The 57,599-nt window shown below is 33.7% G+C and overlaps 4 protein-coding genes and 1 long non-coding RNA gene across 11 annotated transcripts; 2 read left to right on the forward strand and 3 right to left on the reverse strand.

Moving 5' to 3' along the window:
• Positions 1-838: 838 nt before the first annotated feature.
• Positions 839-23,525, reverse strand: LOC128187063 (LIM domain kinase 1-like). Of its 6 annotated transcripts, XM_052857142.1 has the most exons (15): positions 23,474-23,525; positions 23,306-23,399; positions 14,910-15,045; positions 13,560-13,669; positions 12,535-12,741; positions 11,893-11,992; positions 11,103-11,317; positions 10,271-10,428; positions 9,800-9,909; positions 9,331-9,418; positions 5,095-5,198; positions 4,584-4,649; positions 4,242-4,463; positions 3,945-4,105; positions 839-2,978 (listed from the first exon to the last, which is right to left on the reverse strand). In XM_052857142.1, the coding sequence occupies exons 1-15, from the start codon at positions 23,496-23,498 to the stop codon at positions 2,222-2,224; spliced, it is 2,553 nt and encodes an 850-aa protein (XP_052713102.1). In that variant the 5' UTR covers positions 23,499-23,525; the 3' UTR covers positions 839-2,221. The 6 variants fall into 6 exon arrangements, with proteins under 6 accessions (XP_052713102.1, XP_052713104.1, XP_052713099.1 ...); XM_052857144.1 differs by lacking the exons at positions 23,306-23,399; positions 23,474-23,525 and adding an exon at positions 17,371-17,885; XM_052857139.1 differs by lacking the exons at positions 23,306-23,399; positions 23,474-23,525 and adding an exon at positions 16,367-17,271.
• On the forward strand, positions 12,466-31,802 carry LOC128187065 (uncharacterized). 2 transcript variants are annotated; one of them, XM_052857148.1, is made up of 3 exons: positions 12,466-12,610; positions 30,525-31,057; positions 31,223-31,802. In XM_052857148.1, exons 2-3 carry the CDS (start codon positions 30,619-30,621, stop codon positions 31,486-31,488), a joined length of 705 nt encoding a protein of 234 aa, XP_052713108.1. In that variant the 5' UTR covers positions 12,466-12,610; positions 30,525-30,618; the 3' UTR covers positions 31,489-31,802. The 2 variants fall into 2 exon arrangements, with proteins under 2 accessions (XP_052713108.1, XP_052713107.1); XM_052857147.1 differs by lacking the exon at positions 12,466-12,610 and adding an exon at positions 30,135-30,272.
• Positions 28,121-38,722, reverse strand: LOC128187064 (sodium-dependent serotonin transporter-like). The gene is made up of 13 exons (XM_052857146.1): positions 38,172-38,722; positions 37,307-37,441; positions 36,355-36,628; positions 35,989-36,127; positions 35,693-35,827; positions 35,492-35,595; positions 35,068-35,192; positions 34,260-34,372; positions 33,916-34,044; positions 33,122-33,221; positions 32,889-32,989; positions 32,609-32,776; positions 28,121-29,438 (listed from the first exon to the last, which is right to left on the reverse strand). Exons 1-13 carry the CDS (start codon positions 38,347-38,349, stop codon positions 29,370-29,372), a joined length of 1,770 nt encoding a protein of 589 aa, XP_052713106.1. The 5' UTR covers positions 38,350-38,722; the 3' UTR covers positions 28,121-29,369.
• A 1,364-nt stretch (positions 38,723-40,086) lies between these two features.
• On the reverse strand, positions 40,087-56,144 carry LOC128188046 (uncharacterized). Its single transcript, XM_052858828.1, has 28 exons — positions 55,931-56,144; positions 51,872-52,094; positions 51,298-51,436; positions 50,890-51,024; positions 50,519-50,622; positions 50,218-50,342; positions 49,898-50,010; positions 49,559-49,687; positions 49,291-49,390; positions 49,072-49,172; positions 48,719-48,886; positions 48,341-48,508; positions 47,688-47,706; positions 44,667-44,753; positions 44,470-44,558; positions 44,276-44,347; positions 43,871-43,985; positions 43,581-43,675; positions 43,412-43,480; positions 43,151-43,259; positions 42,947-43,065; positions 42,729-42,819; positions 42,207-42,417; positions 42,077-42,108; positions 41,593-41,672; positions 40,660-40,750; positions 40,451-40,523; positions 40,087-40,335 (listed from the first exon to the last, which is right to left on the reverse strand). The coding sequence occupies exons 1-28, from the start codon at positions 56,127-56,129 to the stop codon at positions 40,161-40,163; spliced, it is 3,231 nt and encodes a 1,076-aa protein (XP_052714788.1). The 5' UTR covers positions 56,130-56,144; the 3' UTR covers positions 40,087-40,160.
• LOC128188047 (uncharacterized) lies at positions 40,538-44,002 on the forward strand. The gene is made up of 3 exons (XR_008244120.1): positions 40,538-40,719; positions 43,133-43,292; positions 43,863-44,002. It is a non-coding gene; the product is annotated as an uncharacterized LOC128188047 (long non-coding RNA).
• Positions 56,145-57,599: the final 1,455 nt, after the last annotated feature.

Genomic DNA, 57,599 nt, shown 5'->3' on the forward strand with positions numbered 1-57,599 from the left:
ATTTAACACCTGAAAAGTGATAGGATAAATTTTGCATGATAAATTTGCATTTGCAATAGTTAATGTACAGTATGACGGCAACGAGTTTAGCAGCCAATACTTTCAGTATAGCCGTGCAGTCACTCCTTAGCGTGGTTCAGATACTTATTTCCCGGTCTAAACCACAGGACTTGCTCTGTACTAGTTCATTTGTACCTCACCCCTAGTAAGTGGTGTGCAAGGATTTCTAAACAATACTGTACAGTTTCATATATGATGAAGAGGGAAGAAAATGATGAAAAAGTCAGTGTAGAGTGATAGTTTTGAAGGATCTCATCTGTCTATCCATATTTATAAGTACAGTAAACATACTTGTTCCGTATTCACACATAGAAGGAGGTTGTACTGCAGACTGCTCTTTGCATCAAAGCTTTAGTTTTATACAAATCATTCATATTACTTGCACTTATAAAAAATCCATTTAAAGGCTACAACAGAAACTACCTCTAAAGTGCTTAATATTTAGTAGACTGTTTTAAAAATAAGTAAAGCATTTTTTTCTATGCCCAGCATAAATATTTTCATTTTATTTGTGAAATATCAATTTTTGCTTATGAAATACCGTATACATACATGTACACAATGAAATAAACAGTAAGCTTTTCAAAAATGGAAATGAAATAAAATGCAAATTGCATAACACAAAAAATAAATCCAATTTGAATATGTCCATATAGCACCATAAAAATATCACTAAAATTGGCCACTGAATATCCTGAATAATTTGTGAAAAATAAGACACATTCATTATTTCATAAAAACATATAAAACATAAAAAACACGAAGTGCATATTGCTTAAGCTGATGCCAGTAGATCTGTTCCATCATTTAAAAAATAAATTTAATAATAAAATTTGATGGTTTATTTTATTGCATTCTCTCAAAATTGAACAATATTTTAGGCTAAAACCACTTTACATATTTGGTCACCAGAACTAATCTGTGTTATTTGTATCGGGACCCACCAACTATTTTGATGTTTATAAATACTTGAAGCACTTCTCTTAAACCACATCAAGACCATTGATCATGACTACGATAAGGGAGGAATGTTATAAAGCACAAGTCTCAAAGTTCCCTACATAGTTTAGTTTCTTTCATATTTTTAACCCCCACCCTCCTTTTAGCAGACAATGCATTAGGCATCGCGAAAAAATGCACATGTAAGTATGGTTCATCCTAGTATATCAATACACTGGTATAACATATGATCTTGTATTACAATTCAATATTCCATTACAAATCTCTGAATTAATCATATCCAAACGAGAATAATCCATCATAATTTCATTGTTCTTTTCTATCATATATATGAATTCTGGGTTTCCCATAATGAAAATACATGTATATCTGTGATAAAACGATTGAAAATAACAACATTATCAATACAAAAGTATACATGTTGAACTCCAAAAGTGCCGGAGTAAATCAGTATTATAAGCAACCCAGTAAATGGAATGAAAAACCTCTGGTCTCATCTTCAAAAAGTACACCATTTAAACAATCCAATGAATAAAGGAAGCAACAAATTGGAAATTGATATGCCATTGAAAGTTGCTATGGAAATGTATTGCAAAATTGAAATTTCTTCCTTCCACATAAAATGACTTTAGGGTTTTGGCAAGCTAACTAAATAACCTGTTTACAGTAAAACAATAGTAGAGCTAAATGTCAGAGACAAAAGATTTTGATGAGTTATAAATGTAATGATTTATCCAAACATTTTACATTACACATTTTAATCTAGAGACATAGAACCAACTTTTCACTGTGTGAATTCCTGATGTGCCTGCTTACTGTAGCATTGTTTTACTTGACATGTTTCAGCACGAGATACATTTACATCAAATTTTTTTTTTAATTCATAAAACTGGTTATAGTTATGATGACAAGATCAACATGCATGTATGAAATTTACAATCATTTTGAGAGATCTAGTTTTCTTCTTTCATCAAATAACACATGGTATGGTTGTTCACACATTATATAATTTCTTATGGCAAGTTCTCTGAAAATACAGACCTTGAAATATAAGATATCACCTTTTAACCACTTACATTTAACATCATAAAAATCTTACAACATCAAAAATACATCATGTTGACAGGTTTCTCTAAAAGCAAATAAAAAGCATAGAAATAGGACTTTGGTATCTTCTGGGTATCAACAGTATAGAGAAATGTTAATATGGTCTTAATCTGCCTTCACTTCCAGAGTGTGTCACCTCAATTTGTGGTTTATTTTCAAACAAAGCTGTCTGCATATCACTGATTAAACAATTTCTGCGATTGGAAGTGACCAGATTGTTTTCCGTTAAATTTATATCATCAATGTCAAATATTTGCTCATTGTCTGTATGATTGCTGGTTAGGTAATCTGGAGGGTTTTGTTTTCTGCGTTTTAGAACTTGATCATTAGGACTGTCAATTTCAGTGTCACTCAAAGAGGTCATGTTCACTGGAAGAGAAAATTTAGTATCCCCAAACGTGGAGGAGAGCTCCATGTCACTAGTGCATTCCTGGAAATTCAGTTTATCTAAAATGGTGGACACACCATCCACAGGAGAATCAACGTCACTCAGAGACTCCTCAATGTTGGAGCAGGCCACTGACAAAAGATCACAAGATTTGGACACCGAATTATCACTATAGCTTCGGTCTCTAACGAATGACTGACTGGATTTCTCCGTGATATTTTCAATCACACACTTTTTAGGCAGGGCCTGTCTATTCAAAGACTCCCTGTTCTGTTCCGTGATTGTGTCCAATGATTTACGAGACCTACTCTCGCACTGAGACCTACTTTCTGGTGCTCTGCCTTCTCTGACGGCATAATAATATTCAATTGGATCCCCTTGTAGCTCTGGGGGCAGTGTCCCACCATGCTCTAGGTTCACTAACAGACTCTCTGTCCATATGCTCACTCTGTCAAAGCTTGGCCTGTAACGAAATCACAAAATAAAATCTGTTATTTTTGTTAAACTACGGTATGTTAATCTACAAAGTCAAAACCCTGACAATACAAGTTTTCACATTTCAAAAATAGTTTTACTTTGATTTCTTTTCTATAATTTCCAGAAATACTGATAAGTCTCACACTAATCATGAAAGTATAACTTCAGAACGTAAATCTTTTATAACCATGTCAATTTCACTTCTTCGTTCCAGTCAAAATGATGTGTATTGCCTCAAATGTTTATTTTGAAGAGTACTATGCGGCTGTTCCAAGGACCTCCCTTACAAATTTGCACTGCATGTTTTTACATACAATAAATAAGATGTCGCTTTAATAATCATATTAAATAACCCTAAAATAATTTAAAGGTATATTATTCAAGATGTTTCAATAAATGTTTTAAATATCCAATGAAAAAATAAGTCTTTCCAATCAGTAACTCATGATCGATACCATTGGGCTGCCATTGGGGCTACACAAAATGGACATCTCCATGACCTAGATTGTCTCTCTATAGGAGAAACGATCATATAAATATTGAGCTGTTAGAAGAATAGAAATAAAGATCTTGTTATGGCGAATGTTGCAGGATAATCTCCTCGCAGTTGAAATGTTGTTTGGATTTTCATAAAAGCCTAGGCTAATGCCTCAGTTTTTATATTTCAAAACAACATTTCTCAACCTAGGACGTTATTCTCAAACATTCACAAAAACATATACATGTACATTGTTCTTATAATTTCAATGTGAGACCTTGTACTTTGACAGTTTTGGACTGGGTCAATTTCTAACACTTTTGGTACCTCCATGTAAGTAATGCATGCAGGAAACATTTCTTTTCCAGAAGAAACAGTTTCAGGAAATGGCTTTTTTTTTTAAAGAGCTAACAAATTTGTAGGCTACAGTTTTAAAAAATTATAATTTAAAATTAAACCACAAATAACAAACACCTGTTTTCTGGAGTAACTTGACAACACATGATTGCAATCTTGAAGAAAGGAAGAGGGAAGTCTTTTTCTGAGCAAAATTTTTGGAAGAAGAGTTTAACATCTAATTCAAAGGTTATTGTTCTGGGTAAAATGTCTGGATCTGCTTCCACTCTCGCAAGCATCTACAATAATAGGAAACAAAAATAATTTAAGTTTTTCATTGACAAAAGGGAAGCAACTGATATTTACCATCAATACTGCAAGGCATAAATTACAGAAACATAATTCAAGGGAAGTAACTCTAGTGATGCTACTGACCTCACAAACAATGATTCCATAGGAAAAAAGATCCACTTTTTCATCATAACTTTTGCCCTTCAACATCTCCGGAGCCATCCAATAAGGACTACCCACTACGGTATATCGCTTCTTGCGCTGATAGCGACGTTTAGTTTTCCCTGATTTAACCTGATCAGGATAGTGGTATTGGTCAGGCAAGACTCGTGCTAATCCGAAGTCAGCAACAACCACAGTCATGTCCTGCAGATAAAATCATAAATGAAAACATAAATAATAAAATAACAATGCATATTTATTTTGGTTTTTTTTTGTAATACAGTGAATCAATTTTTTGTTTAATATGTAACCAAGGTGACTTACATTTTTGACGAAACAATTATTGGAATTGAGGTCTCTGTGAATGATTCCCAGAGAATGCAGATATTCCTGTAAAGAAAAAAAAACAGCATTATTTTTAAGCATTTAATGTACGTGTAGTTGTAAATCGAAATTGACAGCAGTATACAAATTACTGAACAAAATTATTCCCTTGAGCGTAAATATTTTAAAATACTGAAAAAAAAGGTTATGAATGTGTGGGAGAATTCAAACTAGTTATGCGATGAGCTTAAAATCATGTAAATACCCCCCAAAGTACAGTAAACAAATCAAAACTTGCGTGTGGTAAATCATGCATCCCCATGTATAGTACCCACACATATTGTTTGACTCTAGAAAATGCGTACTTTACCACTACCTCAAATAACAGACTTTAAACTCTAACTTAAAGCCATTTAAACAAGATTGAGTTGGGATGTAAATGGATAGACTCAGGTCATCCAAAAATGCAAGTGACCCTCACAGAATAATAAATCTGTAGTACTATTCATACCATTCCTTCTGATATGCCTTTTGCAAAAACGGCTCTCTGCTTCCAGGATAAGGAAATGGAGTCGTCCTTTAGCAGCTCCCCCAAAGTACCACCAGACACATATTCTACAAGAAAATAAAAAACACAACCATAATTCAAAATGCAAAAAAACCTTCATATCTTAAAAAAGAAGCATTGCAAAAATATACCTTATATTCATTTAAAGATCAATTTAGAGCTAAAGATTTGGATAGATCCTTTAGAATAATTTCCCAGACTGATGGAAAGCAATCACAAACATAGACAAATTCCAAACTTTTAATTTTGGAAAAGTCCATTGATCATTTTAATGTTAACGAGGCCTAGTTTAATTATTTCTACCCTAGATATTTTAAGGAATTTTTTTATATGTACTTATACTTCTATATCAATCCTTTTTAATAACAAGAGGCCCATGGGCCACATTGCTCACCTGAGCAACGACAGCCATGATAAAATCAGCTTTATGGAGTCAAATACAAAATATCTGAACAGTGTAGTGAAACAGATTTTATAAAAAAAATTCAAATTTTATCTAGATAGACTTGTGCTAAATACTGAGCCCCTTTCATAAATGGATGATTTCATAGACATTATACATATTGAGTATTGTAGTTCTGAAGAAGATAAAGAAGATCAACTATTCATATAAATATATACATACATCAAACTTTGAACCCCTTGTGCATCCACAGTCTAACAATTATCTATTCAACAAATATCAAGATGCTTGTAAAAGTATATGTAGAAATTCAACAAAACACCCCCCCCCCTCCTCCATTGTGGCCTACTTTACCCCCGATCATGATTTGAATGAACTTGAATCTACACTACCTACTTTAAGAATGCTTACACACAAGTTACAGCTAATTAATTAATTAGCCATTCATTTTGAAGAAGAATATTTTTAAAGATTTTTCGTAATGTATTCTTATGTAAAAATTTGACCCCCATTCTGACCCAACCCTACCCCTGGGAATCATAATCAATAATCTGGACAAATGGTTTTTGAGAAGGAGACTTTTAAAGATTTTTCTCTATGGGTGCGCTTGATTTGTCTACACTGTTGTACACCTGGTGTAGATGATTTACACCTTATAATCAAGCGCAATTTGGTGTAGTGTATATTTTCAATATGGACGCCAAAGTAGTGACAGCTGCTGAGGTATTCTGTTTTTAAGACGATTTTTTTAATAGCTTTTGTAATCCATTGCTTCCCTTACCAGTTTTCAGGTACATGCAAAGTACAGTATGTGTTTGTTTCTTTATGCTATTAAAAAAATTGTTAATAAGTTTATTTAGGAGAGACGCAATGCTCAGCAAACGAGTAAACTTATTGTCAAGCAAAAAAAAATAAATAAATAAATAAGGTGAATTTACTTACTTTACAACTGAAAAGTAATGCCTGGCAAAATTACTAGAGAGCTAGTGCATTCATATGCATTGATAAATAAAAAATGTGTATAAAACTATCTTTTTGTACTTCTTAGTACACTATAGATGTATCTGTTGACTTTTGCTGACAAAACATGCTTTATTGATATATAAAAAAAATACAAAGCTTTTGAATTTATTTTCTTATATTATTTATACACGCAATGCTACAATTAGGCTATCAACTCTAGCATATTTCTTGTGCTGACAAAAGAAATTCTGCAGATTTCTCAGCTTACCGTTTTGCCGCCATATTGAAAATAAGAGTGTAATTTCCATCACATGCCCTGCACAGAGTGTAGACGGTGTACACCTTAAGTGTACACTTGTGCACTTGATTAGAGAAAAGTGTACACTGGTTGTAAGTGCGCCCTATGTATCCCTAGGTAAAAAGTAAGTATTTCTCTATTGGAAAGTAATACATGCACCATTTTCTTTTGTTACACTTTCATGTTATATACTGAAATCTGATTGGTTTAGACACAGTTCATAATCTGTTCTATTACCCTCAGCGTTAGCAACGCACTTAGCAAAGGGTAACATTACGAATTGTTACATGCGCAAAAATCATGCGCATATGGTTCGCCTTAGAATTCACGTTATTCCTATCTAAAAGCAGTGATGTTTTCTTTAAAATTAAGACATTCAGTATAACAAAATAAATAGTGCCTGTTTGGGAGGATAACAGTTGAAATTGACACCCCTCAAAAACCATTGTCAACCTCCGCTTCGCGTCGGTTGACAATGGTTTTTTCGGGGTGTCAATTTCATATACAATACATATTATATTGTATCATATTAAACAATAGTGTTTCATATCATACAATACTTTATCATAGGAATCATGTTATATCATTTAACAACAACCACATCTTTCTATCAAGCAGGTTTAAGTGAGGTAGGAGATTTCTTTAGCATCCTTGATAATGGAGATCAGGCTCTGCATCTGAAGCAACATCCGTGTTTCATTTATAATATAGTTAAATCAACTATGCAAGCTATCATCTATGAAACATGTGACCTGTTCCAAAAAACTTAACCTCATCCAGCATCCGTAACCTATGGCTCAGATTCAGCATTCAAGCCTGTCAGGTGCATCAGTATCATAAGACGCATCACCCACGCAAGTTTGGTGAAGTTATGACCAGTAATAACTAAGATATGATCATCAGAGGGCACCAGCAATTAAAACCTTAACCTCTTCCAGCATCCGCAACCTATGGCTCAGATTCAGCATCCATGCTTATCATTTGCATCTGTATCATAAGCCACACCATCCATTCAAGTTTGGTGAAGTTAGGACCTGTAATAACTAAGATATATTTTTTAGCATCCTTGATAATGGAGATCAAGCTCTGCATCTGAAGCTTCCTCTGCGATTCATTCATATAACAGTTTAATCAACTATGCAAGTTTGAAATAGTACTATTATCTATGTAACATGTGACCTGTTAAAAAAACCTTAAACTTATCCAGCATCCGTAACCTATGGCTAAGACTTAGCATTCAAGCCTGTCAGGTGCATCAGTATCATAAAATGCACCATCCATGGAAGTCTGGTGAAGTTAGGACAAGTAATAACTAAGATATCATCATCAGAGGGCACCTGTTTCAAAAACTTTAACCAGCTCTTAAAACCTTAACCTCCTCCAGCATCCGAAACCTATGGCTCAGATTCAGCATTCAAGCCATTCAGGTGCATCAGTATAATAAGACGCACCATCCACACAAATTTGATGAAGTTTGGACCAGGAGTAGCTAAGATATAATCGTTAGAGGGCACCTGCTCAAAAAACTTTAACCAGCTCCAAAAACTTAACCTCCTCCACATCCGAAACCTATGGCTCAGATTCAGCATTCAAGCCTGTCAGGTGTACCAGTATCATAGGACGCACCAACCATACAAGTTTGGTGAAGTAAGGACCAGTAGTAACTAAGTTATTATCATCAGAGGGCACCTGCAACAAAAACTTTAACCAGCTCTTAAAACCTTAACCACCTCCAGCATCCGAAACCAATAGCTCAGATTCAGCATTCAAGCCTGTCTGGTGCATCAGTAACATAAGACACACCATCCATGCAAGTTTGGTGAAGTACGGACCAGCAGTAACTTAGACATTGCTATCAAAGGGCACCTGCAACAAAAACTTTAACCTGCTCCAAAAACCTTAACCTCCTCCAGCATCCAGAACCTATAGCTCAGATTCAGCACTCAAGCCTGTCTGGTGGATCAGTATCATAAGACACACCATCCATGCAAGTTTGGTGAAGTTAGGACCAGGAGTAACTTAGATATTGCTATCAAAGGGCACCTGCAACAAAAACTTTAACCTGCTCCAAAAACCTTAACCTCCTTCAGCATCTGAAATTTAGGACCCAGATTCAGCATCCAAGTCTTTCAAGTCCATAAGTAGGTCCAGATGCATCATCCATGCAAGTTTGGTGAAGATAAGACAAATAATAGCTTAGATACAGGACCTGCAACAAAAACTTTAACCAGGTCCGGACGCCGACGCCACCGCCGACGCCGAGGGTATAGCATAAGCTCCCCTTGACTTCATCTCGGTGAGCTAAAAATTACTCTAAATACTGATATTAAGAGAGATCATGACAGATCGTAGAATCATTCAGATTGTTTATGCTTTTTTATCATCCAAAGTTTCCTGATTCACAGAGCATCAATCTCTTTCATAAATTTGATGACATAATACCATTCTTCTCTTTGCTTCACAGCAATATAACTGACATACTGTTACAAGAAGTGTGCATGGAAAGCATCATTACCTGTGACCAGATTCAGTTTTTTGTCTTTATATAAAACTCCCATAAAACGCAGCACATGTGGATGGTTGACACTTCTTAACACAGAGACCTACAAAATAACATGTTATTAGAATTGCAATAATCAGACTTTTTACAACAAGCCAAGAAAACTACATGACTGCTAACTAAACTAGTAAATACAACTATATAATCATTAATGAATTTCTAAGATGGTGTTCTGGAAACTACTTAACATATTTCTAAATTTTCAAGTATGATTCAGATCACTCTTTAAATGATATCATAATATAGAAAAGACCTTTGGAATAACTGGTTAATCTTTTTACTTAATTGCAGATTAGGAATATGCATCAATCTGTACAGATAATCTCCTGCCTAACTAAGGTACAAATCTACATGTCCATAAACACCATAATAAAGAAATACCGGTAGTTAACATAAAAAACATGACCAGGAATGACTGTCTCACCTCTTTGAGGAAGCTTTTCTGGACTTCCTCATCAAATCGGTACATTTCCTTCAGAACCATGACTTCCCCGGTCACCCTGTGTGTCACCTTCACAGCCTGACCAAAGAACCCTGTCAACCACACAGGCACATTATAGTCCGACCATAATTACATGAACACAGAAATTACTACACTAACTACACCAAATACTAATACATGAACACAGATATCATTTTAATCACTGTCCACTATGAAACTTTAAGCAATGTTTTGAATTGTTGATAATATTTGATTATAAAGTGTAAAAAGATTAGAGCACTTCCTTTCATTTTACTAAAATACAACTTTAATGATTGAATTTGTACATTTAAAATGATACTCCTGTAGCAATACAATGGTACTTTTCCCTTTTTTCAGTGTACCGGTATTCATGTAGCGGATGCAAGTAATGCAGGTAACACATATTCTTTTAAAATAAGGTAACGTATATACCTTTCCCCAGCACCTCTCCATGAAGAAGATCAGTGGCCCTGAACACTCGATGGGAAGTGGGCTGAGTCTTAAAGGAGGATGCTCGAGTGAGGTCCACACACTTGGTCCGCGACGGCAGTGGGGAGGGAGACTTGCTCCTTCTCCTTGATGGGTTCTTACTGAAAAAGGAATCAAACTTTACACAAATCTTTAAAAAGAATACTTTATGCAGGGAAATATTTGCCCCCATTTTATTTTTGCCCTTCATCCTAGTTGTCAGGAGGCAACTTTAAGACTGGGCAAACTCCAATGTCTTAAATCATATCTCTTTTAACACAACTGCATCTGGGCAAATTCAAGACAGGACTAAGCCATTTGCACTATTGTATAAGGGCAAAATAACTCTGGGTGAAAATAACCCTGTATACAATATTCATATCAGAAACTGAACTTTGAAGAAAACCTGTGTCAGACCAATAAGAAATTATCTTATATAATTTCTCAGATCCTGTTTCAAGTGCCCAATGCCGAAACACTTTTTGATCAAGTTTTTAATATACATTTATTATTTTTGTTTGAAGAACATTACTACTGGTATTCAACAAGCATGGTATCTTTCTTAGTCATTGATCTTATATAATCAATTATTCGTCCCTGTTTTATTTTTGCCCCTTTTTTCCTCGTTGTCAGCGGTGAATTTAAGACTGCGCAAATCTTAGTGTTTTAAATTATTTTCTCATTAAACATACTAAGAAACTGTTTGCAAGTGTAGAAAGGCAAAAATAACCCTGTATACAGAATTCAAATCTTAAAATTGATTTTTTTTTATCAATTTAGTTTGTGTTGTTCTCACTTCATTTGATCCCTTTTGGCTCTGATTTTCACACTGACTCCATTGATGATTCTCTCTGTCGACAGACTTTCAACATTTAAGACAGGTGAATCATCAGGACTTAGGTAGAAACTGTCACCCTGGGATTCGGTCAGCCTCCTGGGTACAGAAGGGGACGCTCCCCTTTCTAGTGTCAGATGTAGAGTCTCCTTGGTATTTTGTAATATCTGATCAATCTGTTAAAAAAAAGATTATGTGCATGTTCATCATATATACTTTTAATTTATCAGAGTGAAAAAAATTCTTTTCTGTTAATGAATGATGCTGACACGAATCATAAAGCAATATAATTCTCTTCCTCTCTCTCTCTCTCGTTTGTGGTTTTAAGATAATTCATCACTTTTAAGGATTTATATTGACATAGAGTACATTATACACATAATAAGCATACCTGCACATTTCAAAGCACAGCTCAAATTAATCCAAATCATCAGATGTAAATTTATAATATTTAAGAGACAGGTAAAGTACTCCTGCAGTTGATTCTTTGATGTCATTACATCAAAGTTCACCTCTGATTTATACCAAACACTTGACAAAATGAACACAATTGTTGTGATTAAACTCCATAATTTCCTCACAAAACATCATTGATCCAATGTTAACATTTTCTATGCCCTCTTGTTTACATTAAATTCCTATACACTACTTCCTTCCCAACTTTTACAGTTTCAATAACAAGGTCTCAGTGACATCACATACTTTATAAATAATTTCAGGAAGTGATACCCTGAGAACTGCATGTCTATACCTCTTCGGGAGAGCTCTCTTTTACTGGCATGCCATTCACTTCCAGGATCTTATCTCCAACACTCAGAACATCCAGTCCTGGACTCAAGCTGGTGTCAAGTCTGAAAGTACAATGATATAACAGAATCTGGTGCCTCAATCTCTAGTTCGTTCAATACATCATATCAAGTGTTAGTTTTATTCTTTAATTGGCAATGGACAACCAGGAAAGCAGACACTAACAACACTTAGTATATGTGCTATTTATATTTTCCTTTTCCTTGAACACTAAAACACATTTTTTGTCAGCTAATTGATCAATGAGATAATTAACAACCTCCTGGTTAGGCCAATACATTGGTGAAGTACCTTTTTTATAGAAAAATCAATTATGATACATTCAGTTTTCAAGAAGTCTTCTAAAAAAAACAACACACACAAATAAAAATCTCTTAACCTCTTTGATAAACCTTGATTGGTAAAAAATGCAAAAATGCAAAAATAAAATTTGTAATAAATATGCATGACCAAGGAAGAAGAAAATGTTTAGTAAGCCTTTGCTGACAGGAAATAAATTAAACTAAGACTTAAAGTTTTCTACAACAGGAAAGAAGGCGTGCAGTAAATCTACACACACTGTGATGGTCTGTAATCCTTTACTTACTCTGAAATCTGTAAGTGTGGAACAGTACCAGAGCTCTCGGGGACCTGTGGACTTTGCTGGCAGTCACGCCCCTCCAGTGAGTACCTCAGACTTCGATGTCCCTCGGGGGTGGGTGGGACCTCTATCAGTTGAATGGAGTGCACTCCCTTGTTATGGTTGGGGGAGGAGATAAGGACTGGCCTCATTCTTGTCTTGTAGCACTCTCCACTGTCCAGTCAACAGAAATGGGGAATTGTTAAGTGACATTTTAAAAACTCTCTTAAGATATTAATATTCACAATGTCAAATATATACACTGAATGTACAAGAGCTGTTTTCTATCCAAATGCAAATATTTTTTTGTGGCTACAGACTACAATAATGTATAGAGGCTGCATGAACTTTATTATCATTTTATCTATTAGTAATAGAGTCAATATTGTATTGATGACTATCATCACATAATAACAACCATCCTATAACATCAGTTATCTCTACCAATAGATATCCCATCCAATAAATAGTTTATCATATAGAGTCAACAAAAACAAAGCAAGTGGCAGAGATATATTACCATATTTATAGGTTAACTGTCCCTTCCCAAGATGAATCAAGTATGTAAACTATCTAAATATTGCACAAGAAATAGTATGACAGTCTTAGCTTAAAACCAACTAATAACATCCATTTCATAAACAGTGTGTCAATTTCCTGAACTTTACTCATGTACACAACCCTTCCCCATAACAATTAACTGAATTGAGTGTAAGTTTTTCAATTATCACAGTTCTCAGTTCGGCAAAGCACCTCTTGAGATATGTTTTAATCTTTATATCTTATGAGTTCTATGTGTTTCTTCCAAACTCTTAGCCCCCCTCCACCCTCTGCAGAGCAATGATGAATACAATGAGTTTATCATATTGTTTTAAACATGCTACTTTTTTCCCTTCCAAAAAAAGTGGAAGCTTCATATACATTTATTGTTGATATTGTATTTGTGCTATTATACATGCATTTACACTGCCATCAATAGTTAGCGCCCTCACCAAAAGAGTCTGGATCGCTCCACCAGGGCGTAAGTTTGTCCATCCTCTATATAAGTGTCACAGTTGTGGCACTGGAAACACTCGGGGTGGTACTTGTGGTCCCCTGCCACCTGTAACAGTGAGAAAACAACTACAGATCAATCAGTCAGGCATTCAAATTCATAACAGTCCCTAAGAATCAGATACATTCAAGTCCTTAGGACATTTCCATTCAAACCATTAAGTGTTACAAATTATAGCTCAAGGCTGCATGTATATAGGTGCTTGATCATACAATTTAGGGTTTAAGTAAACATGTGAGAATGATCAGAACTCATTTCTCAAATATTGCAACAATTCAAAAGCAATGTCCATTTTAGGATAGTATATGTGGGAATCATTGTTGTTGCATTTTATGCACTGCAGGAACTACATCAGTAATAATCATTCAATCTCTAACATATAATGTAGTGTGTATTAGAAGAATTTCCATTTATCATTAACATCAGTAATTTCCTCCTTTAAATTAACTCCCCATTTTGGGCATTTACAAGATTATATCAAGTTCAAGTCTGTGCAAAATAATGACTAAACTGACTTCCCCCAAAACTTGACACTTTAAGGAGAAATTATTTTACATCTTTAAATGTCAGGTATGAGAACAGACACACAATTTGAATTCATAAAGACAACACAAATATATTGAATCTGACAGCAATATGAAGATAAATTCGATTTTTGAAATAAAACTTCTTGTCATTTCAAAGAAAATTGGAAATAAATAACTACCGGTAACTAAAAAATACATGTACATTTGCATTTGTTAAATAAATTTACAGGTTATTTACATAAACAAATAAAATTTGAAGTCTGACTATACAGAAACCAAAGGCACTTTGAAGAATGTAAATTTTCACTTCATCACACTTTTTACAATTTTTCATTCTTTGTGCCAGTAAGAAGAAATTAACAAAGAAAAGCTGAATTGAATAAGTGTGGATGTCTCTTTCATCATGTCATTGGAAAACAAGCATGTTATTTTACCCTTAAAACATTTTAGCAATTTTAGCTGTTTAATGCATCATTTTAAAAAAAGATCAAGACTAGCATAATTAAAATACAGGCCAGCATTGTTTCCTTGTGTAAACATGAAACGAAACCTACCTCTGTTTACCAGGTGCATTTGATTTTTTTAATTGGAGGTGTTTTTTTTACTAAAGCAAGATACAAAAGTTCATTTTCACTAATCACTCTATTAGTACATGTACCAGTACTAATCTACTGGGAGACATTAATAACCTATAACTTTATGCTTCGATCTACAAATGAACTCCTACTTTGCATGATTAATGACTAAGCTTCAGATCTTACCATGACTGGCCCGGTGATGATCAGGCCGCATCTGTTACAGGAATCTCCGTACAGGCTCCAATAGTCCTGCTTACAAAACAGCTCCCCATTCTTCTCAAAGTACCAGCTGGAGAGGCACTTATGGCAGCGGGAACACCTAAAACCAAAAACCATGCCATCAATGCTTATACATGTACTATCTTTATAACTCAGTCAAAAAGAAAACTTTTCATAACTGTAGTTGTATGAAGGTGTTTAACCAGAAAAGTTAAATTTTACATGAAATACATTTACATGTTCTCTTTGATTCGTTGACTTTCGTCAAGTTGTTTGCACAATTTGAAAACAACAATAAATTTCCTAAAACCTGTCAGAATAACATATTGTACTGTTACATGAAATCAAACACTAAACATGAAGGTAAGATGAATTCAGGTATAAATATTTTAAATGGATTACAACGGTAGCACACCTTAAACCTGTTTTTAAACAAATAATGTTGTTTCCAATAGTTTCATTAAAAAAAAATCGACCAAACTTTCCATGAGTAGGATGTTTAATGCATTGAATCACAGAAACTAATACCAGGTAATGGTAGTTGTAAAATATGCTTTGTATCAATACAGGTAGGCGTTGTATAAAAAAGGTATGAATCATAAACTGGACCATTACGTCAAAAATCTCACAACACAAGGACTTGTCCTCTTGCTTACGTTTATCAAAACGTTTAACATACTATGCACCTTTTTTAATGATTATTGTGTGCATGAAGACCCCTAAAGTAACTAAAATTCACAATGAATGTGTGCATTGTCAACTCTACAATATGTGATTATAAAATGGAATATAAATATTACCTTTTGATTGACTTTCCCAGTTTAACATTTTTTAAAGATTCACGGAGTCTAGTAAATATCCCCATATCTAATAAGAAATCTCCCCGTTCTAGGCAGGAAACCAGGAAGTGACAGTCTGTGTATATACATTCAGTTCTCTATTTCTTTTGACTACCTGCACTAGTCTGGGCAGTATATGGTCTACACACATGGGGATTATGTCATTAATGGTAATTGTCCAGTTAATTGGTGGGAATAATTGATGTTTTAGTACTAACAGGACATAGATAATTAATGGAGTAATTAATGGAGTGTTAGAAACCATGTCAATACCTGCATTTCTATTACACTAATCTATACAGGTAAACAATGTAAACAATATAGGGATTTATAACAACAATTTAGAATTAGCATGATTACCATAATCCAGAGATAATGACTTTATCTGTATTTCACAAAAGACATAAGCTGACAAATACAACAGTTTTCAATGGGCAAGAAGATTCACTGAAACATAACATGTCAGTTTAAACTTCTAGTTTTTGGATGACTGAGGAAAGATAGCTAAAACTTCATTAGCCATTTTTGGGGGGGGGGGGGGTTAAAAACTATGTAAGCAATAGGACATAAAAAAAGTTTTACCTCATCTTTGACGAACAAAATGAAATACTGTCCTGCTTTTTACGTATATTAATAAACCTGGCAGCTACATTTGAAGGAGACACTGCAGGCAAATATGTTACACAAACTTTGTCAACAGTGATTATTTGCATTTGTAAAGTACAGAATAATGCAGTGGTGACTTCAAACTCAGGGCGTAGTGCACGTACATTCTGTGTACAAAAGGAGTGAGCAACTCCACCTTGAAAATTATCAATATACAGGCACAACATGTGTAAACTACCTGATATACACAGGGCTCCTGTGTCAATATTCAGGATCTAAGGTAGTGACATGTAATAAAATCATGTCTGGATTGGGTTCAAATGATAAAAACAAACCTCTAGAAAATGATACATTTACAATGATTGGGTTAACATTTTTATGTGCAAAAAGGTGCAATAATAAACAAATTGAAATTTAGAGAGATACAATTGCTGGCATCCAAAAATCCCTTATATATATATCAAATGAGGATATATAGTATAAATTTTAAAGAAACCAACAACATAACAGATTTCTTCTGGCAGCCTTGTGGATCATAACTGGTAAACATAGTCATTACAGATTTAAAGTCTAGCTGTACCTCTCCACAAACGGTACTAGTAAACACTGAATAAATAAACAGGCCCAGGATTTATAAACATCATTTCTGATGTCCTATAAATGAAATGAAGAGAATAAAATCAAGATATCAGCATATAGAGAAATATTCAGTTTTCCATTGGATTCATCATGGTTCATAGAATGCACAAGCACTGATTGATCTTTAGAAAGCTAATTTTAGACATGTAAATCAAAATCGTATGCATGATACATAGGTGACACTTTTGTTTGACAAGCCACCTTTTATCTATGTACCATATACTAATAGTAATCTCTGGATTTACTTGAAAAAAAAAATACACTATTTGTAACAATATGATGCTCATTATAACCTCCCAGAAACTCCAGTTTAATGCTACTATCCCACATTATATACTTACAGTTTAGTTTCCCTCATAATGTCAACAGTCGATGTAAACTTCAATAGTATATATCTCTTAAATGCTGGGCTTTTGGTTTCATGAATGGTAAACCACAGTGATGACTCACAAGCAGAAATACCTCCTTACCTATGTGTATTGTAGAGAGTAGGCAAGAAGTTCATTTAAAAGGCTATGGCTAGCTCGTCTGTGAAGCAGACCCTTCGTCTATACAAGTGACCGTCATTACAAGTGACAAATGAATATTTAGCATTTTTGGATGTGAACTTTACATCGAGAATAAACAGATGATTGTTGAATGGAATTTGAGGTTTAAATTAATAACTGCATGTAGACAACAGCTATTTGACTTGCAAATGCACAGACTGAACATTATTTTACCAAGAGAAAACAATCTACTTTTGAATCTACTTCTTTTTTACTGCTTTTTGATATAGTTATTAGAATTAATATGTTTATATGCATGATACCTGCCAATGGTACCAGTATTGTTATGTACATTCAAAAACTGAGCAATTCAAATTTCAGGTGCATCAGTATCATTCTAGTTTTAGTACTCGAATCTGAAAATACATGTACCGGTATATCAATGGACATGTTTTTTGGTGGTTTTTTTTTAAGACTCAGACCATCAAAAAACAGTGTGATGTTTTCTAATTTGTAAACTTGTAATAAATATACCTGAAGGTTAATATATACAGCTAAATGGAGGATCATTTATACCCTCACTATGATAACTCTAGAGTAAACACTGTATCAATTTAACAATGAGGTAAAAGACATCTCCTTCACCCTATCACATTTCTTAACTTTACAAGGGCACTGAAACAGAATAATTAAACATTTTAACGTTTATATATTGGGAAAGTTAATGGTTTCTGTATAAATAAACGTTTTATGATTTATAAAGAAATGTAAAAAAAATTAGGAAATTCTACATGGGTATATTTTGGTAATCCCATCCTCCCCATATGGTTAAGTGTCATTAAAGTTCATGTATAAAACTCATAGAACCCCAATAAATCCCAACTTTTTAAATATTTCCTTTATACATGTACTGGTAACAGAATTTATATTAAAAACTGAATTTCACAAAGCAGAGTCGGATGTTAAGTTTGAATTTAATTCATTGTTTAGAACATATGGATAACAGTATATGTATTTGTTTTTGCATTCTATTTCAATTTATGTACCGGAATACTGACAGATTATGTCAACTTGAAAACCCCCCAAATTAACAATGTTCCAAACTATTCTAACGAAGGAAATGATTGGTTTAAAAACAATGTCTGTTGACACAGTGTTATCCTGACTTATCCATAATTCATACCAAATATGAGAAATTCCACACACATCAAAAGATTTATCTTCAAAAAATAGGCAAATTATTAAACTTAGGATTAACCAGGTCACAAAAGCAGGTCATTTATCTTAACATTTTAAAAATGATTACCTTAACCAATATCATGCAAAAGCATCAAATGAAATTATGATGCTGAGAATATTTTTTATTTCAAATGTTTAAAGTCTAGCTTTTACAACACAGCTTTGATAAGAAATAGAGCAACTTAAAATATTTTCATAAATCTTCACTTCTTTGGGCAATTTGAAGCATATAATAAATCAATACAGTATAGCAGGAAATTAACTCGCGGAGTTTATTTTCACTACATGTATATTCGCTGAAATAAAAATTCCACGAATTTAACATCTAGTGAATAATATTTGAGTAAAATAATGATGAAAAAATAAGATTTACTAAATCATTTATCTTATCATGAAAACACACAACACAAAATAAATACGTTTCCATTTTAATGGCATAGTAGTGTAGTTGACCCTGCTTAATATAATAGTTAATTTGTCAGGAAAAATAATGGTATTAAGCGGTCTATCATAATAACCAACAAAGACTATTGTTACTAACTGGAAAAAATTGCATGATCCACCAATAGACTTTCAATTACTGTAGATTCCTTATTTTACGCGAGTACTTAATTCCGCGATTCAACGAGTTGCCATCAAATCGCGAGAACATAAAATCGCGAATGGCGAAATTTCATCATAGTTTCATGTAGTTCACATGTCTTCTAAAATTAAAAGCGAGAATTTAAAATTCGCGAGACGGGCTTCTCGCGATTTTACGCGGATATTAATTCCTCGCGTTTAATTAGGAATTTACAGTAGCTGATGTACATGCTTTCATTTTGGGTTTTTTCTCTACTTCCGGATTTGATGATATCTAACAAGGCATACACGATTTTAGAACCAGGACTTGTTATTTTGGTTACGATGACAGCAGTAATGGCATTTATAGTGGTAGCTCTACCAGGAATTGTTAAAGGAGGAAACAGTACTATAACAGTTGATCCCAACACAACAACGATAAGACTGGTGATTGAATGTCCTTACAGCAAACTTGGCCCGTTTGAAAATGAAAATTTGCAAGGGTGCTCATTCACTTACAATAAAATGGATGAAGGAATGTTTAAGTGTAGGTTGAGTGGAGGAGGCAAGTTGGAAGTGAGGACTGTCAAAAATGAATACACAAATGAGAAGAAATTGATGTACTTGAGATTGAAAGGTCAAGTCATAGTCCATTTAGAAGAGCAAACCGCCGGAGAAATCATGGCAGAGAGCGAGGAAGACACTTGGCAAAGCTGACATCAGAAAGACAACAACAGCCAACACCAAAGCGACGACTAGCAGTGATTCCACTACTGGCTTCAAAACCACAGAACTCACCACTGATTTGGGGACAATAACTAGTGAGGCTATCACGACTAGTTCTGCTCAATCCTCCTCCTCGACCAATGTTGAGGAAACTGATAGCAGTGTTACTGCTACTAGTTTATATGGAACAAATCCGACTTAAACAACAGTTGTTGATGATGATGGAAACACTATGAGTCACCCTGCACCTAAGGCTATGGCTGTAACTGAAAAGAATGGTGTGAAAAGTGGTGATCGCACTCAAGAAGATGGATACAGTAAGAGATAATTTGGCAAGGTTGAAATCAAAGAAACGAAGAAGGTGACAGAGAGTGAGGAAAATGTGACTAATCACGCTACTACAATCACACCTTCAAGTGCCAACAGAGTCACCCGTAGAGGAATAATACATCACACTACCGAAATCACAAAAACCATCGAAATCAAGAATGTTCCTAGGAGAGTGGAAATAACCGAATTAATCAACACAACTCCAGAGTTGGACTTGATAGACTTTCTGCCTCATTATAGTAGTGTCAAGGTGGATGAACAATATACACTTTTCACAAAATGTGGCTGATGATTTTTATAGAATTTTTTTATCTACAATCTAGTCAAAAATAAATTTTGGATCAAAATGAATGTACTGGTAATCAAAATTAGGGTCGAAATTAATAGGAAATCCACCTTTAATTTTCATTCTTTTGTTATATATAGGATGTTTAATTTTTTTATTTTTGTTATTTTGGACTTGAAATACAATAAAACATGTTCTGGAATACATGGAACAATTCGTTTTTTTAATAACTTCTTTGAATAGAATAATCAAATAACCCACAAGAATTATACAAAACCTTTCTTTATTAAGCACATTCTTCCTATTACATAAACTTTAAAAAAGAACTGCAGTAATCAAACATGACACTTGACAGGTACCCAAGCCATGTGCCAGTGCGGTAATGCATGACTATTTCTGTCTGCCCATTGCTATCAGTAAATTTCATAGTGATTTGGGGGCTCAGAGTGTTTATACGTCAAGGTACTCATGAGTGTCTAGCACGTGAAAAGGTGTGAAAATCATTTGACAGAAGAAATCTTTCCATTATAAAAGTGGGGTGCACTTAAAGAAACTGTTATATTTACCGAACAATAATTATGGACGGGTATTACACAAACCGGTGATTTTATCGAAAAGCATTTCATTAGATACCACTATAATTGTTTTTCAACAAAATATATTTTTGAAATTTAAAACCCTGATAAAATTTTTTTTTTTTTCGTTGTGAATTACTATGCATGTACCATGTACAGATAATCATAATCGGGTTTGAATTTAATGTTTTAAAAATTTTCATTTTCCACAAATTCAACCTACAGCGATTTTCTGCAAAATGAAAAAATCATGAACTTTTCCGACCGCGATTTTAACCCGCAATACAGTAAATAAATATAAACTTCTATAATAAACATCATTATATGTATTAATGTGTCAAGTATGTATATTTTACTTTAAGCATATGTCACTTTTATTTTCATTTTTATAGTTCTGCATTTCAAATATCAATAAGTTGCCATATATTTTATCATTTAAATAATTTCATCAAAGCAATGCAGTAGTCCAAAATAATCTTCTTACATAGATGAATGAACAAAAGCAATGGACATTGAGATTCCCCTCAAAAAGCAATAAAAAAACAGACTTAAAAGATTCACATTGATAAATCAAAACATTATATGTTGGTCTGTATAATCTGTGAAATTAATTATCTCCTTTTACTGACCAATTTTTAGGGCACATGCATGTATATGCAAAATCATGAAGCCTAAAATGGGATAAAGTTTTGTGTCTGCTCTGCACCCAAACACATACATGTATATTTGACATGTATGTAATGCAAACTAGTATTATTTCATCATGATCATCTAACTTGGATAAAAATATTTAGAACAGTGTCTTTGAAAATGGGCTTAACACTAGTTAAAAATAAATAAATAAGTAAGAGTAAGGTATCTTTATGTATCATTTGATTTTAATAAAGGTATCTTGAATTGCTTCTTTGAACTATAATCAATAAATATCTTTGGTTTGATGAAATCAAGCTAAGCACTGAGTTAAAGCAGTGTGATTGATTATATGGACTAAAGGATGAAATGATGGAAAGTATGTCAGACACTCTCACATACTACAATACATGTACGGGTACTTGACCTGCCACATACAGGGAGAAACATACACAGAGTTGAATGTTCATAGGCTTCTCAGTAGACGACTTTCAAAACAACTGGTAGTTCACAGAGTCATTCTCTACATTTGGCTCAATCTCCTATGCAAAGTTGCCATTCGTTACTCTCTCAGACAATATGCATGTATAAGCTGATGGTAGAGAATGAGATATTATTGAACAATAAAAATCTGCATAGGGAATTGCCATATTATTAGTGCCGATATGAGTGCATCTATATTAATGTAATAAAAAATGTTGCTGAACAAGATGTAATTTGAGATAACGAGCCTTCTTTGCATTGCTATACTAAAGTAATGTACTGTCAAACCTCAATGAAATTGTAAGACTAATCGTTTTGTACTGATGTCTGAAAGAAACTTCACTTTACTGAAAGTGATTTCAGTACAAAATTTTTAATTCCCAACAAATCTTGCTTAGATTAAGGTCCCATGGCATTGAAACTGAGAATATAAGTGTTACCTTAATAAGTGGGCTATATTCTCCACAGCAATTTGTAAAACTAAATTTTATTACATTCATGAACACTAAGTTTGACTCCATAAGTTTTGTAGCATCATCATCTTATCTTACTGTATGAGCATCAAAGATACAATACCAGAAATCATAACAATCTGAATCCTTTAATACAAAATGTGAACTGGTGGATGAAAAATGGGTTCTGAGTTTTAAGTGTTGACCTGTTATTACTATGGCTGATGTGTTATAGACTATATTCCTTTGAAAAGTGGACAGGCATAGCCTACATCCACTTGACTCAAAAGAGAATGGTTGTAGACCTGATCAGCTGCTGATAAGAGCTGAAGAATGAGAATCTAATTTATGAAGTAACTCAACTTCATCTCTCTTATTCTGCGTTGTACCCCGACCCCACCTCAGCTTTAACATATCGTATTCAACTATGCATTCATCCTAGTAGACAAACAAAACAGACGTAGTTAAACAATTAATGAAGATGGATTACTATGAGTTTCTCGTACCGAAAACAATCCGAATGCCAATCGCCTTCCGGAGCCCGAACGAAGGAGTCGTCCTCAACGGGGTTCCCGCACTTCGGACACAGACCGATGTTTTCTACAATATATAATTTGAAACAGATAAAATCACGGAACTTGTGAGTTTTTCTGTTTACGAAAAATAAATTTTACCTTCAAGTTTACTATCGTCTGTCATCTTTGTGCCTCCATACTGAAAACTCAATTTACCTCCAACTACTGAAGAGCTGGAGTTATCGCACTTACCTAAACACTTCTCTCTCTCTCTCTCTCTCTCTCTCTCTCTCTCTCTCTCTCTCTCTCTCTCTCTCTCTCTCTCTCATATAGAGAAAGGTGGTCTGAATTATGATTCGCTTAAAATACATTACCGAGAAAAAAAAGTCGATTATATAGACCTATAGTCTTATAGTTATATGTTAATGAAAGATATATCCCCGAGTACCCAAACTCCGTCACCATAAGCAGAAAACCTCCCGCGTTTCTCTGTAAATTATTTTTTGTGGTTTTTATCATTTGCAATCACTAAATATAATCTGAAACAATATAATTTATAAAATTATTAACAAAAATATTTTTATTTTTATTCAAATAAGCCCTCTGAATACGACGTTTATCACACGTGCTATCATAACTTATGAACCTAACTCCGTCACCCACATGCTCTATGATATGGCAGGGAATAAAGAAACATTAACGATTTAGTTAAAACTCAATTTGTATCTAGGTCATGTTATAATAAGTAAAAATGGTGCATACAATTTAAATTGTATTTAATTTCATCGAAATGAAATGATCGCCAGAATAAAAAATGGGTCCATGAAACAACAATCACAATGGCCTTTTCAGAATTTATGGATGCCGTTTGATTTATGTCCTTATATATTTCAAATATTTTGTATCATTTATTAATATATTACTTATTAAATTATTTATTTATTACATTTTTAGAAATGTAGCATATTTTAAATAGCGATATACCGGATATTTCTATACCCTGTATAAGGCAAAAGTATCGGCATGAGCGATTTGACGTAATCATCAAGAGTAGTGCATAAAGGCTATTGCGGTCTGAAAAAAATGTATTAATTACCTTAATCAAAAATGTATTACATGTGAAATGTTTCATCTTGACCTCTCTAAAAATGGCTGACCACCGTAAATGATCGAATGGGCCCGCATGTCAGATATATCGATATTTTAGTGCACCCGTGAAAAAGTTTTAGCTGATTTCACACAATTAATGGTGCATAAAATGAACAAGGTTTAATTCTGTTATTTTTTTGACATATGCTCAAATTTAACCGTTGCAGATTGTTGATATTTGATTAAAGATTTTTGACATGTAAAAAATGACGTCATAATCGTACTTGATTTCAAACGGCGAGGAGTTTCCCGAAAGTGACGGAGTTAGGGTAGTGACGGAGTTAGGGGGCTATGCGAGATATATACTATTTAGCATATAATTATCAGAAAATTGTAGTCATCTTATAGGTTAAAAGACTAATAATTTTGTTGTAGGGGTGGCAAAAAGTTAGAAAAAGTACAGTTCAAATCAGTGCGACGAGAATTGTTTTTTATTGAAATTATATCAAACATGTACGTATACATTTTTTTTAAGTGTTGCAAAATTGTACATTTACCTATACTCTATAACTGTAGTAGGCCTATATGCCTATATTTCTAATTTATTTGAAATGTAATCGTTGTTCCGCTTTGATTATTCATCTATATATGCACATATTTTAGTACAAAAGGTTAGATCCGAAAAAATCTAACATACATGACTGTACGATGGCAAAACTGATTTTTGCTGCAGTTCAATCTTGAGTCTACTGTAAAATAAGTAATATTACTTAACTTATTTCCTCTTACATGAAGTATATATAAGCCAATTCTATATATTTTTTGTATTTTTTGCATAGTATTTGAATTCCCAGTTATCAAGTATATATTTGTTAATGTGAGAACCTTGTTCATTGCAAGAACTTTTTATCTAACCTTTCGTATGTAATATACATGTATATATAATTAGAGCATGCAATAAATCATTTTTTTTAAATCATAATATTGAGCAACTGTAAAAATAAACCTGACAATTGCCTTCACTAATTTCAAAGATTTCAATTGGAGCTACTTAGCATTAGTTTATTTACAGTTTAGAGTTTATTAAAATGAATGTGAATTACAGTAATGAATCTATTAATTGCAATGAAACTGCACGTATTGAATGAACTCGACCCAATTTTATAAAGCAGATGGGGGAACAAGATAGCCCAAATGCCCATTTGGTTAATTTCAAGTTTATTTTTTTCCAACTAAATATACTAGATGATGTTATATCACAAGTTTACAAAAGCACAATTTCTAACAATATTCAGTTTTAAATATTTTAACAAAAGATAAGAAAGAAAATATATTCTAAAGTTTTGGTAGTATCGAACCCACAACCTAAAAACCCTAGCTCTATAATGTCACCAAATGTCTGGTGCTCTATCCACTGGGCAATTTCAGTCACAACAAACTTCATTGTTAAATGCTAAATGCAACTTCAACCACGAATTTACGGACTTGTAGTATTTCTCTAAAACGTTCAATTGTTTGGATACAAAATGACATTTTTAAAGTATAGTGGGTCATCTCTCCACGTTTTTGTTGATTGAAATCTGTTTGATTTCCTTTAAACCTTATATAGACTATGAAAAAAATATGGAGCATAGACCCACTCTATAAAAGAAAAGGCATTGAAGTTCTAAAAATGACACTATTTGGAGGTTTTGAAACGCATACGCCAGTTTAAATCAACCTGTTCCAAATATTTAACATATTTAAAGGTTATAAATCGATGTTATGGTAAATATATATTGTTTTCAATAATTTAGAAAGAAATTATGAGATTTGTTGATATCTTCATTTTATAGTATCTTATCTATCCTCATATAGGCAGTTTACACGCCTTTATTCACCCATCTTCTTTTTGGGATCCACAGGATGAACCTTTAATTGCCATTCAGTCAAGTGAATGTAAACTAAAATGTCTGGAAAGGTGATTATTTAACAGTTGGTAAGTCTTCCATTCACCGTTTAATCACCTTTTAGATGTTTTTCAGTCATCGTTCAGTCATCTTTTAGTCACCTTGCTGTTACATTTCAGTCAACCTTTAGTTTCCTTTCAGTCACCATTTACAAATGTAGTTACATTTCAGTCACCCTTTAATTACATTTCAGTCAACCTCTAGTTACCGTTTAGTCAGCCTTTAGTTACCTTTCGGTCACCTTGTAGTTACGTCTCAGTCTCCTTTTAGTTACATAGTGACCCTTAAGATGCCTGTCTGTCACCCTCTAGCTACATTTAGTTACCCTTTATTTTCATTTCAGTCACCCTTTAGTTACATTTCAGTCACCCCTAAGTTTCCATTCAGTCACCCTTTAGTTACATTTCAGTCACCCTCAAGTTTCCATTCAGTCACCCTTTAGATACATCTCAATCATCCTTTTGTTTGCATTTAGTCCCCCTTTAGTTTCCTTCAATCACCTATTAGTTACCTTTCAGTCATCCTTTAGTTACCTTTCAATCACTTGTTAGTTACCTTTCAGACACCTTTTTGTGACCTCTTAGGTACATAATAGTTGACTGATATGCACCGATTAATCCTGTTATCGATAACAGTTTTCGTATATTTGCTAAAATAGACAAAATATTTTTTCAATTATGTACATGAGCTTAATAGACTTCTTTCGCGACCAAGCCAGATGGCCAGTCGATTGTTCGCTTATATACATGTACTTGACCTACGTGTCCTGTTGTAAATTTCGAATTTACCGGGTGACAGTAAATGCAAAATTTACAACATGAAAACTGACAACACGTGAATTTTGTATTAAATGTCACCCAGTAAATTCAAAAATGACAACATGACTAACAGAGCATTTTTTTCCTTCGATTTGGAACCAACTTTTAGTAGCGGCCTGGGGGTAGAAGTAGAACTGATACCTCTGTATACATACTAATTTTCCAAAATGTACATTTCTTTTAACCCCTTCTTCCCTAAATTTGTATAATAATGACATTAAAAATTAATATTGTATGATAGAAAGCCCGCCCCCTTCGACCAGCAATTTATGTTTGTCAAAGTTACTGGTTTCCTGGGGTTTTTTAACCGTACTAGCCAAGAGTCGTGGTTATAAATGTAAGTATGTATTTGGATTGTAGTTAAACTATTGATTGATTAGAACAAAATGTTATTAAATGACGATGTATTTTTAATTAATAAACAAATATTCATAGTTTTCAGAATTCAAACAAGGTTTTCATTATTTAAACTTGAAAAATTGGATGTTATCTCAACCAATCCTCAAATAAAGTAAATAGTTTCCGATTCTCCTTTATATGATTACAGGAAGACATGGACTTCACTAGGTTAAGGATGACTTAAACGAAAGTATTTTATTAATATTTGTTGCACTACGAAATGTGACCAGTTGATGCTGAACCATGCAATTGTTTGTCCATTGTACTCACAGAAGCGGCATCAGACCGCACTACTACATGTGCGTAAAAAAAAATCGTTTCCGCACCTCTCTCTTACTAAAAAACTGAAGGAGGGTATATTATTGGGAAATGTACATGTATCAAAATCCCGAGTACTATAATACTGTCTAATTTGACACTATTTTCCCACGAAAAAAAAACCCCATCCGCATTCAATCCTTGTTTGAAAACATCTACAGTTTAATTAAAAGGCCATTCAGGAGAATGTTTCTCATTGCTATGAATGATTTATTTACAATAAACAGTACTGGTTACCAGTATTTGTAAAATTTTATTTCCTTCGACTATGAGTACACATACTTCAATACTTGAAGTATAACGACTTTAACAACATATACTATATAAATAACAAATATAACAGTACATTACATAACAAAACGTGTTATAATCATAAATATGATATCACTATACATGTTTTCTCAGTCTTATTGTATATATCTGGATTTTTCTATGATATACTCTAAAAGCTTACAATGCAGTCACAATCTCATTGTTCCGCAATAAAATGGCACTACAAAAGTAGTGCCCTTTGCTAGCATCAACAACAGATTACATTAAGCCATGTAAAAACATTTCACACAACATTTCAACGCAAGGTTTAAACATTCTGAGATTTGGGTAGAATTCGGTCTTTAATTAAGTTCTATTCAAGCAAGTATCCTGGTGCAGATGGCTGCCTAGTTGCAGAAATTGGGTTGTGAGCTCTAGTTTTGTAAATACCCACTGACTTTTATAAGCTCGACAAAGACATGCAGACAAAAGTGACACTTCAAGTTTTGACGATGAGCACTTGGAATAAAAAACATTATAAAAATTGCATGCATAGGACCTGTTATGTAACAGGCGGTAACATCTATACCGGATAAGTAAACCTGACACATTACAAAACAGTTTACACACTTTACAATATCGCATAACGATCTTCAAAATGGTGTTGTTTTTTTTTAATTTTTAACTACTTTCATCACAGAAAAAAAATTACAGATCGTTCAAAACATATAAAGCACTGTTTACACAAATACAAGTTTTACAATATTCAGAATTGGTCGAATTCAACATTGGGATATATGTTTGTTTACGTGCTCTGTTTGTATTGGAGTATTCAATGCAAAACATGAGATGGGCCATGCATTGTCTGTCAGGGTAATTCATAAAAAAGTTCTGAGGTGCACAAACACAATCTGATATCAATTAAGTTTTTATTTTATAGCGATGAAACAATTAATACTGGTACGCTTCATTAATATTTCTACTTTCAGAAGAAATCGGTGTACATGTATTGAAAAAGCTATAAAACTATAAAGAGCTTTGAAATGCATTTAAAGAAAAGAGTCCTTTTTTGGATCCAGTGTCGAACAATATTTCGAAAATCGTGAACTTAGATCAATGTCATTGTTTTCACATTACTATTTTAATTTTCCATCCATGATGTGCTTATTACAGGTTCATATTACAGATAATACTAATTATTCTAGCTTTTGGTCCAGAGAGTTGAGTTGTTTAGACCGGAACTGGCTCTGCATAGCCGTGGTCCGGAACTTCCACTGGGATAAACACCGAACGTAGCCTCTGTAACAAAAATAACATTTGTTCAGCATTCAAGATTTCGATTGTAATCATAAAATAAGTTATTTAATGGTACTTTTTGTTTTAAAATCAAAACAAGTGTTAAATTCTACAAAAGATTCAAGAATAATATAGGCTCTGCATAATAATTAGTCTTTTGTGAACTACACATGTATTTGATTTGTAAGGTTTATACACCAATAAGCAGCAGACGACCGTCTACTTCATGTAAAATGCTACTGTAATATCGTTGTAAGGAAACAAAAGTTTGAAAATAAACCTTTAGGGAGACCAAACGATAAATTATAAATAAAAGAATATTTACCACCCCAATTAAATACACTGTTTATTCTAACAATGCATCACATTTATTCATTAACTACTTAGATTTCAAAAACTTCCCCTTTTCAGCAGAACTCTATTGCTAAGCGGAATGCATGTGAAACTATACCAATCCCAACGTACAAATGCACAATACACATAATCTTAACGTTTTTAAGATATATTTCTTCCTGGCTATTTCTTATGGTAAACTTTCTTGTATCTTAATTAAAAGTTCCCGTCAGATTATAAGTGTTTAAGGATTAATCTTCGATACCAGATAATCCCGCTTATGTGCTTTTCATATGACGTCGGTTAAAGGCTTTCGGAAGGGAAATCAGCAAAGTATAAGTCCCCGACTCATGCTATTTAAAACAAAATCCCTTTTTAAACCCCAAATAATGGTAAAAAGGTAGCCAGTGCGAACTCAATCTGTTCATGTTTTGCGTTGCTTTGCATGCCAAAGGTGAAAACATCGAAATCAATAGGATGGATGTAATTAAATAACATGCAATGGTAAGTCGTATTGGATATTTATGTTTTTAACAAATTGCCAACTTTTTCTTTCAACTTCTCTATAATCTTCGGTCGTTGATCTAACTCTTGGTTCTTCATAACTCGTTGACGCCAGTACCAATTAGCAGCTATATGCTTCAAACTCAACATCATTAGGGATATTAGAAACCCAGCGCTTCACGGCTATAGTTTTTTATCCTTCGAGTTTGATAATCTGGAAAAATCCAGCTAACCTTACTTTCAACCTTACAGATTGACTAGATTTCAACAATGCCAACATGTGAAAAGGGTCCAGGAAAGAAGACGTCTAGAAATGGAGAAATTTCTAACCTTCCATCGTTAGGAAATGTCTAACGACAAATCGGATTCTAAAAAGCCCCTTACCCTCCCTACCATATATGGACATTTGGACATTACCCTAAAGTCACCCCATTTCCGCAGAAAACAAGACAGACTGTTCGACATCGTGCAAGACTTCCGTGTCCGGGGGGCCAAGGATAGGGACAGCGTTTCCCTTCCTGGCCGGGAGTTCCTCTCACTTCCCGAAATAGATTCCCAAAGGAAAGTGTCGCCCAGCAAATTGCTGACGCGACAACCAACCTTCGTAAAGTCTCGTCTGCCTCGCTCGCGCCAAAGCTGGCACAGCAATAAAACTATAACTAGTTATCAGCGTTCAATACTGGATGATAATGAAAAAGACTTCACTAAAAGGCTCACCGAGAAAAAGACCAAAAAACTGCTCGGAGAGCTTTACACAGACAAACAGTATTTGGAGTATATAGTCAGTAAGTAAACCAACTAATAATTAATATTTATGGTAGCTTCATGCTCTGTCTTGAAATAATAACGACAGTATTTTTATTGCTTCATTTTTTGATTATCTATACAGTCATGTACAAATAATTTTCGAAATCTATTTAGCTTATGCTAACTTGAGACTTTCTTTTTAGATTCTTCGGAAAATTCTGGTTTGGGAAAGGACATTTTCGAAAAATCAAAGAAAGGACTTGATTATTTGAAAGACCGCTGTATGTTTTGGGAAAACCAGACCCCCATTCCTTTACGCCCTGATCCTATGTTACTTCAACAACTGTATGGGTCACGGATGCCCTCCCGCCGGATGTCGGTCACCCGACAGGCGCCTGGGTCTCCCATGACGCAAGTGAAACTAGACAGTTTGAGAGACAAAGACCGCGGGAAAACATTTTATAGGTGAATTCGGTTGATGTTTTTGTTGTGTAATAATGTGAATCAGAAGCTGCAATTGTATGTGGTATGATATGCGATTCATGTGGATTTCTTACTGTTTGTACTGCGCTTAATGCAAAACACTGTAAAACAGGGACATGTTTTGCATAACAACACGCAAGCGTCATTACTACTGCATTGTGGGTAATGTGGAACATTGCGCAGTGATGCATGAAGAAAAGCCTCAACCATACCTGGATTGAACGTTTTTATGCACGTGTCATTCTGTTTAAACCTTTGTTAAATAATGCCTTTCAATAATTAAATTGTTTAATAAGTTTATTTGAACCACAGTTTTAACAAGATTAACACAAATAATCAATAATGGAAGGCGTAAAGTGAAGAAAACTCGCTCTATAGGAAGACGTTCATTAAAGTACTACCTGGGATTTACCTTTATTCTTTGAAATATTATAGTCGGATTACTTACAGTTGACCCCAAAGATCAACGGGGATCGATAGCTTTCTTTGTAAAAAATATATTTAAAACTGAAAGTTTTGCGCTTGTCATGCCAAATGCTGCACAGAAACATACTAGCCACTTTCCATGAGTAAATTCGCTAAAAAAAAGTCACAGATCTTCTTGGTAAAACTATTAAATCATAATTAACACTCCCATGTTAAGTACTAAGTGAAGTCAATACAATATCAATAGCAGAAATATGAAAACAAAAGACAGTTGTATGTAAGTATTTTCAGAAGTTTGAGATGGAAACTTGCTGTTTACTCGTTTCAGAGTCCTCCACACCTATGTGATATTCGATTTAAAGGTATACCATATATCCGGTTTTTTTTCGCGATGATCCAGTTTTCACTTTATTGCTATATTGTACCACATTCACATCGCAAAAAATATTACGCAGAAATTATGCACTGTATTGTTTTTCTATTAGAATTGCAAAAAATGAACGGCTCCAATGAAAAGGTTTACAATTTTACACTATTTAAGAAAATTTTGTGACACTCAAAAATCCAGATATATTCTAAGTCACAAGCTGTGGAGACCCTTTAATTAATCACATGTTTTTTATTTCTAAATTAAGGTGATTTACTGTAAATAGTATAAAATAAAAAAAAAAACATCTTACTTCCAGAAAGGTACCAGGTGTTATGATAAGTATATAGATAAAATATCCCGGGATGAAACTTAAAGATGACATTACAATCAACCATCCAACGGCAATCGCCCATTGGGGGTATGCATAATCCGCATACGGCATCGGCTGATGATCAATCAGCGACATGACGAAAAGGAACTAAAGTAAAGAAAAACAAAGAATGCATAAAAATACGGAAAACATCAAAATATTTTCACAATAATTAAATTCAAGCGATTAAGCAATGATGTCATCTCAGAAGTTTACATACAAGCAGTATAGCAGGACTGAGGAACTTCCAGCAAATTCTCCAGAAAATGCCGGGCCTGAAACCCAGCATCGACTTAATATCATCACTAAATCTTTCTACTCCTACAAAAAAAAATTCAAAAAAATATTCTGCACTAATTCTAAGCCCTTGTTTTCATTTGATATACAAAAAACCCTAAAGATACTGATTTATAATACATCATGTAATATCAATTAAGTAAGTATAGACATTACCGTATAGCCAGGATACAGAGACAGCTTCCAGGAACACCACAAAGATGAGGGCAATGGGAGCGACATAGGAGTCCAGCAACTGAACCACATGGATTCCGCCCTACAGGAGAGAATCTTACTAACACATATTGTCACAGACTGAACCACATGGATTCCGCCCTACAGGAGAGAATCTTACTAACACATATTGTCACAGACTGAACCACATGGATTCCGCCCTACAGGAGAGAATCTTACTAACACATATTGTCACAGCCACAAAGTTAGTATGTTCTGAGGGAACAACATATCTTTCTTTACCGACCGCCAGGTACATGTACATTTTCGTTACGTAAGATGGGTTGGTGTAGAAGTAGTCCGGAAAGTGTTTTGTCCCATTTTACAGTTTTGCTAACTTCTAAAATATTTGAGAATCTATTCGAATCATATATAAGCTAGGTAACTTATCTAAATTACATGGATCCCCTGAAATTGGTGTAACAAAACACCTATCGCTATTAATATTTTTAGCATTTTGCATCATCTAAAGCAAAGGATGTCTATAACACATCCGGTTTATGTTTACCACCTATTCATATTTTTTTTCCTAATACATGCAGTTAATCGATAAATAAAGATATGCATTTTTTAGACATTATTTTGTTCAAAAGAAACAAATGGTTTGCGGTCGTTTTCTGACGCTCTTGTCAATTTGTTGTTGTTTTTTTTGTTTCCCATTCAGTCTGTGTTTTATTGATAAAGCCTTAAGATTTCAGTACAGATACAAAGATACAGTTATTTGAGGTAAACCATACGTAAGTAGTAGTGGCCAGTGCTCCAATAAAGCAGTACATCATCAGGAAGAGCACGAACAGCTTTCTGTGTTTCCGTAGTATGGGCCACTCGTCCAAAATTCCCGTACATATTGCTTCTAGTCCACCGAACTAGGTCATAGATAAATATGCAATTTAATTCCAAAACGAAAACGGGTACTTTTAATCTTTGACTTTTACAACAAGTTACATTGTTTTTTTTTCCATAAAGCAAGACGTTTGGGAAAAAACCCCTGAGATTTCCAATATTAGTATAAGAATTCATTCAGAAATTCTTCATTTCTATTCAAAGTAAAGAAAATAAAATGAAATTTGAATCGACTCACTGTTGTATCAAGGCCAAGTGTGATGAACATTAGGAAGAACAACATTGCCCATACTGGGGAGACCTGTAGCGTTGATATAGCCTCGGGGTACACGATGAAGATAAGTCCCACGTCTGGAGGTCATAGAAAATATGGGTAGGATAATGTTTTGACGTAAAGTTAATTTTTTTTCAACCAGATTTTTCCAGTTAAAAAAAAATTCCACAATACACAAAAAAACTTGTACAGGATCATAATCCAATGAGTCCAAGTTTATTCGCAAAGAAAATTGAACAAATTATTGCATTAAAGGCAATGAACAACATTGTTTTAAAATGAAAACAATAGAGTAAATAATAAAAATCATTGACATTGAATAAATGACAATAATTTTGCAAAGAAGGGGTTAAAAACCACCACCTCAGAAATTAGTTAATTTTTGTCATTACATTAGTAGTTTCTTCGTTAACAATATAATGTTAAATGACAGGATAATTTGGAAAAAAAAGGAATTAAAAAGGAGACAGTGTTGGATTGAGATAATGCTGCTTCATTTTTATCTTTTATTTTTAGTAATACCGCGGTATTACAGAAAGCATAATTCTGTTTTATGAAGTTAAAAACAACAGTAATATCTTATTGCTACATAATAAGCAGTCATTTAATATCAAAGAGCTGTCATATTGTAAATTTTGAATTTGGCGGTAATTACTAAATCTATAACGAGACAAAATGTCTTCAAAAATTACAACACGAGAGAACGTATTTTGGAACAGTTTCATTCCCACCACACCGATTGTGATCTTACAACGACCCTGGATAGACTTACCGCTTCTTGCCACATCTCTGACTTCTTTACCCTGAATTGTCGCCATGTGACCTAATACGGCAAACACAGCAAAGCCAGCGAAGAAACTGGTGAAGCAGTTAATGGAACTTGTAATCAAAGCATCTCTGAAATACAAATAAATAAATGATCGACTAAATGAATAAACAATTAAAAATAAAGCGTAAGTTTCACCGAATGAAAGATACGAGAAAAGTAATTTTGCACTTTCTTTTAAACTCTTTCGACAATCTTTCCTCTATAACGTATCTGTGGTAACATGCTACATACATGTATTAAAAATAACGTCATCAAAACCTTATATGTTGTAAACACTTGCATGAACTAAACTGAGATGTCCATAATAAACGAAATACTTGATAAATATACAAATGACATGGAGAGATCTGTCAGGAAACGCTTTTACTTGTAACAGTTGTTGTTCAGCTTGTTGTAGCTTGATAGCGCCAACAAAACCCCGAACCCAGGACCCAGGGAGAAGAAAATCTGAGCCGTGGCGGCGATCCAAACCTACAGTGGTAAAAAGAACTAGCTAAACAGCAGAAAAACGGATACACGAAGATTTTTAAAGCTAAATTGAAGATGATGTTAACATAAATTCGCTTACTTCCTTTTTAGCAATTTCACTCCAGACCGGAGTCACGTAGTAGATGATTCCTTTCAGGGAGCCCTCCAACATACAGCCGCGGATCAGCAGAATGAGCAGAACAACGTACGGCATCGTGGCGGTCACCCACACAAACTGTCATAGTCAAAACATTTGTACAGAATTTTATATATATCTGAAGGCTTATTGCAAAATATTAGTTTATTTAATTTAGTTTACTTCAGTATTGTGTTTACTAATTTTGGCTAGTGTCTCTAGGCTTTTTGTCTCAATTTTCAGAATGTGAATGGTTTTACCTTTCCAGAACTTTTGATTCCCTTCCACATGGCGAAGTATACAAGGACGAAGACCCCGAGTAGGCACAGAGCGATTATCCAGTTGACCCCGCCCACTCGATTGATCCCGTCCGCATACTGAAGTCCCAACACTTCTCTCCTATGGAGTAATATTACTTTTGTACATAGACTAGAATTTTTTTTAATTGTGGGATAATGCAAGCAATTGTTAGTAGGATATTGGAGGGAAAGTTTTTTTTATTATTTGTTCTCTTGCGTTTAAAACTAAAAAACAATGGGGTGTTTGGGAAAACCCTTTATTTTTGTTTTCTTGCTTTTAAAACAGAAAATATGACAAAACATGTATGGATTAAAAGATATTCGTACTCAAAATATTGTTCGGTGGGCGTTTGGGTTTGGTTTTTGAAGATACAGGACGTGCTGTTTTCTCCGTCGAAACAGAAGAGCTTTGTGGAGTCATTGTAGCGCTCGTCCGTCGGATATCTCATGCACTGCTTCTCTAGGTTCCACTCGTTATTACATGTCTTCCACGGAACGTCCGCCCTCATGGAAGAGAAAAAGTAGTACACACACCAGGCGATGATCGTGTTGTAGTACCAAGAAATGTAGGTGGCGATGACAATGATGGCGAAACCAATTCCTGGGAGATAGGATGAATAACATATGCAAAATGGAAAATCAAATGTGCTTGCATATTTTTAAAGGGAAAGAATGTTAATGAATTCAGATCATGTTCACTGTCCTTTTTTTGACAGAGAAATAAGAAACTAAATCAAAAACCAATTGGGATGCAAATTCTTTCAAAGTCCAACTGACCTAAACGATTTTAACATTAAAGAGCGGGTACGTTTTGCAACTAGCTTATCCTGCCAAACTACTAAGCCAGTTATGAATATTGATAATCAATATATATGTAAAGTATCTAACCAAATGACCTTGATATGAAGACACCCCAGCCACCTCCGCACTACTTTGTTACGAATATATTTAGTGTCCATGCGTCAGATAAAATAGATTCTCATATCTTGTTATCCAACCAATTTTTTATTTCAATTTTTCTGACCCGACTTTTGTAGAGCTTCCGTAAGAAAGACATTGGTTAAGAGTTATCTACCTATGAACTACAAAATTCGTAACTATAAAATTCAAAAGTATCCCGGACTACATTACATGCAGATCTTTTAGATCTCAACTAGTGTCAACATCAGTGAATAAGCAAAATGACTTGTCACTGGAAACATACATGTATCTATACCGGTCGTATATTGTTTCCCAAAATATATACGGGAACAATTAATAACTGATATTAGAAAACTACCTTTGAATGCGGGGCATATTCTATTCCACACTGTCAGACATCCGCATCTTTGGAATTGGCCGAGTGCCAACTCCATGTAAAACAGAGGTAATCCACAAAATATCAACATTACCAGATACGGAAGCAGAAAGGCACCTGTAAAAGACATTCAATTTAATGGTGTTACAATTCATAACAGTCAATTTATAACCTTCATGTACATTACATTACATTTCAGCAAAGAGAATTGGGTTTTTTGTTATCAAATTCAAAAGAAATAAATTTAAATCTAAATAAATTTCAAAGAAACAAAGGGTACTGTCTTTTCATCTTGATTGTTGCTTGTTATCAATCCATAAAAATAATCCGACGTATCACGAAATTTTGCAAACATTACAAAAATATGATTTTATATACACGTTTAAACAAAATAATTAATGTTTGATTTAGAACGAAATAATTCTTAGAATGAATGTTCAATTTCTGCCAAGTTTTAAAATTGAATGCAAAGTTTGATACATCTACAGTTACTGGTTTACAAGTATACTTTAAAATTCAATATGCACTGTCATAAGTTAGGCCGAATGCATGATTTGAATTTTAATCATGTTACTGTGCGATCTTGCTTTTTTCTATGCGCAAAAGAGCGACAATAGATAACAACATACATTTACTTCGATTCACTAAACATTGCAACTTTTGTAATTATTAACATTTCTCATTGAATCAGTTTTAAACCTTAAACTGTGCCGTTTTCATGCACATTTAATTACATGAATAACTATAAGTTCCTAAAAGAATAAAAAATAACATACTTAAAAAGCAGCACGCACCAACCTTTCGGAAGGTTTTAGAAATTGCATTACTTGTAGTTGTTTATACTTACCACCACCATTGTTAAAACAAACATAAGGAAACCTCCACACATTCCCCAAATCGACGGCGAAACCGACTACAGCCAGCAAGAATTCAATTTTCTTATCCCATCTCTCTCTCTCCTGGACTGGCTTCGTCTTCTCTACCATAGCCACCCCATCAACGAGCGCAGTACCGCTGGGGGCCATGGCCAAATCTCAGCTGAGAGGGGCGATACTTTCAAAGAAATATCAAAAACTCCTCTTTTCAGGGTCCAAAAAATCGCACCTTGATGAAAGGTGATTAAATTATTTCATTGTTATCGTTTGCAAAAACTGAAATGCCTTCTACTTTTCCGATGGAACCAATGTCTTACGGAAGCCAACACAACCATGTTCGCGTTGGAACATTTTTGCTGCCTGTCGTAACTGGACCATTTGTGGCAAAGCTTCGCTGTTGCCGTCGCTGCCCGTATACCGGTTTTCTCGGACAAATCACTAGCGTCAAGTTGAATCATAAATAAGCAAAATGTGTATTCATGAGATTTGAGAAATAAGAGAATTGGAATAGGGCTGTAATTAGTTGGTGACACACGCGGACCTCTTTTTATCCGATGCCACAGAGTCTTTAACCAGGCGCGATCTAAACTGACATATTTTATGTATTACATACATTTTGATTGCCTTATTATACTGGGGAGCTAACCGTAGATGGCAAACACTTCCCCTTTATTAAAGATGCACCAAATGAGAAAAGGAAAATTCGATTACTTAAAGTATTCATAATGGCTTACGGGTTTTAATCACTATGAAGAAATCGAGCAACAAATTTCATATTCAATTTGACTATTTAATCTCAATTGCGTTGTGTTCTATGAACAACACTTTTATATAGCACATTCTTGAGTAAAAAGTGTATTCAAAAACCATGTTAATCTTGGTTTTAGCTATTTTTTAGTTTATTTTTAGCAAACTATACAAAATTTATAACGCCCCCCCCCCCAAAAAAAAACCCGCCCAGACCACCCCCCCCCCCCCAAAGATAACGATATATGTCTGATGATGTCGTTGTGGATGAAACTTCAGTTAAAACATTTATCTTTTATCTAATAATTCAACAAATAGAAAAAAAACCACGAGAAAATAAATATGCGGACTTCAGGAATAAATCAAATAAATTTGTTATTGATAGTCAATCGCTCTTTATGGTTAATTTGACCAATGTTTAATCTATGTGTTGTTACTAGCGTTTACGATTATTTTCCCCCCTCTAAACCGGTATAAAAAAGGAATGATCACAAAATCATAAATATATGTTGCATGCATTTTAAGTAACGATTTGTGATACATAGTTAAAAAACTAAAAACTAAAAAGAAAACAAGAAATTGATGACAGACTTTTGTATAAATTACGTTTGATTAATTGATGACAATTTTTTGTATTAATTACGTTTGATTAAGGGCATGAAAATGTTATAGCATTGGGAAATGAAACGGCAGCGATGTGTACGACCGTATCAATGTGCCAGACCTGTTCTATGCAGGGCTCGTGTTATCAACCGACCCGATACCTCGTCTCATTAGCCAAATATTGACCAGTCATGCGCCCTGTGCTAAATTCCTTCATAAATATTCAAATAGAGAGATTATGGGGTCTTTCTTAGACATCCCCGCAAAGGAAAAGTAATTACATACCAATCTAAGAAACGTTTTTATCCAATTTGTTTTATACTATTTTCAAACGATCATCAATAGGAAACGTTTGTCTAAACAGCCATCCCATTTGTTCGAAGGTAGTATCCTAGCTTGTTGCTTCACTGGCAACGTAAACTCTCGAGTACTTCTACATTTATTAATAAGCATGCAAAATTATTTAATTCATATTTTAGCTGTATACGCATACGTACTTTAACTATATTGTTGAAAATATATCACAGGAAAACAACATAATTATTCAATTTATAAAAATTCTTCTCACAATTTTTAATTTTCAAACTTTCTTAAGACAAGCAGCCAATATTTTATCCGATGACCTGATTAAACGTTGGACTTGGTTTCTCGCAGACGACGTGCGTTGATCTGTTCTGCCATGAGCAGGGGGCGTCATTCCACTCCCAGTTATACTTACTTCCGGTCTCCATGCACTCTTCCAGAATCCCATTGTAGTCGTTTGGTTCTCCTGGTAACCAAATGTTGCTACGGGAGAAAATTAACAATCTTAAGTATTCTCAGTATATGATTTCAATGCTAAGTTACTTAACAAATTATTAAACAGGTTGATAAATGATACAAGAAAAGTGGGACTTCGTACTTATGAATGGCTTGAATTATCGAACTCCACTGCCATTGTCCATGGTGCCCTTCCTCGGTACCGTCCGTCCAAACTGTACAATAACGAATATTCAAATCAACCGATTCTGTGCTGATTCCAGCTGACATATAGATGCGACTATTCCTATACGACGATTTTATCAAGAACTTGCGATCGTATGGTTATGTATATATAAGCGGTATACATACACTCCATGTTGGTTTCAAATTGACGCAGTTTATCCATTTTGGCCTGGCTGTCCAGAATTGGTAAGTGTGCTCCAAGAGTTTTACAGTAGTTCTGTGTTTAAATAATGTAATAATAAAAGATAAATTAAATGTATGCTCGTTACTCACGAATGTTGACGTATGGTTCTTATCTAACTAATAATTATAATGTATGATTTCATAAACGTGTACTTTTTTAAATAAAAAAAAAAATGTTAGAAAAAAATAACAATTGTAAAAGCATCGGAAAGTAATTTAAAAGCACTCTATCAAACGAGGATAGTAAATATAGGTATCATCTGGACAGTAACAATAATGTATACCTACATATTTGTAGGTTTTAAAAAGAATAGTTTGCAAAAAAAACGTATCTTCAGAATCGTCAACAATTTAAACAATTAAGAAACTCCACAAGATCACTGATTACATTCAGCCTGCCAATAAATCCTACGAAAACTTTATTTTTTCCTATTCTGTATATATCAACTTGGGACAATCTTATCAAAATTGGCAACATTTATCATTTTATCGAGTATTGTTTAACTTTTATCAATAGACAGATGTTTTTCGTTGCTGTTGTAAGGCATAAGACAGTTAAGTCGTGAGGGGATTTACTCGACTACCACATGCGACATGAATAGGGGAGCTTGTGTTTTTTTTTTACTGTGTCTGCAGTAAGACGGACTGTCAACCGACCAGTTTAGAAAAACATAAGTGCCTGAAAACTAGTTTGGCTGAATAACCCTGACCAAAATGATCATCATAAAAGACCATCATTGAACTACCTAAAATATAATATATGGAATAATTTAATTCAGAAGTATACATGTAAACACTATTGTTCTCCGTACATATGTAATGTCATGCACGGTAACGATCTATATGTATTGGGCAATGGTATAAATATTGCCTTACTTTCGATTGGTACCAATTCCCAGAATTCTTCACGATACAGTATTCTAGATTGAATGCAGATCTCCATCCGGTCGGACAAGCTAAAAAGTTAACAAGGTCCTAATATACGGCTACTTCTGTTTGCATTTAGCAGAAAATATTTCCATTACTGGAACTTACTTACGTAATTATTTTACGAGTAGATAAATTGATCCATATTACTTTATGTTTACGTTTGCTATTTGGTCATTTAAATGATACTTTTTTCATTTTCCTCTTGATGATCACCTTAAAATTCTAGCATTGATTTTGCTACATGTAGCAATAAACTATTATATAGTTAAGACGAACATGTAGCTATAGCTTTATATATATATATATATATATATATATATATATATATATATATATATATATATATATATATATATATATATATATATATATATATCTTCTTTTCAAGGAGGTAAAAGTAGTCTACAAATGTTCAGCCCCCTTAACTTACCTACTGATGGTTGTTGTACATGCTTGGTAACACTAAAACAAAAAAAGAGCGAAGATTGCATCTAATTTATGCTTCATGCAAAAAAATAATAGGGAAAAGACGATGAACAAAATATTTGAATTATATCTACCCATATTCACACAGTACACCAACATGTCTGTCACAGGGGGCATCGTTCCAACCCATCAGGTAGTTCGGACCCATCTCCACACAGTCTTCATCCGCGGTATATTTGGGGTCATCTGGTTCATTACTGGCCCAGTAGTATTTAGAAACAGTTTCTTTAGTAGTGGACCACACGAACACACCCTCTTGGTCTCGGTCTGTTGCATCTAGCCATACTATGAAAATTTGGGAAAACCTCTGATATTGACGATTTCACCAATGCTTTGTTTACAGTTTGTGTGGGATTATTTATCTATGATAAATTGATGATTAAATGAAAGTGTTAAAAACAATTTTTTGAAGAACAATATTTATATCTATATATACTTATATATAGATTTTTAACCCCAAAATCGTGTTTAAAGGAGTACGTTAGAACTGATCATGGATCAGGATGAAATTGTGTGGTACATGTAAAAGCAAGCGCCTCCAATTAACATCACATATAAATTGAACACAATCAACCAACAGTGACTCTCCTACTGACTCTCGGTATTGGCAGCGATTCTGTCGATGATTGCCTTTTCTTCGTCCGTCTCTATGATCGGGAGATGGGTGTTGTGCCGATTACATATCAGCTGAACAAAAAAAGGGGGAATTTAGTATCATTTCTTATATAGATTGCAGTTAATTGTTTCGCTATAATTCTTTTGCAATCGAATAACAGCCAATTTTGATGATTATACATAATTATAAAAAGCAAACCTTTGCTGTGTGCCACGGTACAAGCTGGTCTGGATATAAACAGTACATATATTGTACATTGTTGGAATTTCTTTGAGTAATCCATTGCGTTGGACAATGTGGTTCTGCATGATTTATATCTTAAATAGAGCCAAGGTTTTATTATCACAATTAAATAATGTCACTTCTTCATTTATTGCTTTCTAGCTTTTTACCATCACTCACGTGGTTTTGGGGTTGTTAAAGCCGGGCTTCCTCCCGATAGCTGAGACCCGGTGTTACACAGGGGGGTTTTGCAGCAAGCAGACGTACCTGTCCCAGTGGACGGACAAAGCTGAAACCAGGCACAGGACGGCATTCATATCATGTACTAGTATCTCAATCTCTTGTTGAATTCTCAGACAGATAATAAGATTATTTCTCTGAGAGAGAGAGAGAGAGAGAGAGAGAGAGAGAGAGAGAGAGAGAGAGAATGTATATACCTACTGATTTACTTTGACATCGAGATTCATAAAAGCTGTCCACATTAAAAGTAGTTTTTCCGATGTAACAATCCTAAAAATAATACGGACTCTGCATGTCTTTGATAGCAAATGATTCAATTTGATATGACTTGAAATAACGAACATACCAAAAACGAATACAAAATATTCACCTGGTCTTCATAACAAAAGTAGATATGGTCACATTTATCCGGGTGAATGTGTTGTGGACAAGAATAGCAATACTTTCCGGTTGCGGGATCAAAACCTTGTGAAAAAACAAGGCGTCGTGAAAGTACAGATATTGATATTTTATTTACTTTACTTATTCTTAAGTAGTTTTATCTTTAAACATGATGCATTGCAACAACATTGAATAGACTGCAACTCTTGTCATCATTAGTTCCATCGTCTGAAAGCAGACAGAACTGCTAGACTGCTTATATATTTTACAGAAGCCTACCTGTAGCCCCACAACCTTCGCTGTTACAAAGGTCAGTTTCATTACAGCAGCGCTCACACGTGACAATGTTGGACCTTACTTTCGGGACAGATTTCTTACTGGGAGAACTGCATACCTACCACAACAGACATAGCAAATAAATTTGTTATTTTCTCATTTTATCATTGAATGCAAAGCTAAATAGATAGAACAGAAACAGCGTCAATTCAAATATTTTTGTTTTAGTAGTTAGTAGACTTCCGTTTCATATCTTCAAAATATTCAAACAATTTGGAGATATTAAATGTGATTTAAGTATAAAAGTATCGACTCAAATTTTGAAATATTAAAAATCAAAATTTGAAAAGAATCGGTACATAAAATAATAGGTATATCGATTTTATATATGGATGTTCATAAACTCACATGAGAAGAGCGACAACCGACATTGTATGTGATAATCCCTGCTCTCGACACAACCTGTTCTAGCCCACAAAGCTGGAAATGTCAACCATTGCAGACATATGAAAATATTATACTAGCACTTGCTTAAATTCTTTATTAATTTTCATAGAAGAAAAAATAAAAAAAAATTGAAAGGAAAAGTTGTTTGTACTCACTTCATGTGTTCCGCAGACGACAACAGTAGAACAGTCACGTGGTTTGACAACTCCATTGCAAGAGAGACAAATCCGGCCTCCTTGTAAACCTAAATAATGGATTGATCAAAGGGTGGGTCTTGAATGCTGAGGTGAAAAAGTCGAGTCGTATCTTGAAATTGTTGATTTTGTAAAATGAATTCATAGAATTATCTTACCTTGAGATATTTTGAAACATATGCAGAACATAAGAATGACCTGAATAAACGTGAACATTGTTGGATCGTCACGTGATAAGAAATTATCTGCAAACCTGAATGAATATAATTTTATATCACTTTATGCAATATATAACACGATAACATTGGGATCATTTTTCTTTTACGGTCATTTAGGTCAATTGTATATCAGGATTTGTGAACAGATCGGACACGAGTGTCAAAAGCACCTGTTCCTTAAGTATTTAATCTGAAAGCATGGCTTTTGAAAGTCAACTGAATTAATCTTTTCACATGTCAATGATTAAAATGACATAAAAGAAAATCCCTAACTTCTGTATTAAAAGAATAGTTGTGATAATCTTCTTTTTATCGAACAGATATAAAATCGAGGATCATTTCTGTTTTTGTTGCATGGTTATGAAAACACATTCAGTTCAGGTGTTGCAGTAGGTAACATATATGTCATCCTCAGCATTAATCCGAGCATTCATCAAGTTTTTCCGGTATATATCAACTTTAATCCCTTTTTGTGTACTTAATTGTGATGACACTCTGAAACGATTTTAACTGGTGACCTTTTTCCTAGAGTTTCATTTAGATTAAACCCCTTTTAATTATATATTTATATATATATGTATATGAAATTTTATATAGATAGATAGATAGATAGATAGATAGATAGATAGATAGATAGATAGATAGATATATATATATATATATATATATATATATATATATATATATATATATATATATATATATATATATATATATATATATATATATATATATATAAAATTTCCATTCCATCTTCACTCTTAGCAGAATTAAGGGGATGAACTGACAAGTATAAAGAACTTGTTTCCAATCTAATTCTGAATAATTGTCAATAAATACGTGTTCATATTAAAAAGTAAAATTTTGAAATTTAAAGATACATTTATCGTATATGTGCATACTTTGAGATATATTTATGGGACTACTGATAAGGACTGATGAGACCCGTTTTGACATAAGTTTCAATGTAACCATAAATCTTTATTTACGGTTACATTGAAAGTAATGTCAAAACGGTCTTTGTCCTGTGATGGAACTTGAAAACTCTTGTAGTTGTACCTGGTACAATAAAGGGCCTTCAGTACTATTTGTAAGACAGACATACAGACTCGTGATGAGCACGGCGCATGGATTTCCTTTCATTCCCCTGTAGAAAAGAACGGGACCTGTACAATCTAACTGTTGCAAGAAAGAGATGGTTATTATCACAGTGAATGGGAACATACATGTATACAGCATGATCTCCAGACACTAACTCATTATTTATATACACATTCCATGTAGATTCAGCATTTTCAATTCAGATTAATGTCTTTCTGGTGCAATTTAGATTATAATGTTTCGATAATATTTGTTAAAGAAAACAGACTACTGTGAAATGCTGTATTGATTTAGCTGAGCGTTTTAAAGACAACATCGGCTGGAGGCCTGTATAATAAATGAGAAACATTCTTTTTTCAGATCGTCTTTTTCAGTCTCTTTATCAAAATCATCAAGTTTGAAGCACCATAAATTTAGGCGTCAAGTTTAATTTTAACAGACCAATTTTGAGGCATTACATATCAGTATAAAGAATTTTACCAACTTGTGCTTAAAAAATTCAGAGTAGCACAGCTTATATTTGTCGTGTATATTTTTAAGAAAAAAAAATGTATAACTGCCCATTGATGAAATTGCTATAAATTGAAACACTTCAAAGTAATTTCATAGAGCCGTAGAGATCTACTGCTTTTCTTTTCTTTCATCGATCACCAAGAACTCCCTCAGAAATTATTCATCACTTTGTCATGTTTTAAATTTTACATCATATATAACTGTGCTGATCTCTCCTGACGCAGGTTCGGGGCACTGACCGATGACGTCAGCAAATTCTGATCGCCCCCGCTCTTGCATAAAATTCCTTTGTTTCACTGATAGAAATGCTTTGTCGTATTCTATGCGACACACTGTCACACAACACAAACAAATTAAACAGGAAATGCGATGTTTAGTTTATACCCCGGTAAACGTTTTCTTTTTTTTAAATCTAACATTTCTTAAATGAAAAGTTTCAAAGCTTATATATATTTTTAAAAACAGACATCCATATTTACTAGTGCCATTTACTGTAAGCTGGGATGATGGAACAGCTAGATTGCTAGATTAATGGACTAAATTTGTACTTGAGCTTTGAAATTAAATCAATTAAATACCCATGCCATTACGTGAATACTTAAGCAAAAATGAACTTCGTTTTATTTTCTTTTTTTAATATTTAGGTGTAAAGCTGTTGAAACAATAAGTAGCATGGCGACTTTTCAATAATACGTACATCAGAAAGTTTTTTTTAATTAAGAGGGTAAAGAGGGTATAGATGAAATAAGACAAAAACACTTGATTCTGAAAAACTAACCTTGATTTAATTCAACATTTAGATGCACACATTTATACCCGATTTGTCGATATATAAAAATGATATATTCCGTAATAGTAAGTTCTTGACAAACGATAACATATATACAAGTAAATAAGTATTTATGATTAAGCACCATGAGAAAGAAATAGCAAAAACAGATGTATTTGAACACCAACATTCATCAACGAAAAGAACATTATTTTTTGGTCGTGTAATAAGAATTGGTCCCAAAAGGCAATTTAGATTAGTGATTTGTCATTTATACAGCCGGAATAAAGAATTAATAAAATGGCAATAAATTTGAGTAGAAATTCACTGGAAATTGTCCGTTGAAATTGACAATATCAGTTAATGTACTTCAAAAGCGTTTGAATTCAGAACAAAAAATGAACCAAAAATATTATATTTCAAGTACAAAGAAATTCATCATTTATAGTATCTGTCATGTGGTATCAAATAAGTATAAAGGACTTCAATCTAATTCTTATGATTTTATATAACATAAAAATTAATACGTAAAGCAATAATAAAATAGCTACATTAAAATAATATAGCTATAAAATGACCGTAATCAACATAATGTTTCTGAAAACTATATATATAATATGTAAAAACAGATTTTGTATGAATGATTAATGACGTAATACAAAAGAAATCATGGCAAAAGAAACCAAGGTTTCCTAATGAGGTAATTATATCAGATCTCACCGGATGTGTATTTACAATGCGTAGACGTATCAAGTCTAACAATTTCATCGAACGATCGGGACTCTTAATTTAAGCTATAAAAACGGCATACATATATATAGCTACAAAATTACAACGAGACAACGATGTTCTCTGATGAGAGAATAAAAGACAAATGCTTGCTTCAATTTAAATATACATGAACATGTAAACGTATTATAGCATTAATAATCAAATATGCATGTGTTTTGTTGAACCAGAAAAATACAACGTACGGGCGTACTTATGCAACCACAGAAAATTCTTATTACATTTTAATCCAGCATAAAACGGATGGTAGTTGTAAAGAGTTTAACAGTTTTACTCATATATTACCGACATCAACGTAATTGATACTTATATTTGCTGATTTTAAAACATGGCTACTGCATGATATATATAAAACTACATGTATTGTACACTATATATAAATGATATACATTTGTATCATAAAATACAATGTCTTCTGGGGCCCTAAATACAACAATCACACATTGTGACTATCTCCATTCATTTTCAGAGAAATAGCACTCTCCATGGTGACTGAGTTAGATAGGTTCGTTTGATTCATAGAAATTGAATACGAGTCTTTGTTATATGAGCCTCCATTGAGCACCAAATGATCCGAAACCACCGAGGGTCGAATCAGCCGTAGGACTTTCTAGAAAACAGAAAATATATAGATGAAAAACTAAACAATTCTGATTTCTCATCATTATCTTAATTAAGAAGATATACAAAATACAAAACATTTTCCCCTCTTTTTCTACCGTATATAAAACATTAACTATTTTTATATAAATTTTACATCTGTATATTATATACAAAATATGCAAACTGTCAATTTGTTTCATTTTCCCACTACATTTACCTGTTTCAAGGTACCGGGAGTGATGATAAATCTATAGACACCATAGACAGGGATACAGAGGATAGAGGACGCGGTGATGGACCACCCCACGGCCACGGCCCACGGGGGGTAGACATAACCCATCAGCTCTAGCCCCTCATACTTCCAACACGATAACACAAACAAAATCTGTAAGCAACATGGAAAAGTAAATAATATTCCAATAAATTGACGTAATATATATATATATATATATATATATATATATATATATATATATATATATATATATATATATATATATATATATATATATATGATTATTATGTTAAATGAATACATTTTGAATTTTAAAGCTTCAAAAAAAGCAATACCAAGAGACAGATTGGACATATCCCAACCCAGCAAATCTTCCAGAAAATCCCTGGTTGATGGCCAAGCATACTTTCAATATCATTCGAAAATTTCTGGCAACCTGGTCAATAAATTGCAAACAAAGAGTTATGTCATTAATACTTTGATCGAATTATGTGTTTTTATTCTTTTGCAAACCCAACCTAAAGTACTTCAGTAATTCTCTATTTGCAACATACCATAGAACCAGTTGACGGCAATAGCCTCAATGAAGCAGATAAAGAGCAGAGAAATCGGAGCGGCATGATTGTCCAGTAAGTTGATGACGTACTGCCCACCCTAACAAAGGTCAAAGGTTAAGTAGTTAAGACCGTATACACTTCAAAAGTGTTGAACCGGACCAAAGTAAAACTTATTTTTAATTCCACCTTAAATTCTTTAATCTAAATAACGTTCATCTGGATTTTACAATGCTAAAACAAATTGAAAGGTTTAATAATAGCGTACATTTGTAACAGTTGGAAGCCCTCCCAGAAAGCAGACAAGAACCAAACCAAGCACGAAGAGTTCCCGGTTTCGCTTCATCAAAGGGTACTCGTCACAAATCGCCGTTATAACAGCCTCCAAACCACCAAACTAAAAGTTGAACAGTTTAATCTTTCCATAAAAATTGCATTATTGCACTCTCTTTTAGAGTTTGTATTATTCTTTGTCTTAAAGCAATTCAAATATATATCATATGTATTGAATGATTAGCAATAATTTAAAAAAGACACAAAAGAAAGACACCCCCAAATAAATGTTCCAACGACTAATCAAAAAGGGCGATTGAAATTTAAAACTTACAGTGCTATCTAAGCCCAATGTGATCAGCATAAGGAAAAAGATGATGGACCAGAAAACAGAGCCATCTAGTGTAGCTATGACTTCTGGGTAAACCACAAAAACAAGCCCAGGTCCTAAAAATATAAAACAAAACATTAAGCACAATAGCTACGGTGTTTACAATAGTCTACCAAACAGCGTACAAAACAGATAGGTACATTTTTGTACTAGTAGTTAGTTAGTCGCTTCCACGCAGCTTGCCAATGAGTTTCAATACAAACAGATTTTGTCTAGTTTATATTTCATTTTAAATTAGTGGATCATACAGCAAATCATTTTACCATTGGTAGGTAGATTTTCTATGGATACTCCTTGAGCTTGAGCCATATAACCCAGAACGGCAAAGACCACGAAGCCAGCCAAGAAACTCGTCATACAGTTAATGATACTCACAGTAATGGCGTCACTAAAATAAGACAATGCACATTAAAGAAATTACACGATCTTTCTATTCTTCACAATGCGTCAAAATACTTATAAAAAGAGTATTAGTTCCAAACCCATCATTAGAGTCAGTCTGGAATTTATAAATCCGCTGTTTTAAATATTTTTGTGAAAGAGTTTATGAAGTTTGCTGCTTACAAATAACAGTTGTTGTGAAAGTTGTTGTAGCTGGCCAGTGCTAGGAGAGTACCAAAGCCCGGCCCTAATGAGAAAAAAATTTGCGAGGCAGCATCAATCCAAACCTGAAATTATTATATATAAAGAATGAAAGATGTTCGAACATAAAACAATGAGGGTTGGAAGTTCATAATTAACAAGCTTTGTACAACATGACTTTTCAGTGTTTATTAATCATTGCAGTAACAATGTAAGAAAGATTGGAACATCATATATTACTAAAATTAAAAAAAAATCTCAGCGTAAAATATCTGCAAGAATAGAGAGAAAGAGAGAGAAGAAGGAAGAAGAGAGAGAGAGAGAGAGAGAGAGAGAGAGAGGCAATCGCACACCTGTTCATCCAGAAGCTTCCCCCAGACAGGTGTGATGTAGTATTTGATGCCCTCCACTGACCCAGGTAGGGTACAACCACGGATCAGTAAAATTATCAGTACCACATACGGGACAGTGGCCGTGATCCACACTGCCTAGTGATACAATACAGAAACCATCAAATGGGGTACGACCACGTTTGCCCGTTAATTCAGAATTTATGCAAATGTAACATTTTTCTTATGGGATATTTAAGTTTTTAAATTTCATTATCATTTGAAAATGAATTTTCACAACCCAATAAGGCTAACATAACCCGTAACTCCAACCCGAAATAGTAACTCATCGAAACAAAACCAACTAACCAAACTAAAAAAACAAACAAAATATGAACCTCCTAATGTGAGGCATTGGATGAAGAATCTTACCTTTCCCGATGACTTAATTCCCTTCCATATGCTGAAGTAAACTATGAAAAACACAGCAGCCAAAGACAGAACGAGCTGCCACCGCGGGGCCCCAATGTCTTCTATCCCATTGTGTCCCTGTACCCCCAGTACCTCATTCCTAGAAACGACAAATTGTTAGGGGCGGTGTATTGGTGGACCAAAGTTTAAAAAGCAGCAAAGTAATTTTTTTTTATTTATTAAAGTACGTTGCACATTTAGTTAAAACATAAGCTTTCGATCTGTAAGTCATAAGTTCAAACTGGTAAAACGTTTTACTATTTGTATCTTAATCAGATTATAATTTTAAAAATGATAAAGATTGCACAATTTCAGAGTTTTAAACCGATCATTATAATTCATTAGGAAGATGATAAACTCTCTTTTTCATTGAAATCTCAACGTTCAAGTCCTCATCAAATCAAAAGCTAGCATGACACCTTTTTAAAATCAATTTGCTAACTTTTAGAAATGCAGTAACATGAAGAGAATATTTCAAAATAATTTGCATATTTGAACACCTTTCCTTGAGAAATAATTGTCGTAGAGGACTCACGTATAATATTCATCCGATGCTGTCAGTGTGAAATTGGTGATCAGGCTTTTGTTAAAGTTTGTTGACAGCGACATACAATTCTCTGTATTCCACGAGTTATTGCATCCTGCCCAGGGTACCTCGGACCGGAAGGAAGCAAACATGTAGAAGACGCCCCACGCAATAATAGTGTTGTAGTACATCCCCACTAACGTAGACACCAGGCAGATACCGTACCCCACACCTGATAAAACAAAACAAAATATCACACCTATTATTCAAGGTAAACATAAACATTTTGTGCGAAGAAAAAGAACGGCAGTCATGTTCGTTGATTTCTTCATGGTGATTTACCCCAATGTCTTCAATCCTTTAATCTAAATCCATGTACATGTATGTTCATTTTTATCTGCAGATTATGGCTATCGCAATGTGGAGAGCATCATCACCGTGAAAGGATATACATGTAGATTAAAACTAACCTGGGCATATTGTTCATGGTTTAAGTTAGTTTATCTTTCTACCTATATCATTCTGACAAGACACTAGATTCTGAACAGTTCCAATTGTTTGTTTCATTTTTCTTTGTGAAACGCAATTCATTTTGCAAATCTATTCAGACTCTCTGATCGTAAGCATGCTACATACATAGTATGTGCTGCATTTTACAAAAGAACTTACGACAAAGTCGTAAATATTTACAGTCCCATAAATAATGATCTATAAAGAACAAAATTTACATTAAACCATTTGTTTACAAATTGTTCATTACCCATAAGTATATTTTCCAGCCATAAGAATAAATCATTGATTATTTGGAGATTAGCATTCATTAATTTTGTCTTAAGTCGTAAGTTCTTTTGTAAAACGCAGCCCAGAACTGGATCTGCACACTTTTATGTCCTAACCATTTTTAACGATGTTTTAGGAGTTTGAATACGTTATATTCGCCATCTCCATCAATCTCCCACATCCTGGTTGCTATATTGATCTCACGACTGTCGGACAATGGCAGATTGATGAATATCAGAAAACTGATATTGCCTTGCTATATTAAACAATCATGGACATGTTTGAATTACCAAGAAAGTGCTCGACCTGAATCATATACTTGTGATATTATATTGGCTTCATTGTTTAGCACCCACGATCTGCAGTACATGCATTTATTGTTTCAGTTCGTCTTACATTTATCATGTTTATGGTTGAATTAAATGTAGGTTTTATGCTTACAACACGTACATGTACATGTTTGCCGTTTAGCAGTTTCATTATAGTTAAGAGATACATTTATTCAATGTTCGCAAATACTTGTACAACCGCGTGACGGTGGTGATGGTTTCAAATGAAGAAACAAACCTGAGGACACTGCCAAGTCATTTAAGTTTAGACGTATTATATCAAACAACATTTTGAAGGACACCAAATTAAGGTATCATTTTCCAAACAATAATGCACTTTTACATCGTAAAAACATCATCTCCGGCAGTTTCCAAGGCTTTATTCTTCCTTAAAAATTCCAGAGACACTTAATTTGAAACTGAGAACGTTGCAGCACAAATGTTCTCGTGTCAAAATGCAGGGCATTTAATCTCCGGCGATAGTGGCATTGCGTTTGACAATATCCTCAACCCTTCACGGGTCTTTTTTATCATCTCTAGGATGAATAGCAGGGAAAAAAACTCATTGTAGTTCTTTGTTGCAGTGCTGATAGACATTACTTATATTTCAGACAAAGTAAAAAAAATCTCTTTTCTTTCATTTGTCGATTTGATTTCACCTATGTAATCCAAAATTCAGCAAAAATCCTTTAAAACAGGCACGTGAGCATTGTAAACAATTTTAAGCAAAACAAGGGTCTACTTCAGACTTTTCAGACTTTTAGAGATCTTTTTACTGATTTTCCATAACTATCATCAAAACTTGTTTCATGAAATACACACTTAAGGCATCCAGGTCAACAATATAAAAAAAAGGAATATTACAATATTTATTTGAAGTAAAATTCATTCTTACGACTGAATAGTGATTTCAAGTTTTAATTTCTGTATTGGAGGAGGGAAAAAAATGAAATTCAAGACTTAGTACTTTGCCAAGACAAGTAGTCTGTATTGTTTTCAAAGACTTTAAAGCATCAAAGTTAAATTCAAGGACCTTTAAGACTCTTTGTAAATCATGTCTAATCAATTTCCTTTCATTATTTCGCGTTTGATTTTTTTTCTACTGGAGCTGTCCTTATCAGCTAAAATACTAGTAAAGATGGAGGAAATTAAAACTTACTCTTGTAACATTTAACAATTAATATTTGTAAGACTATATGCTTTCTTGTTTACACAGGTTTTTAAAATTTCACTTTATTTTTAAGAAACACGTCATGTAATTAATACTTGCTGAATACATGTATCATTTCCATTGAGCAGTTTGGATAGATAGACATATATCTTATATCTGGATTGATAACATTTGAACCTTCCAGGGATCCATCACAAAGCAATGACGACATATGATTCAAAAATGACCACAAACTGTACACATCATTAGGTGTGTAAATACTAGTACTGATATCACCATCGAATCTCATATCTCTGTTTAGCCGTCTGTAAAAATGCAGAAACTTGTCCGGCGCGGAAGGGTACAGATGTATGCGTGGGTGGGTGGGATCAACCATAAAACAGGTGAGAGTGACAGGGCCCAAGGGGAAGTGTTCTGATTCTTGAACTGTACACTTTTAGAAAAGACGTGTAGTCCAGGGATGAATTTAACTGCATTCAAATCAATTCTGATTTTCAAACCAATCAATTACAAGCTTATTATAAATATGTTATGTTCATAATGCAATCTTTATTTCTTATAATTAATATTATTTAAGAATATCCTGCATATCTGATAACATGAATTATTTAAATATTGTTTTCAGTTCTGTTTGTTAATACATGTAGTTTCTTAACACTATAACTGCAGTCGAGAGAATAAGTTGTCAATGTCATTTGTATTTGTCAGTTTTAAAATGCTAATGTTGAGAGGAAAAGCAGTAATTTTTGGGAGTTGATTTTAATCAACTTTCCTATGCAGTTAATCAGACAAACCGAAAGTGAAACAGTGTTTGGACCTAAGCACAAATCATCACCGCTGACAAGATTTAGTTCTTGAAAATAATTGATAAATTCGATGTAATATATGCTAAAGCATTGTTTTTTCAAGAAAACTTATTTATACATGTAAATACCTTGAAAATAGTCAGATTTTAAATGGTATGAACAATTTAATTATTTTTGTAGTCGTATGTATTCCTACGCCAGAGTTCAATATAGTCTCGTTCAACTCGACGCTCGGCTGACTCCGTAAATCCTTGTCGGAGATTTACGGTGTCAGCCGAGTTTGGTTGAACGAGACTAGAGTTCAATATTGCTTGGATCCATACAATTTTTGAGAAATATTTCTATCACTAATACATAGATTGATTGAATTCATTTTATCTTTAAGTATTATTTAACATGATTCATATGGGGGTTTCTCGACATTCTTGTCGAAAAAGTCCAAAAATTCATATTATAAAAATGTGCGTAATTCAAATTAGAAACTACATGAACTTGTCATGCAAAATAACATATCATTGATTTTTAAATAAATAAACATCGACAAAATCAACTCCCGTCAGTCCTTCAGTACTTTGATTTAACTAGACTCCTTACTCTGAATACATATAATATCCATCTGATTTTGTGTAAAATAGTTGATACATTAATTTGAATGGAAAAGCTCGCCCAAAGCACATCTGTCTTATCCGATGTTCATTTGTTTTTGGTCATAAGAAACAACTTCTGATTCATTGTAAAACACAGTCTAGTTTTAGACATTCACAAACTATCATCAATGAATACGAGTCATTGAAAAAATCAAATAGTAATAACATTTGATGACTTTTTTTTAGAGTGCATGCTGTTGATGAAATAGCACAATAAAAACTGATAAAAGCACAGCAATTCAAATACCAATTCAGTTACTTGTGTTTTATCCCTCGGGACGAAAAACTATTAAATGAATATGCATTTAATAATAAATAATGAGAGGATATCTTACCCGAGAAAACTGGACAAATTCTGTTCCAAACGCTGATAGCACCACATTTTTGATACTGTCCTAAAGCTAACTCCATATAGAATAAAGGCAGTCCCAAGAAAATTAACATCAACAGATATGGCACCAGGAATGCCCCTGAAATATAATTCATGTATAAAATTATACATTTATTCAGTTTTTCCAATATGTACCTATGCATTGTGTAATCTTCATTGTATGTGTTCAGCTTTCAGTTTTGTGTATATTTTTTGACAACCATTCTAAAATACTTTTGTTTAATTGCAGGAGCCATGGGTATAGAGAAATAATGGAAGAGAGAAATTTACATAAAAAACTCATATTTTATTTTTTCGTTTCAATTTATTATTTTCATAACATCAATATACAATATATCCAACAGTATGAGAAGAAGACATTGAAATAGTTCTGTAATATCATGTTGATATAGTTAGATTTATTATTCCTTGTATATTGTAAATCATTAAGAGGATTTAAATAATTGAATAAAAAGAGACTAATTTTGAACTGGGTTTCAGAACTATGAATATTTTAAGTATGTTTACTTTCATGTTGACCCACTTAAGACTTGCATAACAGATAAGAAACTGGGAAATCAGGTTAACGTATACAAAAAACAGATCACATGAACATTTCTCTTTATGATAATAATTTGGGGGGGATTTCTGATAAAAACAAGGATGGGAGAATATCTATTAACTATCGGGTCCTGAAAAGATCAAGGATAACGGAATTCTGTACATGCCAGAATACAAATGTTACCCTATATATTTCAAAGATGACGACAAATTTGAAAAAGAAGCCTAACTTTTATGTCTGTTTCAGCAATAACATTGGAAATCTAACGTTGTTAAAATTCCATTGTAATAAAAACCCAAAGACAATCGGTTTAACAACCGATAAAAGCGCCATAGATTAGAATGCTCAATCATTCGATCTTGGAAATTTTTTTTGCTTTTTTATGACAAATTGATTGGTCGTAGCAGGATGCGGTGTCAAAGAATGGGGGATTCTTTGCAAAAACACCATATGCACACATGGAAAAGATATCAGCTAGATCCGGCGCGCGGGCAGGTGAGTGGCAGTTTAGAGAATTTGTCTTGTTGTTCGTTTCATCTTGGAGGAGAAACATACGTCACTGCGAAGACAACGATGGTTCTAACGAGAAAAATGAAATATATGCCAGAATCCTACGTCATAGGTCAAAGGCAGGTCAACTGTAGCTAAGCGAATTTCAGTCATCTAAAAGTAAGGCGTTCATTTTATTCTTAAGATTAGCAAAGAAACACCATATCAGAAAAGAATTGTTCAAAAAAGAAGCCGAATCGGTTATATTCTTATCCTAGTTAGTGGTTTTAAAAATACATTATTGTCATTTTTACGTGTCAATAAATCATAAAGTGTTTTACGACAGTCCGTCTGTTTTGCAATGCACCGAAGTGAAAAAAGATATTGTTGCAATGAAAAATAATAATTATAATAAAAATCCTATAACCATATTGCAATAAGATCTTCTAAGCAAAATAATCATGTAAATTACTTTATCCGAAACACGTTTCAATGTTCACGTGAATAGGCAGTTGGGTAATCTTTTAAACGGGACACACTATATCTGGTTATTCTTTGACTCTGTAAAGTATTAATTCTAATT

This window comes from Crassostrea angulata, chromosome 6 (assembly GCF_025612915.1).
Source record: "Crassostrea angulata isolate pt1a10 chromosome 6, ASM2561291v2, whole genome shotgun sequence".
Taxonomy (NCBI): Eukaryota; Metazoa; Mollusca; class Bivalvia; order Ostreida; family Ostreidae; genus Magallana; species Magallana angulata.

What these genes read in the sequence shown, in the direction of transcription:
- LOC128188046 (XM_052858828.1), bottom strand. Translation starts at nt 56,129, where the DNA reads ATGCATAGGTACATATTGGAAAAACTGAATAAATGTATAATTTTATAC. An exon ending in TACCGTGGCACACAGCAAAG is followed by an intron (nt 42,820 to 42,946) that starts GTTTGCTTTTTA and finishes TTTTTTGTTCAG; the next exon opens with CTGATATGTAATCGGCACAA. An exon ending in ATAATTCAAGCCATTCATAA is followed by an intron (nt 40,336 to 40,450) that starts GTACGAAGTCCC and finishes TTTCTCCCGTAG; the next exon opens with CAACATTTGGTTACCAGGAG.
- LOC128187064 (XM_052857146.1), bottom strand. Translation starts at nt 38,349, where the DNA reads ATGGCCCCCAGCGGTACTGCGCTCGTTGATGGGGTGGCTATGGTAGAG. An exon ending in CACTGGCCACTACTACTTAC is followed by an intron (nt 33,222 to 33,915) that starts GTATGGTTTACC and finishes TCTCTCCTGTAG; the next exon opens with GGCGGAATCCATGTGGTTCA. An exon ending in CACCTGGTACCTTTCTGGAA is followed by an intron (nt 29,439 to 32,608) that starts GTAAGATGTTTT and finishes TTTTTGTTACAG; the next exon opens with AGGCTACGTTCGGTGTTTAT.
- LOC128187065 (XM_052857148.1), top strand. Translation starts at nt 30,619, where the DNA reads ATGTCTAACGACAAATCGGATTCTAAAAAGCCCCTTACCCTCCCTACC. An exon ending in GTATTTGGAGTATATAGTCA is followed by an intron (nt 31,058 to 31,222) that starts GTAAGTAAACCA and finishes CTTTCTTTTTAG; the next exon opens with ATTCTTCGGAAAATTCTGGT.
- LOC128187063 (XM_052857139.1), bottom strand. Translation starts at nt 16,617, where the DNA reads ATGTTGTGCCTGTATATTGATAATTTTCAAGGTGGAGTTGCTCACTCC. An exon ending in CCACACTTACAGATTTCAGA is followed by an intron (nt 11,993 to 12,534) that starts GTAAGTAAAGGA and finishes TTGTACTTTCAG; the next exon opens with ACTTGACACCAGCTTGAGTC. An exon ending in GCCAAAAGGGATCAAATGAA is followed by an intron (nt 10,429 to 11,102) that starts GTGAGAACAACA and finishes TTCCTTTTTCAG; the next exon opens with TAAGAACCCATCAAGGAGAA.